We start from the raw sequence: 62,585 nt of genomic DNA, 5'->3' as shown, positions 1-62,585 counted from the left end.
TATGGTTTGGTTCTCTTTCAAGGGTGCCCCTTAGGAAAACAAAGTTTTGGACTATTTCCCACACCTACTAGTTTGTTATGAGGTCTCCTTCTTTACTAGACAGGCCCCAAGCCTATTCTGTCTTGGAAATTGTTGTGTTTTAATAGTCTTAACAAGATACAAATCTGCCATTGGAGCTTGTCTTTATTTTTCCTATGGCCACATGTTCCAAGTTCAAATATGTTTGTATTATTGTTGAGGTAGATCTATAAAGGTTTTTCATTATATGTTATTGTGCCATACTTAACCTTCTCCAACTCTCTACTTTTATATGACATTATGAATTGAATGATGTATTTTGTCATAGCAGGTGTTGGTAAGAAGGATTGTAGCTTCTCAAAAAGATTCCCGAGACCCTTTAACTACAAGAAGTTGCATGCATCAGACAGTTGACATGTTAAATGTTGAGACTTGTGGCCATACAAGCTGTATTGTTCTCTTAGTTATTAGCTCCTTGTTGGCTTGGACATCAAATTGTTTTGCACTTACATCTTGCATAGTTGATGGCTTTGCCTCTAGTTCTCATGACTTTAGGGTCCCCAGGTATAGTGGCATATCTCGTTGGCATGTTGCATTATTTTGCTCATCACTATCAGTCTAAGACCACCAGCCATGCTCGTTTTGGTGTTAACCTCTAGGCTAGTGATCTTGGATCTTGTCCTTCTTCAGGTTGGTGATTTGGGGAGGGTTATTGAGGTCAAGGTTTGGGCCATTTGGCTTGGTGTCACTTTGTTGATGGCATTGTAGGCCTTTTTTCCATTCTTAGTGAGTTGTCTTTAGTCTGGCATTTCGTACATGAATTAGGTCCTAGTTTGATAGTGGTATCAAAACGTGTGGGTGCTCTGTGCATGACTAGTGAGGCGGGAACTGTTCCTCAATACTTAACTTACGAGGGAGTTCATAGGGCAGCTAGGACTCAGTCATCACCTCTGAGCCCTAGTTTGAAATCAGTTGATGCTACCTATATGTGAGAAGACGTACATATGCCAGTGAGTGCTCGTGATACAATTTAATGCTAGCTATGGAAGGCTTGGCACTCCCAAATCTTTATTATTGTTAGGGATGGCTTGTGTGTTGATGTAGTAGCGCTTCAATCGACTCTCGTTGATTGTTGTGTTGAATTGGACTCTATCCAGTGTTTCAAGCAACACAGCTCTAATGGGATTAATATTTTTGACCCTATAAGGTCCTTGACCTAGATATTTGACTTTGCCCTTGTGGACTTTGGCATTGTATAACAGAACTAGGTCACCTTCCTTAATCTCCTTATATTTAAGTTTTATATCCTTCCTTCTTCGTTTTTTCTACTGTCATGGTATAAAAGGCAACTAACGTTGTCTCTGCATACTTTTCCAATTGATAGAGTCTTCTCTTGAGGGACTAATATGCTCTCTTGCACTGCTATCTACTTTAAGACTGTACACTAATTGAAAAGGCATAAATCTTGTGCTGACCTTTAGTGTGGTTCAGTATGTCCATAAGGTTGTGTTAGGCTTCTCAGCTCAGTCATACCTTGTTGGTGGACTCGGCTTGTCACCTTGGGGACAGTATGGTGTGCTTTTTCTATGGATAACCATAAAGCTAGACAAAAGTTATTGGATTACCTCATTAACAAAATGTGTGCCTCTATCAGACACAATTTCAATGGGGCATCCAAATCATGTAATCACATTTTCATACAATAACTTTGCTGTTCTTATGGCATTTGCCTTTCTCACTACTTTAGCTAAAGCCCACTTTGCGAAGTCCGTGGCGACAATGATATAGCTGAAGAGACATGGTAGCTAGCTAGGAACGGAATGGAAATATGGAAAGCATAATGAAAGGCAAAATGGAAAGGAAGGAAAGTACAAGTGCAAGGCAATAACCAAAATACTCACAATGTATTGATAGCTTGATGTTGACTGATATATTAGATAATAGACAAGTACAACAATATATAGTGTGCCACTAGACTCTAGAAAGTCACAATGTCTATGGGATATCTCGCAATATGACACGTGGCATGTCTAGGACTCACTAGATTATAAAACCACTAGTACACTCATTTTCTACTCACTTTGGCTTCATATTCCAACACCCCCCCATGAAGGCAAGGTGAGAGACTACTAGAATGGAACCAAGAAATGGAACCAAGAACTGAACATGACAATGACGGTCTGAGGTGAGGGACTATTGGAATGGAACCAAGAATAGAACATGACAATGACGGTCATCAAACTGTGCACCCTATGTAACTCAGAGGCTAAAGTCTGAGCGTGTTCAAAGGTTTGATCCAAGAACTCTCGTGGCTTGAGACTCAACATGCTCAGAGGCTCACGTTATAGCATGGCTACATGATCAGCTCATAGGTCTAGGAATACACCAATATCCTAGAACTCAACCAAGCCTGATAACGAGACCTATCAAAGCCAATACATGGCTCCCACAGTACATCCCCCTCTAAACCTATCAAAGCCAATACATGGCTCTCACAGTACATCCCCCCTTAGCTTCATAACAGGACATGTTAGGAAGCCACACACCAAAATAGAAAAACCAATATATCTTTTTAGGAGGACTATCCAAGGCAAAGGACCTTTAGACTCAATGACAACCAAACACTCAATACATATCATTTTAGGGGGACTACCGAGGGCAGAGGACCCCAAAATACATCAAGTTAAAGGAATAATAAAAATAGATCTCTTAGGAGTAAGAGGTGTCCTCCAAGTAGCCACTGCACATGTGTGCACATCCCTGCGAGTCGATGACGATGTCGATGAAACACTAGGCATGGATGCCCCAAAATATGTGTTGGTGAAGTCCATGGGGTAGCTACATGGAGCGGTCATGGCATGACTCTCAAGAGAGAAGATGGAGAATCACCTAAAAATTGATGTAGAGGCCATAGGTGCCACAAGGACTAGTTGGGGCAAGCCTAACACCACAGGCAATGAGAGAAGTAATTGAAGAAGCCGGGAAGTAACCGAACCTCACATCAAGATCATTTTTCTTTATCTTCTTACTGCAAATTAGTGTGGAGTCTACACACCATTATAGAAGGTGGATGAGGTGTGCAATGTGGCAGCTTGAATGGCGAGAAGATAGAGCTTCATGGGCAATAGGAGAAGCGTGAGCAGTTGAGTGGGCAACTAGAAGTAGCATGGATAGCTAGATGGCGGGCAGAGAGGATAGCTACATGGGTAGTAGGAGAAGCTACGTAGGCAGCTACAGCTTAGCTTCATGGGCACCAACTAGAGCAGAAAAAGATGGAGGTGGAGATCAAGATAGTGATAGTAGGCTGGAAACTATCATCCCGTGAACTCAAGAAAAAAATCCGCGCACAGGAATAATTTTTGTCACTTTTGAAGGAGCTATATCTTTTCATAGAGAACTCGGATTGCAATGATGTAAAAACAAAAATTGTAGTACTAAATATCCTCTACAACTTTTATGAAGACACAAAGTCATGATTCTACTTCTAGATCTAGATAGAAGCATCACATCGTCTGCAGGTCACAGAGAGCAACAGAAACAACACCACTCTAGGACATAAAGTTTTCTTTTGCAAATGGTTCCACTTTTGTTTTGAAAAATGTGAGACATGTGCCTAAGCTGACCAAGAGTCTCATTTTAATGAGTCAACTAGATGATGCTAGTTTTCATACCACCTTTGGCTTTTAGAGTTGGAAAATTCAGAAGGGCTCTATGGGTTTGGTAAGAGGTGCCAAGTGTGGGACAAATCCCTTACATGTATGTCTGATCATGTTGTTCCAATAACCGAGTAGCCAAGTACTTCTTTGTGGCATTGCCGGTTGGGGCACATGAGCCAAAATGGAATGAAACTCTTATGCCGTTTGGGTTGTGTACCGCATATGAGTTTTTCTGATTTTGAATTTTGTGAGCACTGTCTCTATGGCAAGCAGACTAAATCAGCCCATAAAAGAAGGGGAAAGAAAGAGCTTGAAAAGCTTGATTTGGTGCATTCAAACGTATGTGGTCCCATGCCTACACAGTCATTAGGCGGGGCTGAATACTATGTGACATTCATTGATGATGCAACTAAGAAAGTGTGGGCATATGCAAGAGCTGGGAAGAGCGATGTGTTCCAGGTTTTTCAAAAATGGTTGGCTTTGGTTGAAAATCAGCTAGGTAGAACGCTTAAATGCCTACGGACTGACAATGGTAGAGAGTATCTCTCTCATGACTTTCAACATTTCTATGATACACGTGGGATCAAGAGGAAGCTCACGTCTCCTCGTACTTCAGAGCAAAATCTAATTGTAGAATAGATGAACCGTCTTACAAAATAGATGAACCGTGCCATTCAGGAAAGTTTGCAATGTATGCTTTCTAATGCAAGCCTTCCTGGTGGTTTTTGGGTTGAGGCAATGAAGACTGCAGTACATGTGATCAATAGATCATCTAGTAAGAGTTTGAATGGTGTACTCCTGAAGAAGCTTAGAGTGGCAAGCAGCCCTCTTACTCTCATTTGCATATATTTGGGTGTGAGGTATATCCACATGTGCCAAAATAGCTCGGAAGATGCCAGATCCTAAGTCTAGGAAATGCATTTTTCTGGGTTATGGTGAAAGTGGAGAGATGGGCCATCGTCTTTGGGATCCATAAGCAAAGAAGATCATACGAAGCCATGGTTTGGTCTTCAATGAGAAAAAGATGCATAAGACACCCATGAGGGATGCAAAAATGAGGAGAATCACTTTCCAGGATGTGAATCCACCTTGCATATGTTGATAGACAGCAAGCTGTCCATGCACCGCGAATGAGTAGGAAATGGTGCCACCAAGTACTCTCGTAGGTACACAATCAATGGTGACAGATGATGGAAATGATGAGTCAAATGTGGCTGATATGCAGGCGGGACAGCAAGCTAAAATGCCCTTGAGGAGATCATCTAGAGTGTCTAGACCCACCTGAGAGATTTGTTCCAAGGGCAAACTATGTGATGCTTATTACTGATTGCGGGGAGCCTTCTTGCTATAGGGAGGCTATGATGTGTGAGGATCAACGCAAGTGGGAGTATGCTATGCAATTAGAGATGAATTCACTCATGAGAATTAATACTTGGGACTTGGTTTCTTTGCCATGTGGAAAGAAAGCATTGCCATGTAAATGGGTCTACAATATGAAGGTCATAGGTAATGATGTGCCTAAGTACAAGGCCTATTTGGTTGCTAGAGGTTTCAAGCAAGAGAAGGGTGTGGACTTTGATGAGGTCTTCTCTCCGGTTGTGAAGATGACCACACTTAGATGCATACTTGGACTTGTGGCAACAGAGGATATGGAGCTTATACATATGGATGTCAAGATAGCTTTCTTGCATGGGGATCTGCATGAGGAAATTTACATTGTATAGCTCGGAGGCTTTGAAGAAAAGGGCAAAGAGCATTTGGGTTGCAAGCTAAAAAAGAGTATTTATGGCCTTAAGCAAACACCTAGAGAATGGTATCAGAAGTTTGATGCTTTCATTCGGTCCTAGGGTTTCAGAAGAAGTGAGATTGATCATTGCCTCTACACTAAAAGGGCTAAGAATAATAGTCTGATACTGCTAGCACTTTATGTGCTATTGGCTGCAAGAACACTTATGAGTTGGATGCATTGAAGGCCAAGTTGCATGAGGCCTTTGACATGAAGGATTTGGGACCTGCAGGTCATATTCTTGGTATGCGCATCATGCGTGACCGAAGTAAGAAACTCCATTGGCTTTCACAAAAGCAGTATGCTACAAAAGTGTTGTAGTGTTCCAATATGGAGGAGGGGGGGAAGGCAGTAAGTACTCCATTGCCTCGATTTGTGAAACTGAGTCAGGTAGATCGTCCCAAATAAGGGCCATGATGGCCAAGGTTCCTTATGCATCAGAGGTTGAGAGTCTTACGTATGCTATGATAGCTACTGGACCGGACATTGCATTTGCAGTGGGAGTTGTTAGCCGGTATATGGCTAATCAGGGAAAGAGGCATTGGGAGGCAGTTAAGTGCATCATCAGATACATGAAGGGTACCAAGGAGATGTGCATTTGCTTTGGTAGAGGAGAGATGCGTGTACTTGGGTACATAAATTCAGACGATGCACGGCATGTGGATAGCAGGAGATCCACTTTTGGTTATGTGTTTACCTTTGCAAGTGGTGTAGTGTAGTGGGATGTCTCACGCACATAAGAGTGTTGTCTACCACAGAGACTGAGTATGTTGTAGCCACAGAGGGTTGCAAGGAGGCTATATGGCTTGATCGGCTAATGGGAGATTTGGGGATTCATACAAGTGTAGCGACATTGCATAGTGATTCCATGAGTGCTATTTAGCTAGGACGGAATCCGGTCCTTTATGCAAATACTAAACACATTGAGGTCAGGTACCATTTCATTAGGGAGGTATTTGAGGACAAGTGCATAGAGATTGTCAAGGTTCATATAGATGATAACCCTATAGATATGCTGACGAAGAGTCTACCTAGTCATCGGTTTGGGTATTGTTGTGTATTGATGGGCATTGGATAGTATGCTCATTGGTTGCTCTCCCTTAAAGGCACATTGGCCTTTAAGTGGGAGGTTGTGGGGGTTAAAAGGCCATTGCGCCTTAACCTCGATTATGTACAATACTCAAACACACATATATATGAATGACGTAGAAGATTAGGGTGTTTTGCCTCCTTCTCTCACCCTCTTCCATTTTCGCTTTCGTTGTTGAATCCCCTCAATCCCAATATAGGCATTTGCAATATTGTCAGTTATGTGCCTACGAGGAATAAAACCATACTGTGTCGGATGAAGGCCCTCATGTAAATATTATTTGATATGATCAACCACTAGTTTGGTGATGATCTTATAAATAACATGCATTAGAGTGATAGGCCTCCAATCAGGCAAAGAGTCATAGATTGGCTTCTTGGGAAGAAGTTTTACAAGCCCTTTCTTTCAAGAATCCGACATGTATTGATGTTGCCAAGAAATATTTAAAATTTGTAGCAAAAGAGATTTAAGGAGACCCCAATATGCCAAGAAGAATTCAACTATGAAACCATCCAAGTTGGCGGGAGATTTCCATTAACACATGATTTAACAGCATCACTTAACTTTGTTTCAGTGAAAGGAGCTTCCAAATCCAAAGCCTATGTGGGTGAGACAATGGGAGTGACATGTTGTAATAATTGATGTCTTGCTGAAATAACTAAATGTGAAGGAGAATCTGCTTTACCCAACTGAGCAACAAAGTGATGAACACAAGCTATAGCAAGTTGTGAAGCAGTCCAAACACCATTGGAGAGAAGAGTCATGCAAATACTTTGTGAGTGCCTTTTATAGTGTAAGCCTTTAAGAAAGGCTTTGGATGAACATCCTTTATTCAAAAAAGCCCTTTGTCGCGCCCGTGTCTCCCACCCACCCACACACTTTTTGTTGGTAATAGCTCTCTCTTTCTCTCTCTCTCACGCACACACACACACATAGAGTTTGCAAATCTCCCAAGCGGTTGCATTATAGCATTCAAACTTTCCAATGATTCTATGCACGGGCTTCCATCACAAGTGTTGCAAATTAATCATCCATTCATTTTGACAATCATTTGCGTCTTGTAGAACCTAAGGTAGTGCTCACTGAGTGCTTGTACTTAAATTCTAATGCCTTTTATTGAACTCAGTTGCCCTCCCCTCACATGAAAAGAAGCACCTTCTTACACCTTTGCTTTAGTTTTTTTTTTGGTTACCCACTTACACACCCTTTTTTGCCCTATCGAGGGGCAACTCCCTCGGGCCTACGGTGCAAGTAGGAAGATCAAACGTGGACTGCTGCCCTAGTAGGTAGGTGTCCTACCAATCTAAAGCCGTCGTCGGTAACTTTAGGTTGGGTTCACACCACGCGATGGTTATCTTCCAAAAGTTACGGTTAAGGGATGCCGTTGTAGCTAGCCCAATAGAAGGGACGAGCCTCTAACACAAAAGATTTGTGTCCGACCAGGCAGTCCACTCCACGGCCAACTCTTCCGATCGATACACGATTGGCCCATTCCATCTCCTCCAACTGTTACATCAATCACACGTTAGTGACATAAATTAATAGCTCGATGATTGTCGGACGGCTGGTGTGAACCATTACACACCTGATAGCCATGGACTGGTGTGACACCATTACACCCGACAGCCATGGATGGCTGCAGTGAACCACTACACCCGACGGGCATGAACTAATTACATCTGAGAGCCATGGACGGCTAGTGTGAACCACGACACCCGACGGCCATCCTAGTGCATGGGCGGCTCGTTTGAACCACTACACTCGGCAGCACCATCAAAATACACCAAACTTGTTTACCACCCTGCTTTCCAGTTTCTCTAGACTCACAAGGATACGTAAGACCATGCCCCCAGATCCTCCGCCCGATGTCGCTCTCTATCAACAACCTGATTACTGGTTTTCATCTCTCCATCGGATTTCGTTCCATTGTCCATTCCTTTCGTAGCCTCTCTTTGCTTCTAATTTGCCTGCTCTTTTTGTCAGGAACAAGCGATTCGTTGCTGAGGAGCACTATGAATGGTTCAAAGACTACTCGCATTTCAGAAATCTCATCCTCGCCAATGTCCGCCCCACTGATCGTGTAGGTTTGGCGGCTTCGTATCTTGTTCAAAACTTGTTACCTTCAAGGTTGTTGGGCAAGGCTTCAGAGAGTGACTTTTAGCTAGCGTCCTCTTCCACAACAATGGATGTGCAGGTATTGGAGCTTGGCTGCGGAAATTCGCAAATGAGCATTGATATGTTTCGCGACGGAATCACCCAAATAACTTGCAGCGACCTCTCTCCTGTTGCAATCCAGCAAATGCGAAATCGTTTAGAGGCTGAGAACTGCGCAGGTGTGATCACGTTTCTGTTGCTGAATGCCTGTGTCGTCAATCAATATACGATCCTATCTTTGCCTACTCAGACCACAAAACATCCAGGGAACTTCAGCAAAATCCTGGGGAGAAAAACCTTTCGTGGCTCTTAAGAATAGTATGCTTGCTCTCTCGGGGGCTACACTCACGGAATTGGGTGATCACGCCATTTGTGCGGACAGAGTTCTTGGTGCTTTTCAATGCTTTTCAATGTTAAGTTTCTCCTTAGAGGCCATCTTACAAAAATTCTTTTTATTGCGGAACACCTTTAAAAAATTGGTTGCTCTCTCTTTCACATCCAAAAATGCTTGCTTTTAACACTATACTAGGAGGAAGTGCCTGCGTGCACTTGTGCAAATGAGAGGACAGCGAGACGGACCTACCATGAACCCTCAAGTTGCGTGGCTCCCTCTAGTTAGTTGGCTAATATGATGGACCTACCATGAAACCCCCAAGTTGCGTGGCTCTCTCTATGTATTTGTTTAGTTGGGTATCTCCATGGAGGAGGGCATTTACAACATCCCAACTATTTCTTAGAGCTCTTAGAAAAAACGAACTTGTATTAATGCTTGAAAAACACCACTCATTGAGGAGGCGAGGTTGAGACGCCAGAAAGTGTACGCTTGTTTTGTAGACTTTTGGAAGGCCTTCGACACTGTCCCGCAATCCGGCATGATCAGGAGACTACATCATATGCAGATTTCAGAGGTTCTAATCTGGGAAGTGGTGAGCCTATACGAGTCCGTCAGAGGGAGAGTTTGTCCCTCAGGAGTCCTATCAGACTGGTTTGAGAGCACGATCGGGGTAAAGCAGGGATGCCCTCTCTCACCGACTCTCTTCGGGCTCTACATTGATGAGACCACATCTTTCATAGACCGCCTAGAAGGTGAGGGAGCACCACTAGCTGACTTGATGATACACGCGGATGACATAGTCCTCCTATCATCTTCGGCAGAGGGACTACATAGACATCTAGATGCCCTAGAGGTGTTCTTCAGAGAGACACACCTGATGGTTAACCTTGGGAAGACCAAGGTCATGATCTTCAACACCTCTTACACAGTGCTTCACCGACATACTTTGACATACCAAAGTCAGCCAGTGGAGATTGTGCAGTCCTACACATACTTGGGTGCAGTTCTCACAGGGCCAGTTTTCACGATGACCCACGTAGCTAGAGCACAACTCACACGAGGGTATGGTGCTTTGGTTCGACTAGAGTGACAGTGCTTCCAGGCGCACTTCCAGGATCCACTGGTGAGGCCGATTGCCATGTATGCGGCACCTTTTTGGGGGGGTGATCTTTCAGCAGCAGAATGGAGGAGATTTGAGCGGCTACAGGTGATTATGGGCTCTAGGGTGATTCGGAGTAAGCCCTTGGTCCCCCATCAGATAGTACATGTAGAGTTTGCCATGACTCCTCTTCAGGTTGATGCCATCTTTCAGACAGTGACATTCCTCCACAAAGTTTGGGACCTACCTCGCGAGAGACTTCCGAGATTGGCACTAGAGTCTTCCATACGACTAGCAAAAAGTGGGGTCGGTACAGCATGGTATGCACGCATCACCGCATGGTTTGCTAGTCACGGCATTCAGATGGACCGGCTTCCCCCCGTTTCAGTATAGCATGGATGCACCGCGTGAGTCGATTACACTGGATGAGATTAACCGCATCATACGGTTAGATCTCCTTTAGCTCCACGCATCTCGCACTTGGGAAGGGGACCAGGAGTTCCTCACCAAGACCCAACTCTACTATGACCATTTTCTGAGAGTCGGAGGATGGGCTCATCATCAGACCTCAGTATTTCGAGGATAAAGGAGTCTCACACGTGCTGAGGATTGCCATCGGACAGATGATGGTCTCATCCCATCAGCTGAGGATCGAGGCAGGGAGAGCTGCATGCATACCCAGAGAGTAGCGGACTTGCAAGTTGTGCAAGATGGGGGTGGTCGAGACAGAGGAGCATTTTCTATGTGTCTACCTAGCATACTATGAGATTCGAGGGCGCTACCATTGCCTTTTTCAGGAGAGGCACGGCTTTGGTCCACTCTCACGACTAATCCACTTCCAGGTTTCAGGTTTTGTATTGGGCTCTACCTGATGGAGATGTGACGACACAGAGAGACGCTACTATGACATATTAGAGAGGGATGCGTCAATTTTACGAGCAAAAACCTATGAGCAGGTTTATCCGAGTGTGTTTTTCAAGAGATTTGAAAAATTATATTTCTTTTAAGAAACATGGTTTTGACACTTTTAGTTTCACTAGAACTAGGTCCCTTTATCATAAAAATATACGGAATAGTCACTCATTCAATTTTACATAACAAAAATTTTCTTATTCATAGACATCCTTTGTACCCCTGTTATTACCTTAAACAAGTGTTGAAAAATAATTTCTTTAAGAAACATCCCTCATAATCACTCTCAATGTAATAATATTATACATATATAATTACTTATTAAACACATTTTATCAATATGACAAGAGCTTTCTAGTGTTTTAATAGCATAAATAACAATATATTTATGGATATGTTTCTAAAGAAGTTTAAATTACTATAAATAAGTATTAACTTGTGCTTATATATCACTCTCATAAAATACATGTAATATTTAATAATATATATGCAAGATTTTCCAAAATATAACCCCATAGATGCGCTCAAATGGGGTTTTCCAATCAATTTGAGTGGCTGAATGACTATATTTAGACATTGGATGTGAAAGTTATGTCACTTTTAAAAGTGCTATCCGTGGTAGTTTCGCCAGCGAAACTACCTTGGAAGACCTACTTTAAAGGGGTTTTGCTGGCGAAACTGCCTTGATGGCTTGCTTCATTGAGGTTTCTTTGGATAAACCCTTTTATGAGGCTAGGTTGAGAGAGGGTTTTCAATGTCACCCCGTATTAAGTAAAAGTTGTAAGAAGGATCATATCATAAGGGGAATTTTCATAGAGAAGTCTACTCTACTGTGGGTTTTTTCAAAAGCCATCCCAATTATGTTACTCACCATTCCCAAAGATTGATGTAAAGATTTGTGTATAAGATAGGCATTGCTATAATACTTTGCATATTTCTAAGTGAAACTATGTTTTGTTCCGAACTATTTTTGCCTTATTTTTACATAGTTGGAAGCTTTTTTTTCCTTCGCTCGGACGCTTGGAAGATTTCGCTTGAAAAATGCTCGTCCCCTATCAGAGAGTAGCAGGATGGGACCACTGCACCACAGGGCACTGAGGTAGACTGAGCGCAGCGATAGGTCACAGATTTCTATGCATTTGACTCAGCTCCAAGGCACTCTGGGGTAGAGGAGGAGGAGCTAGCCGACATGAGAGATGTATGGATCGGTGGAGAGAGCCGACACAACACTGCTGGATGAGGGACACAGAGACCATACACGACATGACAAGCGACTAGAGCACACAGGATTGAGGCTCGACCTATTTCAGCTCTCCTCAGGGGAGATCGACCCAGGTGAGGTGTCGCCCTTGACATAGCCCATCGGATCCAGAGATCGAGGAGACCACGCCCTCCACCACCACGGGAGACAGACCGACAGATGCAGATACGTGAGCTCTTTGCATCTCATCAGAAAGCCACCATGAAGCTTGGATATGTGGAGCCGGTTCATGCACTTGGGACTCTAGCTTTGAGCACTTGATATTTTCATGCCACCCTCATGCTATTTTGCTACTTTTTTGCTATTTTGTACTAGTATAGCATTTCAGTACTCAGCAAGGGCCTTAGTGAGCCCTTTGCCTCGGCCCATAATGGTCTGTATGAGTTACTTGATTCCATACTTTGTCCCATAGGCCCGCGAGGCCTCCTGCGGACGTTAATATATCTTTCTTTCTTTCTTTCTCACCATGTTTCCTTCATGGTATCAAAGTTGCCCTAATTTCCCCTACCACTTCATCACCCTCTTCTGCCTTAACCCTAACTCTACTCAAATGCCTCCTGTGCTGTCTTCTCTTAGCTAGTTCATTTCACCTCTAGCCGCCTCCTTCCATCAGCCATTTGCATCAGCTTAGAGCCTCTCCACGGTTTGCCTTGATAGCTGCTTCCATTCGAAATCTTTTTGAGCTCTGGGCTCCCTTGACAGCCTCTTGGATAGCTGGTCGGCGTATTTTCTCCTTGTCAGCTTGCTGATCGGCACGTTTTCTCAGAGGCGCCTGCACGCGTGGTCATTCGAGGACGTTTTGGAGCATTTCATCGCCAAAATCAGCATCCTATGTGCTGCTGCTGCATAGCCGCCTATATCAGAGCCACTTCCGAGTTGTTTGGAGGCTTCGAGCACTTCTATATTAGCCTGTTTCACTGTGATGACCTGCTGCAGCACTTTGGAGTGCCTTGGTGAGCCGCCTTCCACATTTCAGACCTGTCTCTGCATTTTGGAGCCTCTCAGCCCATCGACTAGCTGTTGGAAATGTCCACCAAAGCATTTCTTCAACCGCCTTGCACAGGTGGAGGTTGTTGTTCCATTTCAGAGCCCTAGACCAGCTGCCTTACTTGCTGGCTATTCATTTCAGTTTGCTGCCCGCCTTCTTGAAGCCATTTTCCATCATGACTTCCTTGCCTGCTAGTTTTTTGCTCGTGGAGAAGTCCAAGGGGTAAGGCTTTCCCACATGGCAAATGAAGATGCAGCTGCTCCTTATGCATGAAGGAGTTTGAGATGTTGAGGAAGACCACATTGATACACTTGATCAGCAATAACGACAGTTATGGAAGTAGCAGAATGCAAGAGCCATTGCTCTCATTGGTCTTTGCTTGGCTGACTCTCTCATTCAACGTGTGGGACTTCAAGTTAACTGCCAAGGAGATTTGGGATTGCCTTGAGAGCTTCTTTGGTAACAAAATCACCGACTTTAAAGTTTTTTTGAAGCTCAAGTTCTATGATTTGAAAATAGAAGAAAGTGAAGAGTTGAGTGATCATCAAGCTTGAAAAGTGCGCCTGAGGATGAGGATAAAATGGTTGTTCTTATGAAGAGTATGCAAGGGATACCTCGCTTTGAGCAAACCCTCGAAGTCTACGCCTTGCCACTACCACATTTGATGATATGGTGGCTCTACTCATTGAGAAGGACCGTCCTAATAAAGAAGCCATTCTTGCCTCTACTGGTGATCATGCATTGGCTTCCACAATAAATGGAAGACCAACAAGAATATTATTTGCAGGTTTTGTAAGAGAAAAGGACTAATTGCTTCAAGAAGAAGGAACAAGAACAAGAAGCACCATGTTTATCTTATTGCTGAAGACCAAGCCGAACCTGAAGAGCCCCCTGAGGAGATACATGCAGCCATAGCTAAGGTTTACGATCTCTGCATTATGACTGGGATTCTTGGGCTTTCTAGGCCCTATATGATGTGTGTTTATGTGTTGAGTCAATAAAAGGTTCTCAGCCTTGAGTAGTCCAGCTAAAATGAATTTATGTGGTACTCTGCCTTGGGTTGTCCCCCAAAAATGATTGTATGGTTTTTACTTTGGTATGGTTGTATTGACCACCTATTTCAGAGTAAGGGGGAGTGACGAGTGATGTTCTACCCTTGCCGGTCGCAAGCTGACTGAGAAGTCACTATCACACGGGAGGTGTTGGATAGTTGGACTTGCTCTTTGCAGTATTGTGGTGGAGGGGGGATCGGTCTACTCTTACGTGTTGGGTCTCACACTCTTTGCTCTGAAGGGGGCTGTTGGAGAAATCATAGCCAAAGAGTGTGTGTGATGTGTTGTACTAGGAGATCTAGTAGTGGTTGATGTGTGCGTGCCATGCGTCATCTTGGGAGTTATCCCATATGCACTTGGTACATGTGTGAGTGTGCCTAGTCTATAAAGGCTTGCACTTCAATTGTCTCATTGATACTTGATGAATGAATGAAAGCCTGTCATGATGTCTTCATTTGAGTATCCTTTCTTCTCACCCTTTCATGTTTAAAGGTCTCGCCCGACGGGGGTCACACTAGCCCTGGTTAGACGCAGAGCTATGACCAGGAGACATGCCAGGGCTGCACCTTTGAGTGGCCGACAGCACTCTGTCACTGATTTCATGGCCCCATTACCTCATCCACCCTGATGTCTTGATGGTGATGATGATGATGATGATGAGATAGTTGACTACCGACATGACATGACTATGTTGTACTTAGGATTTAGTACTGACATTCTGCATTTTTTGCAATTGCATTGGTGTGGATGCTCGTTTAGTAGCTCCAGCACCACAGCTCGTTTGTACCAGGTTTTTCATAGTCTCATAGATCCGTTGGTCTTCCGATGACTTTAATAAACTCTCTCTCTCTCTCTCTCAACAAAAAGGCAGCAGCGGTTCGGGCCAAAAGCTGCTCCTAACACTAAATGGACTGGCGAAAAGGAACAAGAAGAGGGTGCCTTCGGAAGCTGAGAACAAAGTGCTGCAAAAGATCCCGTGAGCCCTTCTCCAAAGGGCCTAAGAAGAGCCGTCCAACCTTTGTACAGGGCCCAAGATCTGCTGGCTGCACACCGAGCAGCTAACAAATGCTCTATAGGCATCCGAAAGCAAGCTGGTCCTTCAAAAAAATCTTCACAAGTCCCAAGGAAACTGAGCGAGCTGAGCAGCCAAGCTCAAGGAAAGAGTCCAGCCCTTGGCTCAAGAGGAAAAGAGTGCAACATGCTGGATAAGAGCCTAGGAGCTCCAAGAAAAGAGGGCATGTGGACCTTCTGAAGAAATGCAGCCCCTGGGTAAAGGAGGCCTCCAACAAACTGCTCGTGGCCTCTACGGTGGAGGCGCCAAAATACTTGGAGTAGTCTGGCTCCAAATCATGTTTCCAATTTGCAGGGGGGGGATTCCCAGGTACCGCGCAACCTTCTTAGGCAGTCCCGTTGATAGGGCGGGTAGAGCAATAAGGAAACTACCTTTATAGCATCAAAGATACGTCACTTCATATAGAACTTGAGCATATCCACACCTCAATTTCTCATAAACCACAAGATCTGAGAACTTTGAAACAAGAAGGCAATCTACTCAGCAAATCACACAACCACACCAAAGGAAAACTACAAAACTTGTAGGGAAACCCCCACAAGATCAGATAGGAAGCTTCCTCCTACTCAAATTGAACAGTTGGCGCCGACAAAACCTCTAAATGTGTCTCTAGTACACCTGTCAATCCTGCAAATCAAATTGCCATCGCTTCTCCACAACTCGTTTCCTCAACTCTTCACAAAACTTTCCAAACACGTGCTTCTCTGCGCATGAAATATCTGGCTTGAACACGACAACAAACTTGCAAGCTAGCAGCCTGTAGCAATCTATGGAAATCTCTTGGCAGCACCAAGACGATCCTTCCAACAAATTCCGGAATCTCAACACCATACTCAGCGCAAGTACAAGAAACCTTACACCACAATACAGTTCGAACTCTCTTCCCGCATGTATGTACACCTGGAAACCAGAGCCAAAAACTGGTGCAATATCTCTTAACCACCTGCCAGTCCTTGCAGAAGTTATGACTTGTGGTGCAGAAGTTATGACTTTTGGTACAGAAGTCGGATTGATGCACTATAAAACCCAAAATTGTAGCTCTCAATCTACTCTACAACTTTCCTTCAGAAAGCACGTCGAAACTCTTTGTGTAGCTCGAGATATGGCCTTTGCACCGCAACCTTATCTATGAAGACTGCATCTATAAAGCAGCTCCCATGGTTCTCTTGTGCTAGGATCTCCTCCAAAAACAGCCATGATACCTACCAAATTAGCTCATCCATCTAGAACACGACCTCTCTATCTTTTGGGTGCTACAATTCTCTCTAAAATCCACCCTTCATGCAAAACAGGACCTCAGATCAATTTTTAGCTAACATGCACCGATTCAACCTTTGCTTTTTTAGTTTTTCTTAAGATTTCTCCAAGTAAACCACAGGACCACATGTAGCGAACTGCCATGCTACCACTACCTTTGGCATAAAGACTCTAGTAGAGTGCCCACATCTTCTAGTGCTTCTCTCCGTTTCCTTTGTGCTCATCACATGCACTCAGCTGCCAGTTTCCCGAATCCATAATCAGAAGCATGTAGGCACGCCAGTTATCTGTGAGTGGCCGTGAGCACTTAAGCATCACTTCCTATAATCAGGATCTCTCACAAAATCATATTAGGAAAATCAATGACTATTTACAAAAGCACAACCTAAAACTCGTATAGGGTTCTCTATGCTACTTCCTAGCTCTTGTGCCTAGAGCTAATTTATCCTACCCTAGATTTGTACCTAGTAGTATTAATCCCACCTACCTACGGCTGTTTCTACGTGTGATATGTACATTTATGATATTTACAGTGATTTCTTGGGCGCCCGTCATATTTTTCCCTCCCCCCAATTGTGAGAGCATGCATATGCTCAGCATCACATTTTCTTGTCTTCTTGTTGTCCGCCTGGGTCGAAAGCAAAAAGTGAAATTGACCATAGCTTGAGCTTAAAAGAGAAAGTGGACTCACTAGAGTCAAAGACGTGCTTGCATTCCTTAACATACTTTGTCTTGAGCTCTTGCCTTGATACACCTTGTCATGCGAGCCATCTTTGCCTTGGGTATGATAACGATTGCATCCATATAAATAATTTCAAAAGTAACATCATATCATTTGCCCTAGGTGCAGGTCGTGTGCATGCAACAACAAGCCCAATCAAGGTGGTCGTGTTTCGCCTCTGCTCCAAGTCGTGTCGCCACCATTAGCCCTCCCTCTTTCAGTTCAGTTTGCAGCTTCCTTCTTCAAGTCGCACCTCAGAGTGGAGCAGCCTCCGTGCAGTTCATAGGTCTTTAGGCCAGTTCAGTTCGCTCAAGTTCTACTCACTCTTAGCTCGCAGTACCAGGGTCAGTCTATTAACCCCCACTCTCGGTTGGGCTGAAATACCCCTTGTCAACTTGGGGGTTAATTACAATAGACGGATTTTCCAGCTCATATAGGCCCATATGGAGACTCCCAAGGTGAAAGCATTTCTTCCTGCTACTCCAGCTAGTAGGCTTTCATACTCAACTATTGCTCGAAGTTCGAGAATTCAAGCTTCGGCTTGCAGCTCTTGTAAGAAAAATTCATGATAGGAAGGGCAATGGAAAGCAGGAAGTCATCCGTGAGGTACTACATAAATGTAATGCATTTCCACCAACACCACAACTGGTTTCTAAAAGCAAGAAATGGTCACCACTTAGGTGAAATCAATGAAACAAGAGATGATTGCTGATGTAAATAGCAAATTGAGTAAAGCTGATCGTTACAAGGAAGTGAAAGAGCAGGAAACCAGAGAAATTAACAAGCTGATCTTATGTGTGGGGGGGTTACTAGATGTCTGTCTTGGCATAGGGGAACACACAGAAGATAAAATCAACTGCCTCAAGGAGAAGATACCACAAGTGGAATGGGATCGAGATGTTATTTGGAATATCCAGCAAAAGGAAAAGACAGATACGAATCTCTCTTAGTGACAAGGAAGCAAGGATCAAGATTCTTTGACATACACACAAGCTAAAGGGCATGTAGATATGGATATCTGAGGAGCTCACTTCGACTCAGCTCAAGCAAAGAGCCACCGAACCTAAAGTAAAAGAAGCCAGGAAGCGGGAAAGTGGGCAGTCTACCGAGCTTTGATTATATAACTCAAATCCAAGCCCAAAGACTCTGAGTCTTAAACTGATGTAATGAAGGTCACATTATGATAAGACTAGAATATAGGAATGCTCTACAATAGTTTTGAGTTGCTTTATGCATTTTCTAGGAGATGCCTTGTGCACTCCCCCTCTCCTTGGAGATGTAGTAGTTTTTTTTGATGTGTACATTGTCTCATAGGCCCGTGAGGTCTTCTGCAGAAGTTAATATATCTTTATTTCTTTCTTTATTTATGTAGAAAAGGGGGTGGGGCAGATTTAGAGAAAGGGATAGAACTAGCAGAAGGAAATATTAGATTTGAAGCTCATCTGGATAACTATGATCTTGAATGCATCCATACGAGCCTTGCATAAAGAAATTTTCATGTATCACAAAGAGTTGTTCTCTGATGGCTCTTTGTACCCAAATTTGGAATCCATAGGCTCTATTTGGTGTCCGTGAATGGATCAATGTTTTTCTCCCTTCCTTTCACATTATTAGTTGGTCTGAAAGTCTCTCTGCTTGTGTACACATTATTAGTTGGTCTGAAAGTCTCTCTACTTGTGCACACATTATTCAATCAGTCTAGTTCAAAGATGGTGATTGCTATGCCGAGGCATCGTGAAAAGGAAATTAAACAATTCTACCTAAACCACCTTATGATGTGACATCTTAGTATGAAAGCAGTATAGACCTTGTGTGCTCTTTTCAGGACATCTCTATGCCAGATTGAGGGTGGCTTCATTGCATTCTTAGGTTCGCCCTGGCACCTTGAGTTGAGGATGGAGTGCTGCCTAGATTTAGGTTGGCTCCACTACTTTCTCAGTTTCGCCCTGCCACCTTGACTTGAAGAAGGAACATGGCCTCAAAGCTCACAAGGATGTCTCTATCTCCTATCTGAAAGTTGCTATGCTACCTTGAGTTATCTTTCCACAAGTTCAAAAAAAAAAAAACTAAGATTGAATTGGTTGCAATTTGATGTTGCATATTGGGCATTCCTTTTTTGCATTTCCTGTCATGTTCCCTTATGGCTCTTTTGTAATTAGAGACGGAAGGTTGTGGCCCAGATTTTAATCCTTGCTTTTTATCTTCATAATTGCTTTTTACGTCATGGTATGCTTTGGAGCGAGAGCTGCCATTTATCATATTGAAGTTTTGATAATTTACAGTGTGTCCAATCTCTTCCACTTTTTTTAATCATATACCAATTGCTGCATATAGGACATTTCGGTGCTAATTTGGCTCTCACTTTCTACTGTAGGGGTGAACGCGGTTGTTGCCGACATGTTAAACCTTCCATTTGTAGATAACTCATTCGATGTGGTGATTGAAAAAGGGACAATGGTAAGTTTTATGTTAGTCCTAGATGCTTCATGTAAAGCTCGTAATGTGTTATTTGTTTTGTGGTATTGATCTGGTTTTTGCTCTTTTTTTTAAATGTATTGATGCACGCATTGGGAAATAAAGGTTTTTTCTTAAAGTAAATGGATGTCACACTATTGTTAGAAATAAGAACTTCATGTCAGAAAGGGAGAAGACAACAACAAAGAGGGCCTGGGCTGTTTGTGTTGGAAAGGTCACCTCCCCATCTGTAAGCCCCCGAATGAGGAGAGCATGGGGGAGGGAGACCTAGGGCAGAAGATGCCCAGAGAAGAGAGAGAGAGAGGGGGCTGCCACATGGGCAGCACCTCACAAGAGAAGAAGGCTGCAACAGATGGCGTGAACTACAGTGCAGATGGCGGGGCATCCAAGTGATGGAGCGGGCCTGCAAGTGGGCAGATCAGAGTGGCACAGCAGAGGCGGGATAGACCAGCACATGGGTCGGCCAGGAGAGAGGCTGGTTGGGCTGCTTTGAGGCAGCCAACCAGGCCTTATATAGGGCTGACCTAGGGGCTGGGCCCTTGCCTAGATTGGAGGGCCAAAAGCCCTAAAAGTGTGGGCCATAAAGGCCTAGTTTTGTGAGCCCTTAAAGGGCTGGACCAGCAGCAGACTGGTCGGCCAGTATGAAGCTGGCTGGTCGGTTTTCTACAGCAGGCCTTAGGGCCTATAAAAGGAGATCTTGATGCCTCACAAATCATCCAGCAACCAGCAGTTCCAGGGCAGAAAGGAGCAGCAGGAAGCCTACTCTCTGGGCCTATCAACAGGAGGTGAGAGAGTGCAACAGGTGCTGCAGACTTAGCTCTAGGGAGAGGCTGGACCTTGGCTGTCTTCTAGGGCAGCAAGGTGCTGAGATCATCATACCTTTTGGAGCAGCCATTCACAAGCAGGTTGGAGCGGTGGAACAGGGACCTGTGTGCTGCAGACAAAGCTTGGCAGGGGCTGCCCACCTAGGCTGATTCACAGGCAGTAAGGTGGAGAAGAACACATTGGACGGAAAGTCTACAGACGCTCGAGGTGGAGCACTCGGACTCGAGTCTAGAGATAGCCGGCAGATAGGAGAAGGACCTTGTGGTTAGATTAGAGGACCACACCATTGGTGGGACTCTGGATCTATCTCTTTTGTATTGTGTCCATAGTTTTGGACGGAAATATATAAGTTTTGGTGTCTTCTATATCTAGCTGGTTCATTGTCTATTGATGAGTCTGCACATCTATGTGATGCACATTAAGTAAAGAAGTTTGTGAGTCCACACCCCACACCACACTGTGTGAGCTCTTGGGCATTACTATTAGTCTTCCGCTGTGTGTACCCTTTGTTGGGTTATTTTCTAACATGGTATCAAAGCCCAAGTAGGAGGCTCACAGGTGTGGGAGCCTGAAGGCAGGGACCTTGCTGAAGGACCACCCTGATTCAGAAGCTCTTGGGAATCAACTTTCACGAGTGGAGGATTGTGCCCTTGCGAGAAGGAGGGTGACATAGGTTCAGTCAGGTGCGTTTAAAGTTCGCGGTCCAGGTTATCTGAAGATGTACTTTTCTTACAGACCTTGCCAAACGAAGGACGGGTTGAAACAGATCCTTAGAGCATGGTGCCTGGAAGACTCCAGGTTGTTCACTCATTATGAGGGGGACAACTGGAAGATCGTGGAGGCTGGGTTGCTCGAGTTCAAAGGCAGGAATGTGATGGAAGGAGGTGGTGCTCGGAGGTGCTACCAAAGATGGACCTGTGTATCAGGATGGTTTGCGGAAGCGGAACCAGACTTGGTGGAGCAGGAGCCATTGGATGAAAAGCCAGGAAAAGATTTCGACACCGAAAAGTTCCAGAGGACTACGACCAGGGAGTTACTGGAGCATCTTCATCGACGTGTTGGCATTGGGGATGTGTCGGTGAGAGGGGGTGTTGGAAAGGTCACCTCCCCATCTGTAAGCCCCTAAATGAGGAGAGCATGGGGGAGCACCATAGTCATAAGGCATCCCTGGTATCAACATCCCCATGAAATATGCAGTCTGATCAAATGTCAAGATACACCTGATGATGAGCTAGATAGTGTCTTCAAGAAGTCCGTGATAGATCGTTGTTTGCTATCTGGATGAGAGGTCCGTCATGCCCTCCTGGCAGCTATCCGACGTTTGACAAGTGCCACTGTAACCACCGTCAGCTGCACCCTAGGTCTAAAATTGAAAGAAATGTCGGTGAGTGTGATCTGCGTGCTTGTCCTCTGTCGGGTGTGTCGCATCTTGATCGCGCGGTCCCTACCTCTCTTGCTATCTGCGGTCGGGGGAGTAACATGCTGCGACTGGAAGAACTCAGTGATCATACTCTGGGATGGACCAGGTAAGGCCTCTCGCTCTTGTCTCCATGATCTGATGAGACGCTCCCTATGTCGGACCGCCTCGTGAATGAAAGCGGGCAAGCATCTCTAGTCTGGGTATGAGAGGCGTCTGGAGAGGCCCTCAAACTAGTCTCTGAAAAGGCAGTGGTATCCTCCACGGATCTCATAGTACACTGGGCAACGAAAGACGAAGTGCTCCTTTGATTCCATCTCATGCGTACCATGCCATATCAACACCACTCTCTGCTAGTCGCCTGGAGGACTCAAGTGCTAACCTCTGTAGTCTCCCCTGGGTAAAGGTCCAAACTCTGTGGAGGAATGTCACTGTCTGAAAGATGGCATCAACCTGGAGAGGGGTCATGGTGAACTCTGCCTGTATAATCTGATGGAGGACTGAGGGTTTACTTCGAATCATCTTGGATCCCATTGTCACCTGCAATCTCTCAAATCTCTTCCACTCCATCGCTGAAATATCAGTCCCCCAAAAAGGTGCTGCGTATATGGCAGTCGGTCTCACCAGTGTGTCAAAGAGCCAACCCTTCATCGGGTGGTCGTGGAAGTGTGCCTGGAAGCATCTCCTCTCTAGTTGGGCCAGAGCACCCCGTCCTCGTGCGGGTCGTGCCGTACCCGCATGGATCATCGTGAAACCTGGTCCAGTGAACACTATCCCCAAATATGTGTAGGATTGCACTATCTCCATAGGCTTGCCACGGTATGTGAAACTATGATGACGGGACGCTGCTCGTGAGGTGTTGAAGACCATAACCTTGGTCTTCCCAAGGTTAACTGTCAAATCTCTCTCCCTGCAGAACACCTCCAGAGCCTCTAGATGTTTCCGCAGCCCTCCTGTTGAGGATGATATGAGGACTATGTCATCGGCATACAACAATATCTGCACCATCAGGTCAGCCAGGAGCGAACCCTCTCCGCCTAGTCGACCGACAAAAGAAGTGATCTCGTGAATATAGAGCCCGAAGAGAGTTGGTGATAGGGGACAGCCTTGCTTAACTCCGATGGTGCTTTCAATCTAGTCTGATAAGCCTCGTGGGGCACGTATCCTCCCTCTGACAGACTCATATAGACTCATGACCCCCCAAATCATGATATCTGGTAGCTGTAACTCTTGTAGCCTCCTGATCAGGCGAGAGCGTGGGATAGTGTCAAATGCCTTACGAAAATCTACGAAGCAAGTGTGGACATGCTGACGCCTTGACTTTGCCTCCTCAATAATAGCCCTTGGGGTGAAAATGTGATCCAGGGTGGAGTGCTGTCTCCGAAATCCTACCTGCCCAAGTGCCCGCTGTCCATGACTCTGTGTGGCTGCTGATCTCCCTCTCTAGGACCGATCCATATATCTTAGCCGGTGGTGGTACTCCAGGTAGGTGGGAAGCCATTGCATACGGCATGATTGAACAACTGTGCTAATATAGGGGTCTGGATCTCTTGCCCATGCGCAAAATGCTGAGTGCGTAGAGAGAGAGAGAGAGAGAAAGAGAGAGAGAGAGAGAGAGAGAGAGAGAGAGCTTATTAAAGTCTTTAGAAGACTGATGGGTCTATGAGGCTGTGAAAATGCTGGTACAAATAAGCTGTGAGTGTGGAGCTACTAAATGAGCATCCACACCAATGCAGAATGCAAAAAATGCAAAATGATAGCACTAAGTACAACATAGTCATGTCAGTGGTCGACTACGTATCAATATCATCATCATCATCATCATCATCAGGACATCAGGATGGATGAGGCAATGGAGGCATGAAATCGGCGATAGAGTGCTATCAACTACTCACGGGTGTGGCCCTGTGACGTCTTTGTGACTCTAGATGCACAACTCCATGTTGTCTCTTCCCTCTAATCCACTTTTTTCTCATATCAGCTAGCTCCTCCCCCACTTCACTGTGTCCTTGGGGCCGACTCGAAGGTATAGAAGTCTGTGCCATGCCTTTGTGTCCAGTCTAGCTCTATCTTCTGTGTCACCATCTCCCTCTACTATCTGATCTGTCTCAGCTGGTGCTCCAGTGCACGGGAGCGCAACAATAGCAGCACGTGGGAGGAGCAGCTGCCACCTTCAGCGCATAGGTGCGCAATGGCACCGCACATTAGCAGCTCCATTCGGGTCACGCACAGCAACAACAGCACGGCCCGTCGCGGGTACACAGTAAACAGGTCCGAGCTCAGTTAGAGGCTCAATTCAGCCCACCACAGCCAGTACTCAGCTCAGTTCCACTTGTAGATCAGCCAGTCCAGGTTCGGCTGAACCCCTGTCCCAACTTAGGGGTTAGTTCTCGCATAGGGGCTTCAGTTTCATGCAGGCCAATATGGAGACTCCCAAAAGGAAGCCTTTGTAATGCAGCCCTATGGACACCCAGCCCCTATGCACTGACATGCAAACCACAGATCAGCTCAAACCCATAGGAGCAAATTTACTATTTTCAACTAGAAGTGCTTGCAGCCCTTGGGAGGGAAGGGTGGAATATGGAGACATTTACAAGTGTAGTACATCTTCACCAGCACATGACTTTTGTGTACATGTGAAAATTTTGACTTTGGAGCTGCTATCATGCACAAGGTCTCATATAGAAAGGCATGGTTACGGACTCAGGCATGTTACATGCACTCTTGCACCTATTGGAGGAACACCGAATGAGATGAGCCGTGATCTTTATGTACTCGAGTTGGTGCACATGGATCTGAGCAAGAGCATACATGATCTGCACCAAAGGATGTTCATGCGTACAAGCCTTTTGTGAAGAGACCAGCCAAGAGTCAATGACGGTGATGAGACTGGCAGAGCAACCTGGAAATGCCTTTATAGCTGGGAACACAGTCACGTTTGCAAACACAGTGAGAAGAAACACAATCCCAATATAGGGAGGGCTCCCACGATCAACTGCAACAACAATAGGCTGCTGTGGACATCCACGAACTCCTGCAAAGGAGTTGGTGCACAACAGACCACAGCCTCTTTCAATATTCAATCCGACCCTTTCGATCCCATAGCCAGGGTCGCTGATCCTTCGCCCACGTTGTCTTCTATCCTGAGCAGGTCAATTGCGAGCCTATAATAGCAACTGCAACCGGCTTGAAAGAATCTTGTAGAACTTCATGCCTACGCCGTTGCGCCTCCACGATCAGTTCATCTCTCCCGACCAACAAAAAAACCCGTCACAAAGCTGACCATCTGCATCCTTTGGAGGCCTTGCATGTTTTGGCTGATCACCACCCACTTGATCCATACCTGCTAACCACATCTTTGACGACTGCTGCAATAATAATAGGCTATTGTGAACCTCTACAAGCTCCAGCTTATTTGCTCGGGTGACCAATCGGTGAAACAGAGCGATCACGGCCTCCTTAGACTTCAGCACCTCGACCACTATTTCTTGTTCACAGGCGAATTGTGTCACTCTACGCTTTACGTATGAACCCTTGCTGCCCGCAGTCACGACAACTTCCTGCCATCATCAATAGAATTCCTACACGTAACCCTTCACGCCTTGGCCTCCTCAATTGAGTCGCGTCTCCTGCAACTGGGATATGATAGTCACTGCAACCACATACGATTACAACGAGAGCAACCTACATTTGACGTTCTGCACTTAAGTTTTGCCCATAGCCTATAACAAAATCCTCTGCTACCGCCTACAGCCCAAGCTATAAGCCTGCGGCTATTTCATGCCTGTCCTCAACACCTTCCCACAACCTTGTAGTAGACAAAAATTGCCTAGTTTTTTTGTCAAAACACGCCAGGTATAAAGTCCAGCATGCACATTTTGTGTAATCTCTCTACGCACAGCCTATTCAACGCACAGATTCATAACGACCTTGCCACAAGTGCAAGCATATACACTAGGGATGAGATCACTAGGGACCGAAGACTTCTCACCTTTGCTTTTCTTGTGCTGCTTTTCGATTGCTTTGTGAGGTTTTGTCAATAGCTACTCGTCTGGTTATTATAATGCTCAGCCCAAGGTATTACTTTACTTACCAAGCTATACTGTGTACATTCTTTAAATATGTTCGTGATACCTTGTTTGGTGTGCTATTGCTGCTTGCAGCCTAATTCACTAAAAGATTGTTAGCACTATGATTTTGGAAGTATCTTTGGATGAGGGCTACACAACTATCACTGACTTTATAGAACTGGCATCTAATCTTCTAATGGGATGTGAATGTAGGATGTGCTTTTTGTCAATAGCGGTGATCCATGGGATCCGAAGCCTGAGACAAAGAAGATGGTGTCTTCAATGCTGGAGGGTGTTCATAGGGTTCTATCACCAAGTGGTGTTTTTATTTCTATAAGCTTTGGTCAGGTAAATCTGAAAACTACTACTTTTTTCTTACAAGTCTCTATCCACAAGAGTTTGCAATTTATACAACCATGTGCTTGTCTTATGTAACCATCCTTTCTTATCAGCCACATTTCAGGCAACTACTATTTGAGGACGAAAAATTTTCGTGGTCAATGAAATGGAACACATTTGGAGATGCATTCCATTATTTCTTTTATGTTATGAGGAAGGTAAGTATTGATTCTCTACATGGTGTTCTAATAGGGAAGAAAGCATTTGTAACCATCCTTGGTAAGATACATAAATCCCCTCTCCTCTCCCCCCCCCCTCCCACTGAAGGTAACATCTTGTAGGTTGTGTTGAGAAGGATGATAGGGTGCCATTGTGCTCTTTTCGCCCTTTGGGGATATGAACCATAGGAAAGGCCATACTTCCACTCCTAAGAGGCATGCCTAAGCAAGATAAACATTATATCCCAGAAGTACTTGAAAAAGTCCAAAATGAGTCCGATTTCTCTATGGCACATGGTCTTGGCATTCTCCACTTATGGGGATGCCACTTTTGCCCAAAATAGCTCGTGGTAGAAGGTTGTGGTCATCTCTAGAATCTTTTGTGGTCCATATGTACCTAGCCCAATGGATTCTTTAAGCCCTAAAGATGGATGCCTAAAGAGCTAGAGGCAGCATGTCATCTGGTAGGTGCTCTTGGGTATCTGAAAGCCACACTTAGTGGCCATCTCCTATGTTGATTCAGCTTAGGCATCACGCTCGGTGCGTAGAATGCGATGTGTGCCAATGGACAGGGAGGATTCTATCACAGCATCACATGCCACTCAACTTGGTGCACCATAAGAAGCCTTCATGGGACCATTCAAACATCCGACCAACACACGCAATGTTGCCATGGATTATGTAACCAATTGGGCAGAAGCTAAGACCTTGAGGGACAACTTGGTGCGGAGCACGTCCAAGCTCATCTATGACAACATTATATGTAGCTATGGATGCCCCATTGAGTGAGTGAGCAAGGCACTTACTTCATGAATGAGCTATTCAGCTCGCTGAATGGTGGAGAAGTCCCTTTTCTTATAGCCACTGACGAGGACTGCGCTCCATGTATCCAATCACATGCTAGCATGGTATTGGGGCGATGGGTGTTACTCCTTGAGTCCCTAGTCCATTTTTAGCTCCAAAATGCCACCTCATCACCTTCTTCTCCACTCTCCGCCTTCTTTCCCCTTTTGCATCCTTTCTCTCCAAATCTTGCTAAGCTTTGTTCTCCTCACCTGGTGTGCCATTTGCCGAACCCTCTGAGCTGAAGATACCTCGCCTTGGGGCGAATCTATGACCCGGAGGAATTAGGCAATGCTCGTCTCTGATGCGCGTGCCGACAAGAAAACAGTCCGCCGATCTGTTGCGAAATTCCGATGAAATCCGTGACTAAACGCTAATTCCTTCTAGCCATGGGTGGGCAAGGCCATAAGCTACCTTGTGCTGAAATTTGAGCTCAAATGCTTACTGGAGCAAGGAGAAATCACACAAAGACCAGTTGGAAAGGCGCACTTCTCCCAGACAGAAGAGCGCATAATTTCGTCAAAGTTCTATGCTGGACTTCCTTTGGTATTCAAGCTTTACTTTTGCACAGAAAGCCCCTTCAATCTCTTTTCTAGTTGTGTGAATTCTGCCCTCCAAGTTTTTCTTTTTTTTTGCAAAGAAAGGAACCTTCTATTAATGCTTGAAAGACTTCATACAAAACAGCAGCACCAAAGGTGCTGGTGAGTATGGGAAAACTGGGAAAAGGCTGAAAGAAAAATCGACCTATTCCAGAGAAACCCAGCTCACTGCCTAGGGGATCTCTGGTACTAGGGCTAATAGCTAGGTGGGGGGACTATACAACAAGCGAATCCCTCGCGGAGTGAAAATGTAAAAAACTCCTGCAAGCCAGGCCTTGCAGAATCGAGCACGCCTCGCGGCAGTCACCCTAGAGCCTGGGGTCCCACGCTCCCAGGTGGAGCTTAGGGTGTATATGATATCGTGCTAGATGGCGACCAAGGTAGTCGAGGGTGGAACAGGGATGCTCACCCATCACCAGACTGCAGCGAGCAACCCAAATGTTCCACGCAGCTACTACCTCCCATATGTCGTTCCCCGGAGGAGGAGGAGCCAGGCTATTGCCTCATGGAGCTCTATCCTTTGAATGCTCTAACCTTGTATCCGGTAAGTTGGGGAGATCTCATCAATCTGGAACGCGTGTCCTCACTCAATCAACCAGGCCACCATCCCCCAAGTGTAGTCCCTGTGAAGACTCTGCATATGGGTCATAATCTTGAGGGCTCCCATCCAAATCCTCACTGCGCTACGACAACTTCAGAGGCAATTTGGGATCGTCTCCAGAAAACCAGCAGAGCAACAATGACAATGCCCTCCACCCGCATCTATTCCAACCACGGGCCGATGGGCAAGCCTCCGTGGGTGGCCAGCCAGAAGTAGGATATCTTCCTCGGCCGCAAACTGGACCATAACCGCATCCAAAACCTGGAGCAGACATCCCGGGGCACTTTCTCGACCACCCAATGCCTCTCCCTTGAAGGGGTCCACATCAAAGAGTCCATCTGAAGCCTCCTGCCAATTGTGTGGTGTAGGAAAAGAAGGGCACCTCTTCCACCTACTCGAGGCCGCCCCTGGAGGGCCAGAACCACTCTCTTGGATTCCACTGGACCTCCCTTAAGGGCCTACCCTCCCAAAGCCAGAGGCACCATTTGGGGGCATCTTGCTCTGAGATACTGGGAGGGTCAATGTGCCACTCCTTCCCCAAACGTCCCACTACTTTGATCATCTGCCCCATCTAGACTCCCATCCATCTCTGGGTCTCTCTCAGTGAGTGCTGCATCATCATCCTCAAGGGGACACCAGTTCGAGAAAACTGGCCCAACCATCTGTTGTCCATCCACACGCGAAGTCCCTCCCACCAGGACTCAGGGATGGCTAGGTCAATCTCTCTCATCCGCTGCCTTGCCCCTCGCAGATGCCCTACGGCGCCAAGCCTCGCCTCTACCTCCATGGGTAATCTGCTCCATCTGCCAAAGGATCCGGCCGGTCCACTGTCCCACTGTGCCCTTCCAATGTGAGTCCGCTGTCCAAGCATACGCCCCTCCTGATCTCGGATCTCTGGGTGCCAAATAAGGGGGTGACGCTCAAACTCCTCTCTACATCTTGGGTGAGCATGAATGAGGCCCCCTGCTAATCTTTTCTAGACCCTATGGAGGCTCCTCATCAAGGGGGAACCCTTCCTCGTAAGGGGGGCGTTTGAGAAGATCCATCTGTGTAAAAGCTACCACTGCCCCCCTAGTGCGTGGGGTGTTCCTGAGAAGCCCTCGTTGTAAGAGGAGTTTCCAAGGCTTTGCACTTGGGGTGAGGCCGCGAACAACCAACTTGCCCAAGAGGGCTTTGCTCTGCATCTCCGGATCAATGATACCCAAGCCTCCCAGTGCTTGCGGCATGATCACCGTCTGCCAAGCGACCCGGGCTCTAGTATTCCTCATGTCGTCCGAACCCGCCCAAAGGAAGTTTTGAACCAATTGTCGGAGTTGCCTAGTGCACCCTCTGTGAAAATACCATTAGGAGGCGATATACCAGGCCATGGCAAGAAGGACCTGGTTTGCCACTAAGGCATCACCCGCTAGGGAGAGTTTGGCCGAGCTTCAGTAGAGAAGCTTGCGCCGAACACTCTCAAGGACGTGGGTGATTTGCTCATCTACTGTAATGTCAATACCAACTTGGCATCCGAGGTATCTTGCTATCTGGCCCCACGGTATCCATCTAAAGCCAAAGTCGCTTCCCCACTCACGAATCTCCTGTGTCTCCTCAGGGCGTGTGAAGAAACCTATGGACTTTGTCTAGTTAATTTGTGCACCCGAGGCCTCACAGTAGATAGCCAGGGCTCCCCCGATTCTCTCCAAACTCGCTGTGGTGCCCTCTACATACAAGGCCGTGTCATCTGCAAACTCAGAGTCCAACAGCTCCTCCTCCTGCCTGATTGGGAGCCTCAACCTTGTGAGGCCCGCCACCTGTGATCTTTGCTTTGATGGCAATGATCGAATGCGTGCATCTGCAACTGCTTCTTGCTGCTGCTCTATAAGGAGTCTTCTGTTCCTTGTGCCCTAACCAAGCTTTTCAGCTTTTTTGTCTCTGAGCCTCTGTCTTTTTCTCTTGCACAAACAAGAAGAGGAAGGGAACGAGGGGGCAGCTCTGGCGGACCGAGCGAGAGAGAGAAAAGGCCTCGCCCGTGTGTCCTCCGATAAGCATTTGGCTAGAGCTCCTCGCATAGAACACAGAAACTCCTCTGACCCATTTGTTTGAGAAACCCAAACCCCGCATAGTACCCTCCAAGAAGGACCACTCCACCTTGTCGTAGGCCTGCTCAAAATCCAAGAGGACGGCCAACGGCTACGACTTCTCCCTGGACCAATCCACTGTCTCCCAGAACATGAAGATGTTGTCCAAGATGCTGCGCTCCTGGACGAACCCGGTCTGTTTGTCGTGAATGATGTCACTAAGATGGGGTCGTAACCGCAAACTCAAGACCTTAGTGAGGATCTTGTATGCAGTATCAAGTAAAATGACTGCCGGATGTCTGACCTGTCTTCCCCTTTCAGGATCAAACAAATCCACTCCCTGCTTAGGGACTGAGGGAGGGAGCCCATGTCAAAAATCTCCTTGCAAGCTAGTCGGAAAGGGGTGGAGATGATCTCCCAGAAGTTTCGGAAGAAGGCCGGAGTCAAGGCATCCTCGTCAGGATACTTCTGGGTTGGGAGAGCCTTGACGGCTTCCCAAAGCTCCTCATCCATGAAAGGCTCCTCCAGATTGCTGCACAAATCCTGCGAGACTACTGTCGGAATGTGATCCCAAACTACCTTTCGGGCCACAAGACCAGCTGGAGTCATCCTCTCTATCTGAAAGAGCTGGTTGTAAAAACTTGTGGTCAGGTCTAAAATCTCCTGTGGGTCAGTGTGCATGATGCCTTGCGGATCTCGAAGACGCTGTAGCTATGTGCCTGCCAATCGGGGCATAGTGGTATGAAAAAACTGCTTCGTCATCTTGTCCCCCTGCTGTACCCACCGGGCTCGGGAAGAGTGATAGGAGAACTCAGCTTGCCGAATCTCCGTGTCTTGAAGCTCAAGTAGAGCGCTCTCAAGCCTGTCACTAATCCATTGAGATCCTGGGTCCTGCTCCCTGAGCCGCTCTCTATGGAGGCGAAGTCTCTTCTCAATGCCTACTCGCGCTTCTGAAGAGTCCTCCGCCACCCAAAGGCATGAGCCTCCAACTCCTCACTGCTTCTCTGAATTGCAATGGCCACCTACGAAGCCCAGCCCTGGCACGGTGCTGTCTCTGACTGCTGCCAAATCCCTGCCATGACCTGTTGAATGTCCTCGTCCTATAGGAGGTCCTCTGGAATGTGGACCTCCTTTTAGGGAAGACCTCGACGGGGCTGCTTTAAGTGAAGTACTACTGGAGAGTGGTCTGACATTGTGATACTTGCCAAAATCCCGGTAGAGCCACCTCTGTGCAGTGCCCAGTCCCCAACGTAGAAGCGGTCTAGCCTCTCAAGTAGTCCATCATGTCTCCTTTGTCCGAAAGAGGAGGAGGCTGCCAGGTATCCTGATGAAATCTGGCTCTCGCCACGGGTCTCTGCCACTGATCATGAAAATGAACTGCTCCCAGGTGCTCCACTTTGCTGCTGGCATCTCAGAGAAGGCGGCACTGCCCTATTTGTCCTCCCCAAACTCCAGGTTGTTGAAGTCCCCTCCAACAATCCAAGAGTCTACCTCCGGAAGACACTCTGAAGCTTCCTCCAAAAGGCTAGACGGTGCTGTCTGCACGTTGGGGCATACACGTTCAGGATTCCAATCTTGGACTCTCCCATCCTAACTCCCATCAGCTCGCCTTGATCATAGACCTCTGGAGCCACTGTCTGTGAGACCGAGATGCAGACCCCTCCGCTCCGTCCTACTGTAGGGGACCACTCCTTCGGACCTCTCCTTGGGAGAAGGTGGTGTTGCCATCTGTTCCTAAATCAAAAGGATGCCCACTGTCCGCCCTACCACTGCCCTTTGCAACTCTTGCCGAAGGATCAGGTACTGCGGTTGACTACGAGCATGGTTGTGGAGCCCGTGCACGTTTCAACTCACTATGGTCTAGCTCATGAGGACGGGGATGCAAAAAACAAGGCTCTCCTGTGAGTGGGTTCCTATTCCAAAAAGACTGCCTTATGTGACTTTGTCGAGGGTTTGGAGGGCGAGTAGTCCGTGTCTGTACGTTGATGTACTAAGGTGGACACCGGCTCAATGCCAATCTTCCGTGCCCCCTTCATCATGAAGGAGACTTCCACCCCGAACAACTCCGCACACTTCTGGAGTGGCTAGTAGTATGCCTGATCAACCTTTGCCTCAAGCGGCAATCTAATAACTCCTGCCACCAAACCACACATCGGTTTCTCTCGTGTGAAGCACAGCTGAAAATTCACCTCCGCACCATGGGCGTGCCAAAGTTCGAGTCCTTGTGGACCCATCCACTCATCCATCATGCATGAAATATGATCTCCCATAATAGTATCAAACACCACTGGGGATCACTTCTCCAACCCTGTGGATGTGAACTGGAATCTCCAAACTGGGTGTGTTTGGGAGCCCACTACGTTGATCGAATCCCCTTTCCAGGATTGCAAGACCACAAGCGTTACCTCCAAGGGTAGAGGGTAAGAGTCGTTATCTCGAGGGGTAGAGGGTAAGAGTCCAGAATCTCCAGGGGGGAATAGGGGCCCCTAACGTTCTCAAAAAGAAATTCAATTAATTAGTTTGGGGGACGCCCTCAAGGGGAGGGGGGAAAGGAGGGGTAAATGGGGGAGGCATGTGTTCACCCTTCTCGAATTTTCTGCACCGCCTCTCCTCGCTTATAAATTGACCTCTGCCTCAACCATTGTTATTCCTTGCCTCTTCTAGAATGTTCTCCTCGATCACGCTTCTTGCCTCTTCTCGCCTCTCCCGTTGTTAAGCACTATTTATCTAATTCCTACTGCAGATCACGGGAGCAGCACCATGTATATCCTCCCAGCCAACCTTGCTGAAGCTAACGAGCAGACATAGAAAATCAAATCAAAACATACGTGAAATCCTTCTCTTCTCTCTCTAGCCTCAACAAGCCCCAACTCCCTAGATAGATCTAGATGCCACATGTCATCCATATAGGGCCTTCCTAATGCAACATTTCACCCCTCTCTTGGGATGCATTAAATCCTTTGCCCCTAGGCACAATCTTTGCATTAGGCCCTTGGCCTTAGATCTACCTAGTCTGGTGCTATCAGCCCTCACCTAGGACCTTGACATTAATTCCCTCCCGATCATTTACATGAAGCGCAAACAAATATATTACAAAGATAGATCCTTTAAGGGAAATGTCGACTGATTCTTCCGAGGTCATGCTACCTCGGCTAGAGTGTAACATTCCTTCCCTCTTCAGACATCAGCGTCCTCGATGATAAAATCTGGGAACACTCTCCGCAACTGATATACGGATTCCCAGGTAGCTTCGGATAGAGGCTGACCATGCCATGCAACCAACACCGTGGGTATCTTCCGATTTCGTATTTGCATTGTCCCTCGGTCCAGGATTCTTGTTGGTTTGCGCCGCGCATTATCCTCTATCTCCTGAAACAAAACCACACCTTCGATTAGTGAGTCACCTGTATGTAAAAATTTCTTTAAGCGCGAAACATGAAAAACTGGGTGCACCTTACACCACTGTGGCAATTCTAATTTATAGGCTACCTTGCCTATTCTCTTTAGAATTAACCACGGCCCACAGTATCGAGGTGATAACTTAGCACACTCTCCTGAAGTCAACGACTTCGAGTGCGAAGGAACTCTGAGAAAAACTTTTTCTCCTTCCTTAAATACTCTTATAGACTGGTTTTCATCTGCATACACCTTGGCTCGATCCATAGCCTGGCGGATATTAGCTCTCGCAAGTGCTAGCATCTCCCGCATCTGAACCACAAAGTTCGCGGCACTAGGCACTTTCTGAGGTACTCCAACTATAGTTGGATTTACTGGTCTATAACCATAGTTCAGCTTAAACGGACTGAACCCGGTAGAGGAATGTTTTCTATCATTGTAGGCAAACTCCAACATTGGCAACCACTTGTCCCATGTATGTTGCCTCAATGACACATATGCTCTCAGCATATCCTCTAAAGTCTGGTTGACTCTCTCCGTCTGACCATCCGTCTTAGGATGATCCCCACTACTCATTTCCAACTCAGTCCTTAGTGTCTCAAATACCGCTGTCCAAAAATGACCGGTAAATCTGACATCTCTGTTTGACACTATGGATCTAGGCAATCCATGCAGACGAAATATATGTCTAATGAACAAATCCGCCACTTGCGGGGCACTAACAGACTCTCTAGTCGGAATGTGAGACATCTTGGTTAGACGATCAACCACCACAAGGATAGAACCCAAAAAAAAAAGTACTTTATCTGAGGTCAGATCAGTCAATGGCGATACTATTCCGGAATATTCTTTGATATGCCTTCTATAAAATTGGACAAACCCTAAGAATGATCGCAGCGCGGTCAGAAGCGCGGTCAGACTCTGAGGGATTGGCCAAGTTAGTATCGCAGCCACTTTCTTTGGATCCATTTCTACCCCCTGTGGAGTAATTATGAATCCTAAATATTCAAGTCTAACCATACACATTATAGTTTTCTTTTTATTTACATAAAAACTGGCTTTCCTCAAAGTACTGAACACCACTCTTAAGTGTTCACGATGCTCAGTAATACTTTTACTGAATATCAGGATATCGTCAATAAAATGTACTGCGAACTTTCCGATATACGGACGTAGTAAATCGTTCATAAGCATGACGAATGTCGCTGGAGCATTGGTAAGTCCGAAGGGCATTACCAAAAACTTATAATGACGAAACCTGCTTCTAAAAGCGGTTTTATGCACATCCTCGGCTCTAATCCGGATCTGATGGTAGCCACACTTAAGATCTATCTTGCTGAAAATCACGGCTCCATGTAATGCATCTAGCAAATCATCAATCCGAGCCATCGGATACCTGTGCTTAACAGTGATATTATTCAATGCTTTGTAATCTATACAGAGGCGAAACGTATCATCCTTTTTCTTCTTTAATATCACTGGTGAAGCAAAAGGTGAGAAACTTGGTTGAATCTGCCCCAACTTGAGATATTCTTCCAGTTGTCTATGCACCTCCGCCTCTTCAGTAAAAGTCATTCTATAGGAAGGTCTATTTACAGGTTCTGCCCCTGGGATCAGTTTAATCTTATGCTGAACTTTCCGCTCTGGAGGTAACCCATAAGGTAGTTCATCCCTAAAACATTCAGAGAACTCCTCTGTTATAAGATTAGCCAGCTTGGCCATCTCACCACTTTGTGTAACATCAGTGCTAGCCGAAGAATCATCAACCGGCTCTACCGATGTTGTGCAAAGGAATAAAAACTCTACTTGAGCTTTTCGGATTTCCATCACGGAAACCAACGGTCCCTGAGGTATATCTTTCTCACCTCGCAAGACATAAAGCACATCATTCATCTTGAATTGATATACGTGCTTTTTCCAATCAATGGCTGGATTCTTCCTAGAATGCCACGCCATACCCAGGGCTATATCCGCCTGAGCAAGCTTGGTCATTTCAAAATCAAGCTTCTCAGCATAGTCCTGAATCCGAAGCTCCAACTGGGTAACCCTTTGGTCCCATACTTCAGTGGAACTTCCATCTGCCATCCTGACTGTATACGCATAGTCAGATGGACTTGTCTTTAATTTCAGCCTCTTCACGAGCTTGGAGTTAATCACATTGTGAGTTGACGCCGAGTCAAACAACACAATGACATCATGATTGGCCACTTGCCCTTTCATTTTAATTAACTCCATATCATTAAAGGCTGTATACCCCGTTGCTGCGGGCTTAGATAGGATGTTATCAGGTGCACTCGTCACTAGCTTAGCAACAGACACACATAACAAACAAGGTACTAACCTCTGAGAAGATCCCGCTAGCTGAATCTGCATCTCTTCCGCTCTGGGACTTCCGTCCATCTCCACGTCGCACTCTGAGATCATCTCAGCCATCCGACGATCTTTGTTACGTGGACAATCCTTCCACTGATGAGGCTGAAGGCAACCAAAACATAAGCCTTCTCTCCTCGCTTTTTCCCTTTGTTCTGGGTTCAAGGGAGACTTGGACCAAGCCCGGGCTGCCATTGGGGTTACTTTCCTCTTCACTCCAATGGTGGTACTTGGTTTAGGAGTTTCAGCCGGTTTCGCCTGCTTGGCTTGACCACTCGGCTGAGAACCACTCCCTCTACTAGTCCACTTCTTCTTAAACCCAGATTTCTTCGGATACCCATACTGGGTTCCGACCTGTGCAAACCCACTTGGCTTGCTGCCCTTGGCATCCTCATAGTTCAGGGCTATAGCTATTGCATCATCTAACGTGTTCGCGTACTTAGCCTGAACTTCCATTTTTATTCGATCATTCAATCCAAATATGAAATCTTTCATTTGGATTGATTGAGGCAGGGGTTCGTCAACCTTCATTACACTCTCTCGAAACTTATCAGTGTATTCTGCCACTGATAAATTCCTCTGACGAAGGTTCCTATATTGATCCCAAGCTCGGGATGCTTCATCAGGAGGTAAGAAGTGCTTCCTGAACTCTCTTTTAAACCCCTCCCAGGTAGTGGATGCTATACCATCTTTTTGTTGTTTAATCCACCACCAATCCGCTGCCTCACTAAACATGTGGGTGGCCTCACGGATCTTCTTGATGTCATTTCTGATTTCACAAATGGCGAACGCCTCGTCCCATTTGTGTAACCAGGTCTCAATGACATCGGAGCTACGGTCGTTCATCCGACCAGAATACTTTTCCGGTCTGTAATTGGCAATATTTGGCACTTTAGCCTTCCTAGGCTCGACCGTATGGATACTAGACTCCGGTTCCATTGGAGCCTTTCCCTTCTCCTCTCGAGAAGGTCTGGCAGACATACTATGTATCGCTCTCCTAAGTTCGGACTGCCCTGCATTAGCTTGTAATTGCTGCGCTAACAACTGTTGCAAGGCATCCTCCAGCAATGCAATCTTGCCAGATAAAGTGTGAGCTACTGGGCGCGACACCTGCTGGGTCGGCCGGACTCCTGATTCACCAGGGTCCCTCCTGGAAGCTCCTTCTTCTGCTTCCATTTAGTTCAATGGGTGTTTTGCTTTGTTTTGTTTTGGTTTGATTTGTGGGTTTTTTTAAAAAAAAAATAAATAAAAAAAAACCACCGCTAGAAAGCTGTATTTACAAGCTGACACAATTCAGTGTACTAATAGTCTGACACAATTCCCTATACTAGGGAATTCCTGCAATCCCACATGCACACTGACTAGGCATTTGACACAGGCATATATCCCAAATGGCGCTTTTCCCTATCCTAGGGAAGCTCCTGCAAACAACTCAAACTGTAGCACATAGGCATATGCACAGGCATAATCTGTCCCTGCTACAACATCAAAGCCTCATGCAGGCTGATCACTCTCAAGATCCTATCTATGAAAGTAGAGCATCACCCGACTAAATCAAGAAGAAAAAAAAACACGAAACTGATGGAGGTCAAAGAGAGCTCCCTGGTTATCAACAGTTTCGTCACTTCTTGGTTCCATGCAGATCCAGACACACTCCTGCGACCAATCTGCAGTCACAGCTCCGGTATTGGCTGCTTGGCGTTCGAAATCTTGAGCGTACGTGCGCCAGGGAAGCAGATCACGGGCTAGCCAGACTGTTCTGCGTCACCTCTGCATTCCAAGCGTGCGATGTGTTTGACGAAACGCACGGGTGGTGATGATCCCAAATATTAAACACTGACTTACGGGATCCCCACGCTCCAACAACGACTCAGAAGCGGTAAGGTTGTCAACAAGCCTTTGTCCGTCATAGATCACTTCAATATTCGTCGAATGCCCCGCATGGAATCTCCGTTGATCTGGGGTCAGTCACGAACTATCAACGTCGAAGGGTCATCCTAATTCCCGAGTTCCTGTTACGCCCCCCCCTTCCGTTGTAGTTATGGGAGCGCCAACAGCACCCTTTCCGTCATAGTTACGGGTTTCGTCAATTGTCCTACCGACCGCAATTCTTGCTCGCCAGTGCTAGAGGACCACCGCGCTGTTCGTCAATCCATTCCTTTCCTTCGCTCTGCGACAAGCTTGCGTAGGCCAGTTGTTCTTCGTCACAACGTAGCACCAACACAGTCAGCCCGTCGATTTGGCGCTGAGGTCCTTCGACGATCCAGCTCTATCCATCACGTGAAGGTCACAAGTGGACGACTCGCCACCTACGCTCCACGCCTATCCATCGTCAGCCACCAGGCCTGTCCAGGCCTGCACCTCGAGCTCACGCTGTCCTACTCATCCCGTTCGTCATCGTCGTGCAGTCCCCTCCAATTCGTAGCCTTGGGCTTTGATACCAAATGTTAAGCACTATTTATCTAATTCCTACTGCAGATCACGGGAGCAGCACCATGTATATCCTCCCAGCCAACCTTGCTGAAGCTAACGAGCAGACAGAGAAAATCAAATCAAAACATACGTGAAATCCTTCTCTTCTCTCTCTAGCCTCAACAAGCCCCAACTCCCTAGATAGATCTAGATGCCACATGTCATCCATATAGGGCCTTCCTAATGTAACATTTCACCCCTCTCTTGGGATGCATTAAATCCTTTGCCCCTAGGCACAATCTTTGCATTAGGCCCTTGGCCTTAGATCTACCTAGTCTGGTGCTATCAGCCCTCACCTAGGACCTTGACATTAATTCCCTTCGGATCATTTACATGAAGCGCAAACAAATATATTACAAAGATAGATCCTTTAAGGGAAATGTCGACTGATTCTTCCGAGGTCATGCTACCTTGGCTAGAGCGTAACACCCATGGCTCTTTTATTCTCCTTTCTCTGATTTGCTGGCTTCCTCTCTCTCGCCTCTCAGCCTCCCACCCATCTAAGCATACAATAATTTTCTTTGAAAAATTACGATTGCGATGCAATTGATGCGAGATCAAAATGATGCACAGATTAACGGATACAATTTTTTTGAAGCCATTAGTAACCTATTAGTAAATGCTAGATGACACGGATAGAAATGATATGCGGTGCAATTGATGCGAGATCAAAATGATGCGCAGATTAGCAGATACAAAAATTTTAAATCAGAGAAGCCATTAGTAACCTATTAGTAAACGCTAGATGACATGGGGAGGGGGGAGTAGGGGCAACCACAGCCCCCCCTTGTTGATCAGGCTTGTCGGGGCTCTGGATTTGCTCCTCCTTAGCCGCGCTGTCAAGGTATTGTCCGTAGCTTCTGCCATCGCAGCGTCAGGAGCTTCTGAGGCTCGCTGCCGATGCAAGGGTGAGTGCGGACGCTAAACCTCTATCATGGGAGGATCCTCTGGTTGGGCAGTGGCCCCTTCCGCTGGGGGAGGTGGATCTCCACGTAAGGGCTCATGTTGCTCCTCCTCAGTTGCCTCTCAAAAAACCTTGTCTCTCTCTCAAGAGCAGGCTCGATACACCCAGGAGCAGGCCCGCATTATACAGGAGCAGGGCACCCTTATCCAGGGACTCAGACACGACATCACAGCTTCGAGAGGAGCTCGGGACCCTCAAAGCAGCGCCTGGAGGGACCCCAGTCACAGAGATGGAGGCACAGATAGCCACGATATAGTCGGCTATAGCAGAGACGACTAGATGGGTGGACGTGGCGAAACGGGAGCCCGCAAAGGCAGCCGTTTCAGCTGCCATACAGGAGTAGCAGCAGAGGGCTTCGAAGGCCCTCAACATCCGAGTACGAGGGATCATGCGAGACAGCACCAGCACCACTACGACGCCCATGGAGGAGGCGATCACCTTTGTGACCACCACCATGGGAGTCCCCGACCATGGCATAGAGGGAGCATGGCGTGTTGGGAGAGATCCCAACCGAGAGCAGCCCCTAGTCATTCGCTTCAGAGATTCACATGCTCGATTAGCGACACTCCGACGCTAAGCCTCTCTACGAGAGCATCCCCCCTGTCCATGGACGAGGATTTGATACCACTACAGATTGAGGAGCGACGAGTTCTTCTGCAGCAGCGGGATGTTGCCCGCAAGGAGGGGAAATGGGCCGTGGTCCCAGATAGTAGGTTGTTGACCGGCACCCGTCAGGCTCCCACCCGTACCTCCTAGGGGGACGGGGCCTATGAGACTCAGGTTTTCGAGACCCTAGACTGCACCATTTGGAACTGTAATGGTACCTTATGGTCAGACCCAGGGAACTTCTCGGAGTCTTATACAGGACGAGACAGTCTTTTACACGGAGACACACCAGAGCCAAGAGCGTCCACTACCGATAGTCAGTGGCTACACATGGGAGTCAGCCTTCAAGGATGAGACGAGGGATACAGGAGGAGTCCAAGGATCAGGCGGGGTCGTAGTATTCTACAGGTCTTCCCTCGTTGGAGCCATCTCCATTGAGAGGAAGGATGCACACTCCCGATTCATGTGGATCCGGATCCGACGCACAGACACCCGTGACCTTTTCATAGCAATATGCTACTTCCCGCTAGACACATCCCACTTCGCCAGAGTGGCACAAGAGGAGGGTGAGACATCGTCATATGCACCTTTACATCAGGATATCCCAGATCTTTCATCCCGTGGGGAAGTTCTCCTCGTTGGGGACTTCAACGCCAAGACGAGCACGCGCCAAGCACCACTTCTGGACTTTCGAGACGACTCTATCATGCTACCAGACATGGACCTAGAGGGAGCAGGTATGACCAGGACCTCATCGGACCGACACGGGCCTGTTACACCATATGGACACGCGCTTCTTGATCTGGGCAGGATGCATGATCTCATCATTGTTACGCTCTAGCCGAGGTAGCATGACCTCGGAAGAATCAGTCGACATTTCCCTTAAAGGATCTAACTCTGTAATATATGTGTTTGCGCTTCATGTAAATGATCGGGAGGGATTTAATGTCAAGGTCCTAGGTGAGGGCTGATAGCACCAGACTAGATAGATCTAAGACCTAGGGCCTAGTGCTAAGATTGTGCCTAGGGGCAAGGAATTTAATGCATCCCAAGAGAGGGGTGAAATGTTGCATTAGGAAGGCCCTATATGGATGACATGTGGCATCTAGATCTATCTAGGGAATTGGGGCTTGCTAAGGCTAGAGAGAGAAGAGAAGAAAAGGATTCAAGGGATTTTCAACGAAGATCTCTGTCTGGCTGGTGAGCCTTAGCAAGAATTGGCTGGGAGGAGAATCATGGTGCTGCTCCCGTGATCTGCAGTAGAGGATAGACTAGTATAGAGAGCTTGACAATTGGTATCAGAGCAGGTTACGAAAGGGGAAAGGTGGAGCGTTGGTGGCGAATCCCCGACGGTGACGACGAACAGGCTAGGCAAGTGAAAAGGCCGCACGATTATAGACCAGCGTCGAGGGAGATCCAACGCTGCTGACGATGTGCGTGATGATTGGCGCTCACGTGGAGCTGTGTCTACGACGGAACGAAGGCTCGTATTGCGGGAGACCTTCAAAGTGATACGTGGATTGGGCGACGCACGGGATCTGGGGGGTGTTGGTGAAGATAGACGATGGGTGGACCAACCACCTATCTGGTTCGTCTAAGGCCACGCAGGCAGCTCGTGGGCTCGTGACCTCCACGCGACGTGCTGACCTGACGAACCACAGAGAAAGGACCGATTCATTTGGTAGACTGACGCACGCAAGTGGCTCGTGAACGGGAAGGCCCGCAACGTGACATGTGATTACTGGTATCTCCAAGGTGCAGCCTGGCGTGACGCATGGTGGAGCGCTGCTCGAAAATAGAGAAAGTCTGGTTCACTAGGCAGGAGCGATCAACCAGGGAGCTTCCGCCAACTCTGTGTTTTTTTTTCCTGATTAGTTTCGTTGATGCTCCGCTTACATGAACAAGATCTCGTAAGTGATAAGTCTGCATGAAGGTTTGATGCTGTAGCAGGGACAGATTATGCTTGAGACTATGCGTGTATACTTCAGTCCGAGTTAATTTGCAGGAATTTCCCTAGTATAGGGAAAAGCGCCATCTGTGATATATGCCTGTATTAAATGCTTGATCAGTGTGAATGTGGGATTGCAGGAATTCCCTAGTATAGGGAATTGTGTCAGAGTGTCAGTACACTGAATTGTGTCAGCTTGTGAGTACAGTGTTCTAGAGGTGTTTTAAAAAAAAAAAAAAAACCCCAAACCAAAACACCTATTGAGCTGAATGGAAGCAGAAGAAGGGGCTTCCAGGAGGGACCCTGGTGAATCAGGAGTCCGGCCGACCAAGCAGGGATCGCGCCCAGTAGCTCACACTTTATCTGGCAGGATTGCATTGCTGGAGGATGCCTTGCAACAGTTGTTAGCGCAGCAATTACAAGCCAACGCAGGGCAATCTGAACTTAGGAGAGCGTTACAGAGTATGTCTGCCAGACCTTCTCGAGAAGAGAAGGGTAAGGCTCCAATGGAACTGGAGTCTAGTGTCCATACGGTCGAGCCTAGGAAGGCTAAAGTGCCAAATATTGCCAATTACAGACCGGAAAAGTATTCTGGTCGGATGAACGACCGTAGCTCCGATGTCATTGAGACCTGGTTACACAAATGGGACGAGGCGTTCGCCATTTGTGAGATCAGAAATGACATCAAAAAGATCCGCGAGGCCACCCATATGTTTAGTGAGGCAGCGGATCGGTGCTGGATTAAACAACAAAAAGATGGCATAGCATCCACTACCTGGGAGGGGTTTAAAAGAGAGTTCAGGAAACACTTCTTACCTTCTGACGAAGCATCCCGAGCTTGGGATCAATATAGGAACCTTTGTCAGAGAAATTTATCAGTGGCAGAATACACTGATAAGTTTCGAGAGAGTGTAATGAAGGTTGATGAACCCCTGCCTCAATCAATCCAAGTGAAAGATTTCATATTTGGATTGAATGATCGAATAAAAATGGAAGTTCGGGCTAAGTACGCGAACACGCTAGATGATGCAATAGCTATAGCAAGTGATAATTTGTGTTGAGGATGCTAAAGTGACAAATTTAGTCACTTATCTCTTAGTTGATGCTAGTGTTTTGGTCCAAATACTCTCCTTTAGTGTTTTATTCTATTGTGACTATCTTCCTTGATTTGAAGATGATACATATGCACTATGGTTTTTTGATGAGCATTTGAATTGGAAACATGACTAGCTCTTGTGGCTCTTCTAATGAGAACTATGTGAAGAATTCCAAGTCAACAAGAAGGGCAAAGATCAAGGTTAAGAAAACTCCTTCCAAGAGACTTTGGGAAAAGCCTACTGGATATTTTTATGCCAAGAATTTAGGATTTTCTGAGTACCTAGTCAATAACTTGCATTTGTATGGTGAGGGAGACTTCTTTGTTAAGAAAGATTGACCATCTGTAAGAGAATAGACATTGCCTGATTATAAAGGTAAGACCCTGTCATGACCACCTTTAAGATAGACAAGTTCAATGGCCAAGGTTTCCACACTTGGCAAATGAAAATCAAATTTGTGCTAATGAAGGAGAATTTGTGGGATTTGGTCAAGCTAGGGAATCAATCATCACAAGAAGGTGAATCCACCACAACCAAAGGTAAAGGGAAGGCAAGTGACTGTACTTTAACTACACCAGCAAATGCTAAAAGGCTAGAGAAAGCTTATGCAATTATTGCATTAGGATTGGGAGACTTGCAGACATGAGAAACTAGGTCCACACAAAGGCTTAAGATTAATCCTTGTACATACAAGGGAGATAACCATTTGGGGGGGGTCTATCCCATTTTGTAAACCTTGACCCTTGGGTACCTTTGCTAGCATGAGATCCTAGCCATAGATTTATCCTTGACCACCATGAGATGGCGTGTGAAACTATGTGACTAGATATATCCTTAAAAAGAGGCAAACCCTTGAGGGCGGTTATGTTAGGAATTGTGTGATCAAGGGCTTGCTCTAGCAGTCCTATGATCGTGTATGTGTATGTGTAGCACACTTAGTACTATGATGTGTCTAGACCATGACACAAGTGATGATGCAATGCAAAGGCCCCCACTTGGGGAGGTGCCTTTGATTTAGGAGTCCCTATGATGTAGAGGCCAAACAGGGTGTGTGATAAAGGACAACCCTGTTTGACTCCTATGGTACTCAAGATCTCATCTGTTGAACATGCGCCTGTCCGAACTCGGCCTGAGACTCTCTCATACAGTGCCATGACTGCCCAGATGATCTCCTGATCAAATCCAGTGTCTGTAGGCGTGTGATGAGACGAGCTCGAGGTACTGTGTCAAAGGCTTTGCGGAAATCCACAAAGCAGCAATATACCCTCTCCTTCCGTGATCTGGCCTCCTCAATGACACTCTTGAGTGTGAGTATGTAATCCATAGTCCCACGGTCTCGCATGAAACCGGCCTAACCGTCTGCTCTGAGCCCTCTCATCTCTGCGAACAAGCTGACCGACGCATCCAATACAGTTGCATAGATCTTGGACATCACATGTCCAATCATGATAGTCCTGTAGTTACTCGGGTCCATGGGATCCCTTGCCTTGTGGATAGGGGTGATGGTGTTGAGTATCCAGCTGCGGGGGAAGCCAAGGCAAACAGCGTCATTGAATAGCTTTGCTAGGATCGGGGCTAGCGTGTCGATCCCATATGCGATAAACTCAGTGCATAGCCCCTCGTGATCCTTAGCTCGGCCATTGTGCAGCTTTAATGTCGCATCCTTGACTCCCCCGCCTCCTCCTTCCCCTCCCGCGCCTCATCCTGGCCCCCCGCGCCTCCCTCTCCACCCCCCGCAATCTCTCCTCCTCCCCCGCTTCTCTCCTGGCTGCTCTCTGCCTCCCATCCGCGCCTCCTTCTCCTCCACCCCCGCACCTTTTCTTTCACCCCCGCTCCTTCTCCATCCACTGCCCCCCCACCCTGCTTCCTTCCGGCCTCTACCCCCTCCACCTCTACTCCCTTCTCCCCGTATACTCTCCTCTCCTCCCCCGCCGTCTTGTCTCCCCCCACCCTTCGTTTCTTCCTCCCTTCCTGCGCTATTTCCTGCCTGCCACCCTTGCTTCTTGACCATCTTCTAAGCTTTCTTCCTTTCTTCTTTTTCCACCCGTCCTCTTCCTCTTAAAGAGAAAGTAAGCTTGGTGGTGACACTTGTCTGGCCAAAAGGGTTCAAATGGTAGCACCTTCGAATCCCAAAGCCGTCAAGGTTATCCTTTCTCGAGCAGATAAGCCAAATCCCAACACCCCCCCAGACAGGAGCAGGAGGAGTTTCAGACCCCCTGGGTGACCCCCTCAGAAGGGGACTGGACCCAGGTTAAAAAGAAAAAGAAACCAAGCAAACAGGCCCGCAAACGTCGCAGGCAGAGGGCTAGACACAGAGAGAGAGAGAGAGAGAGAGAGAGAGAGAGAGAGAGAGAAAGAAAGAAATTTTATTAAAGTCTTCGGAAGACCGATGGGTCTATGAGACTGAAAGAAAACCGATGGGTCTATGAGACTGAAAGAAAACTTATACAAATCACAGTAAGGGTGGAGCTACTGAAATGAGCATCATCACCCGTGCTGACACATAATCAAATACATTTGGATGTAACAATGAAAAGAAAAGAAAAGGACTGAAGTGGAGCGGAATCCTCCGTATGTCATGTCGCCCTGGCTGGTGCATAGCCGATGATGGGACGCTGGTGCCCGTCAAGGTGTGCCGTGCATCTCGGTCTCCTAGATGAGACTCGACATAAGACCAAAGCCACCATGACTCCCATGGGACGCATCTCGGGTCTAAACAATGACGGGAGGTCCCCCAGAGTGATCTGTGTCCCCTCTCGATGTCTCGTGTGTCGTGCTGCGATCGTTGGGTCGGGGTCTCTGTCACGTCTGCGGCTAGAGACTGGACGATCAATGTCACTCGATGGGAAGAACTCTGTGATCCTGCTCTGAGAGGTGTCTGATGATGTGGCCAAGCCTCGTCACCTGAGTAAGTACTCTCTGTGTCGGACCCCCTCGTGAATGAAGGCCGCGAGGCATCTCTGATCTGGGTAGGCGAGGAATCTGGAAAGGAGCCCAGAGCTGTCTCTGAAGAGGCACTGGTAGCGACCTCGGATCTCGTAGTACACTAGGCACCTGAAAATAAAATGCTCCTCTGACTCAACCTCCTGACAGTCGCACAATATGCATAAGCGATGCTCCCTAGGAATCCCCTCTGCTCTGCCTCTCTCTATGCGGAGGCAGTGTGATGATACCCGAAACTGTCCGATGGAGATCCGTAGTGAGTGAGGCATATGAAGCTCAGTGTATTTCGGTGGTGTGATGAATCCCTTCTCCGAAATATGAAGATAGTAATCTCTATAGAAACTCAGCTTCACTGGGAGCTCCCTCGGCTCCAAACAGGTCCTAAAGGTGTGTAGCTGCAGGAGATCCTCTCGAATGAACTTGTTGGTGTGTGGCCCAATCGGGATGGTGGGTGGGAGTACCGGAGGGGCATCGAAACTGTACTGAAAAGGAGGTATCCTATCGATGTGGAACCCTAGTCTCACAAACCATTTGTGAGTCCGTGCATACCAGCATTGCTCGTCTCCCTCTGCTACCAAGCTCATGGAGGAATTGAGAGCCAACCATGGCAACCTCTGTCTCCCTGATGTGCAGTCCCCATATGATGTAACCCGGTGTAGATATGTGATGGTCTGAAAGGTTGCATCTAGCTGGAGTGGAGAAGCACCAAACTCGGCCTGAATGATGTGATGTGGTACAGAAGGTTTCCCCTGGATCATCTGTGAGAGCATGAGGATCTGCAGGCGCTCCACCTGTGTCCACTCCATCTCTGACATGTCAGGCCCCCAACAAGGGCTGCCATACATACCGGCTGGTCGGACCAAGGAGTCGAAGAGAAGAGCCTTGGTCCGAGGGTCCTGGAAGTGGGAGTGAAAGCATTGTCTCTCTAGCCGAGCCAGTGAGGCATATCCCCTGTTCAGTCTGGTCTGCATCACTGGTCTCATCGTGAAGATTGGGTCGGAGAAGATGACCGCTAAGTAAGTGTATGAGGATATGATCTCAATCGGTGACCCACCGAAAGTAAAAGTAACCTGCTTCCGTTGCATGTTTGCTCGAGAGGTGTTAAGGATCATGACCTTGGTCTTGCCAAGGTTGACCTCCAAATCATGGGATAAACAAAAAGCCTGCAGTGCATCCAGGTGTCGCTAGAGGCCCTCGGGTGTGGACGACAAGAGTGCCACATCATCTGCATAAAGAAGAATCCTGATGATGATCTCGGCAAGTGAGCAACCGGTCCCTCCGAACGCCCCCATGAAAGTCTCAAGCTCATTGATGTAGAGGCCAAACAGGGTCGGTGATAAGGGACAACCCTGTTTGACCCCTATGGTACTCAGGATCTCATCTGTCCAACCTGCGCCTGTCCGAACTTGTCAAGGAATCTCCGCAAAAAATCCTTAGAGTTGGTGCTGTACAAGATGTGCAGCAGCTCCTCATTTCGAGGAAGAAATGCCTGCTTCTTCTGACGTACGAGACGTCGGTACTTGCGTACCGTGTCTGGTGTGTTCGAGAGGTGACATCTGGTTTCAAATCGGAGCTGCCGGTGATAAGCCTTGCACTCCGCATCGTACTAATTGTTGCAGGGTACGGAACCAAGAGGTGGTGTGGTCTAGTGGACCGTGTGGTGTGGGGAAAGATTTGGAGGGCAGCCTCGTGGAGTGTGTGACTAATTAGGGCAGCACGGTCCTCTATGAGTGGTATGTGATCGATGTAGGTTAGGAGTCTGTTTAGGCGTCCAGAGTAGGCCAGTGAGAGGCTGTGATCAAAGTGTATGTCGTGGTAGGTGTCGTGCTTCCTATGTGGTGTGCTAAGCGTGGGGTGGCGATAGTGAAGAATAGGTATGTGTGATCAGCTCCTGGAGGGAGTGGTGCTACGGTGAAGTTAGGGGATCCCATGATGTAATCTACTACACTAGTGCCCCCCCCCCGTGTGGGAAGCAAGTAAAGCCACTTGAGGAGGGCCATAGGTCAAGCCCGTTGTAGATGATGAGATCATGCATCCTGCCCAGATCAAGGAGTGCGTGTCCATATGGTGTAACAGGCCCGTGTCAGTCCTGGTCATACCTGCTCCGTCTAGGTCCATGTGTGGTAGCATGATAGAGTCGTCTCGGAAGTCCAGGAGTGGTGCTTGGCGCGTGCTCGTCCTGGCGTTGAAGTCCGTAACAAGGAGAACTTCCCCACGGGCTGAAATGTCTGGGATATCCTGATGTAAGGGTGCCTATGGCGATGTCTCACCCTCCTCTCGTGCCACTCTGGTGAAGTGGGATGTGTCTAGCGGGGAGTAGCATATTGCTATGAAAAGGTCACGGGTGTCTGTGCGTCGGATCCAGATCCACATGAATCGGGAGTATTCCAAAGTGGGAATTGTCATTGAAAAGTTTTATGGTAAGAACTTTCAAACTTAGCAAACCAAGTTGAGGCTTCTGCTTATGAAGGAAGGTGTGTGGAAGTTGGTTAGTGGCAAAGACAAGAAGCCTGAATCCAATGAAAAGAAAATTCTAGCATGGGAAACCCTCAATGACAAAGGTCTTTCTATCATTGGTTTGGGTTTGTCTGATAATGTTATTCATCGATTGGATTTTTGATGACATTGCATATGAATCGTGGGACAAGCTAGAGCGCTTATTTGTGGCAACATAATTATCAATTCCAAAGTATTTCTCAGACATGAATTCTTTAAGCTCCATATGAAACATGAAGATTCTCTTAATGCTCATTTGAATCATATGGAATCCCTCATCACCTGACTTGCTACTTTGAAGGCCTCTGTTGGGGAAGATGATCAGGTGGCTGTCCTCCTTTCTAGCATTGAGGATATTCCTCAGTTTTGTGATATCATACCAACGCTTCGTGTAGCACGAGATATGTCCTTTTATGAAATGGTTGCAATGCTTCTCGATCATGGACGAAGCCACAAGGATGTCCATGAGGAGTAGGCATTATATTCCAAGGATAAGAAGCCATTTAAACCTTTCAAATGTGCATATCGTAAGAAGCTTGGCCATACAGAGGACCGTTGTTTTCAAAAGCTTTCCGAACAACAATCGAAGGAGCATGCTAATTTGGTTGTAGCTGCCTAGTGAAGAAGAAGAAGATGACACTCCGACACCAACTTTTGCTCTCACTCTTCATCTCCGAATCTATGCTACCCTCAGGAGGTAGATGAGGATGATGAATATCTCTTTTAAAATATGTCCATGAGCTTGATGTATATGGGTACTCTGCCCTGGGTAGTCCCCAAAAATTGAATGTAATAATCTCTTTGAGTCAATAAAGGTTTTCAGCCTTGGATAGTCCTCCTAAAATGATGTTTTGCTATCTGTGGTGTGTGGCTCCATGCCACCCTATTTTGGAGCCAGGAGGGGGATGTATTGTGGGAGCCATGTATTGGCTTTGATAGGTCTCTTTATCAGGCCTAGCCGAGTTCAAGGACGTTGATGTATTCTAGACCTATGAGCTGGTCATGTAGCCATGCTAAAGACATGAGCGTCTGAGTCATGTTGAGTCTCAAGCCATGAGAGTGCTTGGATCAACCTCTGAACATGCTCAGACTTTAGCCTCTGAGTTACATGGGGTGCACAGATTAGTAGTCCATCATTGTCACGTTCTGTTCTTGATTTCATTCCAGTAGTCCCTCACCTTTCCTTCATGGGGGGTGTTAGAACATGAAGTCAAGTTGAGTGTGTTCTAGTAGGAGTTCTAGTAGAGTCTTGTGTGTGAGTGTCACGTGTCATATTGGGAGATATCCCATATACACTTTGGTATTCTAGTGTGTCACGTGTCATATTGGGAGGATCTGGTTAGCCATCGAGGCCCTTCTTGCAAGAGAGAGTTTGGCCGAGCTCCAGTACAAAAGCTTGTCCGAACACTCTCTAGGACCGGGGAGATCTGCTGCTCTGCTGAAATATCAATGCCAACTTGGCAGCCAAGGTATCTCGCTGTCTACCCTCTCGGAATCCACCGGAAGCCTAGTGCTGAGCCCCAATGGAACTTCTGTACCGTTTCTGTCGCTACGAGAAAGCCAACTGATTTGGTCCAGTTGATCCTGGAGCCTGAGGCTAGATAATACAGTGCCAAGGCCTCCCTAACTGCATCCAAGCTCCGAGCTGAGTCCTCTACAAAAAGGGTTGTGTCATTTGCAAACTCCGAGTCCAAAAGCTCCTCCTCCTGCCGATCGGGAGCCTCATCCCTGTGAGTCCCACCGACTAAGACCTCAAAAAATACCCTAGGTCACAAGTGTTCACGGGTATTTGGAGTGACACGGTTCACACTTTGATAGCCATATGGGCTAGCATGCAGGGCCCTTCACGGGCAGCCTCTTCTAGGAGGACTGTATTTCTTGGAGTTTGGAGGGATTCTCCCTTTTTCTCGGAGGTTTCTACCGGATTGAGATGGCACTATCAGCCCCAATCCTTTCTTTTTGGCTCTTGAGCTTTTCATGCATTGCATGGTGTATCCCGTATGGAGCTTGCTCTAACGGTTTTCTTTAATACTTAATAGAAGTCTCTTTTTGCAAAAAAAAAAAGAAAAAGAAAAAGAAAATACCCTAGGGCCTCGGCCACAAAGAGGAATAAGAAAGGGGCAAGGCAGCATCCTTGCCGAACCGAGCGAGAAAGCGAAAAGGCCTCCTCTATGTAGCCACCAATAAGTATCTGGCTCGAACTACCGGCATAAAGGGGTGAGACACCCTTGATCCAGCGATCCGAAAAGCCAAGCCTCTGTATGGTGCCCTCCAAGAAAGACCACTCCACTCTGTCATAGGCCTTCTCGAAATCCAAAAGCAAAGTTGCAAGAGGCTGAGACTCCTCTTTGGCCCAATATAGTGCCTCCCATAGAGTAAAGATGTTGTCTAGGATGCTACGCTCCTGGACAAAACCTATTTGCGTGTCATGGATGATGTCCACTAGGTAAGGGCGAAGCCGCAAGCTCAAGACCTTGGCCAAGATCTTGTACGCAGTGTCAAGGAGAGTGATCGGTCTCCACTGTCTCAGGTCTGAGCGATCCGCCCCCCTTTGGGATTAGACATATCCAGCCACGACTCAGGGTCAAAGGGAGAGAGCTCGAGTTGAAGATCTCCTGAAAAGCCAAGCAGAGGGGGGTATGAATGCACTCCCAGAAGCACCTAAAGAAAGCCGGGGACAGCCCATCCTCCTCGGGGCACTTCTGGGATGGAGGCCTCCCAAAGCTCTGCATCCGAAAAAGGCGCATCTAACTGACTGCTCACACTCCGGGAGACCCCTCTGGAACGTGCACCCAAATTGAATCTCAGGCTACCAAAACCTGCGGTGACCCCTCCTCGGCCTGGAACAAGTGCCAATAGAAATTTGAGGTCAACTCCAAGATCTCCTGCTCTTGCAGATTTGAGTGCATCTGCCCACTAGAGTCTCTCAATCTCTGCAACTGTGCGCCAGCTGATCTAGGGCCAGTGGCTTGAAAGAACTGCCTGGTCATCCTGTCACCCTGTTTTACCCACCGAGATCTAGAGGAGTGGTAGGAGTACTCAGCCCGTCTCACCTTAGTATCCTGAAGCTCCAAGCGAGCGCAGTCATATTGGTCTGCTAACCACTGCGACTCTGAATCCTGCTCCTGAAGACATTCAGTGGAGGCCAAGTCGTGCCGCAAAGCCCTCTCTCCCTATTGAAGAGTATCACGACGGTGCATAGCATGGGTGCGAAGCTCCTCACTGCTACGCTGAATTGCCTCAGCTGCCCACATGGCCCACCCTCCCTACGGCGGGGGGGGCTCAGGCTGTTGCCAAATAGCTGTAATACTCTGTTGTACCTCCTCCTCTAGGAGCAAAGCATCTGGAATGCGGACCCCTCTCTGCGGTAGGCCACGAAGAGGCTGCTCTAGGTGAAGAACGATAGGGGAGTGGTTCGAGAGGGTAGTCCCTGCTAGAATACCGATGGCTCCACCCCTATGCATGGCCCAATCTCTGACATAGAATCTATCTAGTCTCTCAAGTAGACCATCCTACCGCCGCTGCCCAAAGGAGAAATTGAGACTGCTAGGAGACCTTGAAAACTCCGGTTCCCTCCAAGCCCAACCGTAGATCGAGAAAATGAAATGCTCCCAAGTGCTTCTTCTGAAGTCAGCATCCCGGAATAAGAAGCACCCCGCACTTAGCCTCCTCAAACTCGAGATTATTGAAGTCACCTCCAACAAGAGTCCACATCCGGGAGGGACTCCGTCAATCGCCTCCAAAAGGTGGGTCGCTGTTGTCTACAAGCTGGGGCATACACATTGAGAACCCCAATCCTGGAGTTTCCAACCCTGAAATCCATCCATACTGCTCTGCCTGGGATGAGCTCGCTCTAATCGTACACATCCGCTCCAACGCACCACACCGAAATGCAGACCCCCCCACTCCTGCCAACTGCGGGAGACCATACCTCAGGGCCTCTCCCTGGAAAGAGGTGCCGTCTACGCCGAACATATGCGGCTGAAAACATATGCTCTTGGATCAAGAGGAAGTCCACTGTCCATCCAACCACTGCCCTCTGCAACTCCTGTCGAAGTAACAGATGCTGCGGCTGCTGACGCACGCGGTCGTGGAGCCTGTGCACGCTCCAACTCACCATGGTCCAACTCATGGGGAGGTGGGGGGAGTGGAGAACAGAGCTTGCCTATGAGTGGGAGCCTGTACTGAAACTTGAGACCTCTGGGACTTCGCTGCGGGTTTAGATGGGGAGTAATATGTGTCAGTAGGACGTTGCACCAAGGGCATAACTGGCTCGATGCCTACCTTGGTGGCCCACTGCCTCAGAAATGAGAAATCAACCCCTAATATGTCTGCACAAAGCTGTAGAGTCCAATACGTGGCCTGCTTTAGCTGAACCTCGGGTCCCAGGGGAAGCACACAGATTGCAACACCCAGCTCCTAACGGTCAGCTGAGAAGCCATTGTGAAAAGTGGCAGTGTGACCATGGGTGACCCACATCTCCCTCCCCTGGGGGCCAAGCCACTCCTCCATCATGTCAAACATCTGCTGCTGCATCATAAGGTCGAACAGTGTGGGAGTCCAGTGCTCCTCTTCAGACGCCGCGAAGAGAAACCCCCAAAAAGAGCGCGACTGCGAGTCAAACACTCCTATCGAGCCTCCTCAGGGCTGCAAAATCAGGACAGACACCTCTAGAGCCATCGGGTATTTGTCAGGGATCTCAAGATAGTTCCACGGTCCTAGCCGCCAGAACTCTCTAGGTAGAGGCTGTCCTAGACGAGGCTTGGGACCTGGAAGCTGCGAAAACGGACCGCTTGAGCTCTGCTGCGTGGAGGACGCACCCGGACTAGGCTACGCCTGGAAAGAGGGGCCCGAGGCTTGCTGCAAGGTTGGGGACTCTAGCACCCCCTTGCTTGAAGGTACGGGTCTGGAGAGAGAAGGGGGATGGGTAACAGAGGGGGCGGAGGGGGCTGTAGTTCTGGAGGCAGGGAGGGGAGGCGGGCAAGAAGGGGGGGGGGCCAGGTGGTACGGGTAACTGCAGGTTCAAGGGGAGGGGGGACTAAGGGAGGGGGGGCGGCCCCGATGGAGGGTCCACCGAGACTTGCTCAGCGGTGGCTCAGGCTCTTGCTGCGAAGGGACTTGGGCGCTCTGCTCTGCTGGCACCTGCGGCTCAGTCGGGAGATCAAAGAAGGTCTCCTCCTGCTCCATAGGGGCAACCTCTGCCAGCTTCTCTTGAGGCTGGGGGATCGCCGATCGGGCTCTCTCGCGCTCTCTGACCCTAGCCCGATACTTGCGACGCTTGAGGGTGTTAGAATTATAGATGTAATTCAGCAGTGACCAATGTAATATAATAAGCTAGTTAGGGGCACTTTTCCCTCTTTAAGAGGTTTTTCCCCCTAACCGCAGTTAGTTCACTAACTATGGTTAGTGACTACTAAGGTTTTGTCACTAGGACAAAACCTTATCTTTCTCTCATTGAGTTGTACATTCTCACACTCTTCTATTGCAACTCAGCTTTCAGCTTCCAAGCTTCCAGCTCTCACTCTCTCTTGCTCTCTCTCACTCACCATCTCCTCACATTTGGTATCAGAGCATTAGATCCAGCTCCCTACGACCTCCCCGTTGAGCTCCAGCTGCAACTCACCTTCGCTCCTACACTTCGTTCGTACAGTCCGTACGACTGTACGGAATCTTGCCGTACTATGAGCACCGTACTGCACTGTACCTGCCGTACCTGCTCGCCGTACTGCAGCATCACTAGAAGTACCTGCTCGCCGTACTGCTCACCTACCGTACCTGTGCGCCGTACAGATCTGCATCGTACAGATCTGCGCCAAACAGCACCGTACAGATCTGCGCCACGTTTGCAGGCAAGCGTCGTCGTCCGTACTCCGTACGTCGTCCGTACAGCTCCTGTCGTCTGCACTCCACGTACAGGTACGAAATCTGTACAGGACCGTACACTGACAGTTCCGTACTGTCAGCTCACAGTCCATACACTTCCGTTGCAGGTCTTCAGTGCTGAGTTTTATTTCTGCAGGCATTGTTTGCAGATAGCCATTGTTTGGCTCAGTTTTCTGAGAGTACATTTGGGGCATTTTTGTTTGTTGCAGACATTGCAATCATTGTGTAGTTTCAGAGCTACACTTGGAGCAAAAATTACAGATTTGGTCTGAAATTTGGGGCTTTCTGCTGAAGTTGCAAAATTTGGGGCTTCCAGTACTTATGCCCCTTTCTGGTTGCAATTTCAAGCTCGAAATTTGGGGCTTTCAGTTCTGCAGTACAATTTCTAGAAGAAATTTGGGGATTTTGTGATTACACTGCAATTTTGCAGTAAAATTTGGGGCTTTTGTAGACAGAGTGCAATTCTTGCAACATTTGGGGCTTTTGATCAATTTGCCCCTTTCCGGTTGCAATTTCAGGCCTATTTTGGGGCTTTTGTGTTGGGAGAGCAATTTTTGGAGTATTCAGTTCATACTGCCTTTTTTGGAGTGTTTTGCAGCACTTTTGGCAGATTTTGGAGAGTTTTTTATGCTTGGACAGATTTCTGACAGTGCAAGTAGAGAAATCTAAGTTGCATTTACAGCCCGTGCTTGGCTGTGTTTTTTGGGAGTTGTGCATTTCATTCCCAGTAAGGGAATTCAGTTTTGTATCTGCTTCAATCTCTTTCTCAAATATGGCCCATCAAAATCAGAATGACTTCCAGTTCGGTGGTCTTTCACAGAAAGACAAGTTGGATGGTACCAACTACTCCCTCTGGAGTTTCATGGTACGCAATATTCTGATTTCTCGCAATTTATGGGATTATGTCAATGGGGATGAGATCTGACCAGCAGATATTGCACCTGCTACCCCTCCTTAGCAAGGAGGTGGAAGAGGTCGTACACAGGGTGCAGCTGCAGGACAAGTTGTTGGTGCAGCTACAGTCACTACTCCAGAGCAGAAGAGATGGGATTCACGGGATGCCTTAGCTTTGTCATGCATCTCTCTTTCAGTAAAAAGATTTATCATTCCGCATATCCGGTCGTGTAAGACCTCCAGGGCAGCGTGGGATATTTTGGAAAGCATGTATGCAGCTCGGAATGATGCAAGGGTATCTTTCTTGAAAAGAGAGTTGAGTGATACACATATGGAAGAGGGTGACTCCATGTCAGTCCACCTCACAAAGCTACAGGATCTCAGAGAGCAATTGTTAAACATAGATGAAATTATTCTTGATTCAGAGATGATTACAACCACTGAATTCTCTTCCTGAGTCTTATCTCAGCTTTCATACCTCGCTGAACTTATCATTGAGGGGGGGTGCAAATCCTCTCACTTTTCATGAGTTGATAGGACTTCTGCTTCAGGAAGAGCAGACATGGAAAAATTTGGCTTCACGTGCAGGTGAACAAGCCATGCTCTCAAAATTTAAATAAAAAACAAAGGGACAGGCAAAGACATCAGTAAATCAGCCTTCCAGTGGGTCAGAGATGATTACAACCACTTTGAATTCTCTTCCTGAGTCTTATCTCAGCTTTCATACCTCGCTGAACTTATCATTGAGGGGGGGTGCAAATCCTCTCACTTTTCATGAGTTGATAGGACTTCTGCTTCAGGAAGAGCAGACCAGGAAAAATTTGGCTTCACGTGCAGGTGAACAAGCCATGCTCTCAAAATTTAAATAAAAAACAAAGGGACAGGCAAAGACATCAGTAAATCAGCCTTCCAGTGGGTCAGGACAGCCTTCACAAAAGGCTAAAAATGATGCAAGTAAGCCCAAGAAGAAGGGTTTTTGTCACTACTGCAAAAAGCCAGGTCATCACATAGAAGAATGCAGGAAAAGGCTTGCAAAAGAAAAGAAAAACAGCCAAGATCCATGCCTTTTTGACCAGCAAGGGGCTGCACAATAGTCCTACTGAGAGCACCCTCTACATCAAGATGGATGGGGTGGAAATTTTAGTCATCCTTCTTTATGTCGATGACTTACTGCTCACAGGGTCCAATGAAGACAAAATTGCAGATTTCAAAGCTGATTTGCAGACCAACTTTGACATGTCAGATTTGGGACTGCTTCACTTTTATTTGGGGATCGAGTTCTCTCATGAGAGACGTGGCACTGTTATGTCTCAGTCCAAGTATGTTCAGAAACTCTTGGACAGATTTAACATGCATGAGTGTAAGCCCATAGCCACTCCCATGGAGCCGGGGCTGAAACTCACAATGCATGATGCAGGAGAATCAGTTGATGCCACACTTTACAGTCAGGCTGTTGGATGCCTCATATATCTCTGCAACACTAGACCTGATATTCAGTTTGCAGTATCTCAGGTGAGCAGGTACATGCACAGCCCAAAAACTATGCATTGGCAGGCAGTTAAGCGCATCTTCCGTTATTTGCAGGGCACAAAGTCTTTTGGCTTGCTATTTCCCAGGGGGGATGACTTGCAGATGCATGCCTACAGTGATTCAGATTGGGCTGGTGATTATGACACTAGGCAGTCCACTAGTGGCAATTGTTTCTTTTTGGGTAAATCTTGCATTTCCTGGCTGAGCAAGAAACAATCTACAGTGGCTACCTCATCATGTGAAGCTGAGTACAGGGCAGCTTTCATAGCAACAGTTGAATGTGTCTGGCTGCGACGTCTATTTGCTGATCTTCATCTGTCTTTGGAGGGTCCTTCTCCAATTCTCACTGATAGTCAGAGTGCCATTGCAATGGCAAAGAATCCAGTGTTTCATGCTCGCACGAAGCACATTGAGGTTCACTACCACTACGTCAGAGAGAAGTTGCATGCAGGAGAGATCAGTATGATCTTTGTGTCCACACATGACAACGTTGCAGATATTTTCACCAAAGCAGTACCACGTGAAAAGTTTGAGGCATTGCGCAGTGCCTTGAACTTATATCCGTTTGGTGATTGATCAGCCTTGTACATGACATTGGCACTGCAGGGGGGTGTTAGAATTATAGATATAATTCAGCAGTGACCAATGTAATATAATAAGCTAGTTAGGGGCACTTTTCCCTCTTTAAGAGGTTTTTCTCCCTAACCGCAGTTAGTTCACTAACTATGGTTAGTGACTACTAAGGTTTTGTCACTAGGACAAAACCTTATCTTTCTTTCATCGAGTTGTACATTCTCACACTCTTCTATTGCAACTCAGCTTTCAGCTTCCAAGCTTCCAGCTCTCACTCTCTCTTGCTCTCTCTCACTCACCATCTCCTCACAGAGGGCTGTCTTGCTGGGCTTCTTGTGTTCAACCTTGGTCCAAGTCCCCTGAGAGGGCTCGACCCAAGGTGTTTGCGAGTGCTGCTGACGATCTAACTGCTTGGCTAGATGCTGGGGAGCCCTCTGCCCCTGCCTGGGCTGAGGGGGAGCCCCCTGCTCCTGCCTAGGCTGAGGAGGATCCCTACCGTGGCCTCTCATGCAGTCCCGAGCTAAGTGTCCCATCTATCTGCATTGGAGGCACTAGCCTGGAAGCCCAGAGACCTTAACTCTTTGATGTAGTTTGCCTCCATCCAAGGTCTCCAGAAGGATCTCCTCAGGAAGCGTCTCGCGGGTGTCCACAATCACTCTGAGCCTGGGGACCCCATCATCTACGACCACTGTGGTTGCTGAGGGAGGAGGAGACTCCAACACTGTACCAAAACATCCTCCAATAGACTGGAGAATGGATCTATACTCCTTTGGGAGTCCCGGGAAGCGGAGCGTCACTTGGAAGCGAGGTACGTGGTGAATCGTGTCCATGTCCGCCACTGTGAAGCCATGGTACCAAGGGAAGAGGAAGACCAGATGAGGACCAAGAAAGATAGGGCTCTGCTCCACAAGTGACAAGGTGGTCTCTGGAGAGCTCAGCTGGAGAAGGAAGACCCCTCTCCCATAGATGGTGACCTCCTGGATGTGGTTAATCGCTAGGGCTAAACTCACCTGAAGCCAATCCCGAATCTGTCGTCTTGAGGGGGTGAGCCCAACAATCCGACCTACCAAGGCCCTGTCCTAAAGAGCCTCCACTGCACTTTGAACCTGTTGCTTATCCTTCGGAGAGAGCAAAACTTTAACAGTATTGGGAGTCAAAGGTGCTGCCCCTCTATTCACTGTCAAGGTTGATCTTCAGAAAAAAGCAATTAGCCCGCTGCTGCGTGAAAAGGAAGGCAGAACAAAGGGATACCCTCCACTACAACCGATGGGTCACAGCAATGTGAAACACGAGTTTTCACCGTGTATGCAACTGATGCACTCAGCCTTGTTTTCTCCACCATGTTCCTTCAAATATCCTAACTTAAAGAACTTGAAATTACAAAAAATAAAGATAGGCAATAAATGAACTGCCAAGCAAGTGGTGGATATGCTTTGTGAAGAGAAGTGACTTACATGTAAAATGGTAACCTCCCGAATGGGGCTGTCCTGAAGGGGGATTCAATGGAACCAATCCCATGCGTGGAGGTGAGGCTAACAATGCACTCAGTACTGCTCTGTCTTGATGTTCTTAATCTGAGATCTCAATGTGTTGCTTGTCGTGTGAGAAAAGGGAATCTTGATGGCTCTCATTTGAGGCTCTTTGCAAGAAGCTAGGGTCATAGAGCAAAAGATCCGCAATTCGAACACTCTTGAGGATGGGCTGCAAGAGTATGTGGAGAGAGAAGAGGGAGAAAAGTGAAGTGGAAGGAAGCAGGATGAAGTCAAGGAGGTGAGAGGGAAGGAAAGGGAATCTGGGGGGAAGATGGACGAGGAGGGAGGGGGCCTGGGCTGCAGGTCAGCAGAATGTCTGCATTAACAAGGGAGGCGGAGGGTGCCTAGGAGGTGTGAAGGAGGGGCAGCAGCGGGGGGAGGAAGGTGGTGGACAGGAGCCAAGATGCAAAGGGGAGGCAGCAGCAGGGAAAGCTGGCTGTGGACAGTAGGCCAGGGTGTGAAGGAGCCATTGGGTGACGGTGGAAGGAGCTGAGTTGCAATGCGGGTCTTTGGCAGGCACCTACAGACCAGGCTGAAAGGGGGGGTGGGGGTTGCAGCAGCCAGGATGGGAAGGTGAGACTGTGGAAGGGAGAGAACGGACTGGCCAAGGGGGCTGAGAGGGTGTAGGGGGGAAAAGGGCCTGGGAGACAAGGCTAAGAGGAGCAGGCAGTTGTGAAGGAGGGGGGGATAGAAGAACGTGAATATAAACTGCCGAGGGTTTATTGCTTTCCCAATAATGTAATTTCTTGTGAACTAGGTCTCTTCACCAATGTATTTTTGTGACAGAAGAACACTTGAAATGTATTTCTTTCTCTTGTTGCTGTATTAATTTTTAGTTTTCACTACTTGCACTGAGATTAATTTCTGTTTGCACTGCTTGCTGGAAACGGTTTGGATCTGTAGCATCTGCACGAAGCATACATCTGTTACTCTGATGATCACAAAGCATTCACGACAATTGCTATACAAGGTGCTACTAGAGCTGAATTTTATGAGTTATGTATGTTAAGTTTCTTCGCTTATTTTTTGTTGCAGGGTACAAGGGTACAAACAACAGGAGTTTCTTCATGTCTAAATTCTCGGAAAATAGTGGATGTCGATCTGCTTCAAGAGCATATGAATAAAGAGGATTATCTTTTACAAACATTATTGGAGGAATGATGTCATTATCGCTCCTTGACATGCCAAGCCGAATCCACTGAATTGGTAACACTTGAGATGCTGGTCCACATCCGATTATTCGGCTGGGGCTTTGTTAGCATGTTGCTAGACGCCAATTGCAACCGGACGAATTGCAAGATGCAAAAGTAACACGTCGGTGCTTGATTTTGCCTCTGTTGCCATCGATGTCTATCGTGGTTGCCTGCTCGTCGCCGTCACTTCCGTGCAGCCAAACCTTAGTGCCTTACATTGATTAATTGTTAGGTTAGTGTTATTTGAGTTAGGATTAGATTAGGTGGTAAGGTTAGTTTGCTTGGGTTAAGTTTGGTTAGATAGGCTTGATTAGAATAGTTGGGTTCATTTAAACAAGGCTAGGTTACGTTCTAGTTTGGGTTGAGTTATACTAACCAAGGGAGACTTAATAATCCTAACTGTCTTAGTTGTCTTAGGTTAGGATTCCTTAAGTGTCCTAGGTGGCCTCCTCCCCCCCCCCCCCTTTTGTAAAAAAAGAAAAGTAAGAAAGATAACTCTTCACAACCTTCTTTGAGGGCCTTTCACAGCCCAATTTGGGCTTATTCGGGCTCCATTTTGAGGCCTCTTCATTGACCCTTCTCTTGAGCTTCTACATCGACATTTTCTATGTGTTGCACACGACATCAGGTGCTATTACAACAGCATTCACTCCTGCCTATTTCATTGAGCTGCTTTCTTTCTTTGCACTACGGTCGTCCTTGCTTGTGGGGCAGCCTTGTCTATCAGATCTGGGACTTTTGTGCAATAAGCTAGCTACATTCGGGCTTCCCCTCTCTCGTAACAGTTCACCATGACACCCAAGCGTGCCCCCCATGTTGAGGAGTCACTACATAATTGTGATGAGGCTACTTAGCATGAGCATGTGCCTACCACGGTGGGTGCACCCACTGGTGGTACAGAAGTTCCTACGACTCAGTGCCTCTCTTCTGCATCTTGGGATGCACAGGCACAATTCACAATTCCTTGAGGCATTAATGTCGAAATCTCCATGATACATGTGTACAGTTGGGGCAGCAGATTAGTGAGCAGATCTCTCACCAAATTGGCCAGCAGCTCGGCCAAGTTGCCATACATGGATTATAAGTCAAGGGCAAGCAGCCTATGCCCCAGCATGGGGATCACTCGGACAGCCAGGATGCATTCTCAGCTCCACGCAGAGGCTTCATATCAGATGCTTGCCGTACCACAGGTTTTTAGCCTTCTAGGCCATGTCATTTGAAGTAGTCCGCACCTCAGCATGGGGGTTGCTTTGGCATTGATGATGCATTCTCTATGATACAAAGCACCTTTTTGCCGGATGTGAGGCCATCCTACAGTTTGCAGCTCTCTGCATCTTTGTAGATGAAGCTATCTATCTTGGGCCGATCCATTGATATGTATTTTTTAAGTGCTTCTTTTATTGCATCAGCCAGCATGCTTGAAGTTGATTTGGGTTTACATGGCAGTCCATAGCAGTGGGAACTCCTCTCAACCTTTTGGTATGCAATCCTCGCAGAGAGATGCATTTGGCAAACACACACACCCTGGGGTTCATGCTCCCTTTGCTCCGCCCGTGAGCATATACAGCCACATGTGGCCCGTGGTGGTTCTATCTTTCAGCAAGGTGTTAGTGGTGGGTAGCATGCTGCTATTGATGAGATGCTTTCAGATGTCTTGCTTTCATATTGGGCCCTACCTGAGGACATTTGTGATTAGATGCCTTTTCACCACTATGTGAACCTTAAGTGATGATGCTTGTACTTCTGGAGGCTACCCAAACGGGAATTATGCAGCCAAGGATGTCAAAGATAAGGTAACAGTGCATAAGTTTAAGGTTGATACACGCTCGCTGAATGAGCTG

The 62,585-nt window shown here is 47.3% G+C and overlaps 1 protein-coding gene across 2 annotated transcripts; it reads left to right on the top strand.

Moving 5' to 3' along the window:
• The first annotated feature begins 8,251 nt into the window (after window positions 1-8,251).
• LOC147904423 (S-adenosyl-L-methionine-dependent methyltransferases superfamily protein) lies at window positions 8,252-60,799 on the top strand. 2 transcript variants are annotated; one of them, XM_087396813.1, is made up of 7 exons: window positions 8,252-8,446; window positions 8,534-8,630; window positions 8,745-8,883; window positions 19,775-19,857; window positions 26,401-26,535; window positions 26,640-26,744; window positions 60,587-60,798. In XM_087396813.1, exons 1-7 carry the CDS (start codon window positions 8,394-8,396, stop codon window positions 60,710-60,712), a joined length of 738 nt encoding a protein of 245 aa, XP_087252939.1. In that variant the 5' UTR covers window positions 8,252-8,393; the 3' UTR covers window positions 60,713-60,798. The 2 variants fall into 2 exon arrangements, with proteins under 2 accessions (XP_087252939.1, XP_087252946.1); XM_087396820.1 differs by lacking the exon at window positions 26,640-26,744 and having other exon boundaries at window positions 60,587-60,799.
• The last annotated feature ends 1,786 nt before the right edge of the window (window positions 60,800-62,585 follow it).

The sequence above is a fragment of the Dipteris shenzhenensis genome, chromosome 2, assembly GCF_047967505.1.
Source record: "Dipteris shenzhenensis isolate YYH24624 ecotype China chromosome 2, Dip_SZ_1.0, whole genome shotgun sequence".
In the NCBI taxonomy this organism is placed as follows: Eukaryota; Viridiplantae; Streptophyta; class Polypodiopsida; order Gleicheniales; family Dipteridaceae; genus Dipteris; species Dipteris shenzhenensis.
The sequence above is the reverse complement of the archived record's forward strand: the minus strand, read 5'-3'. Positions and strand labels throughout refer to the sequence as shown.

Bases quoted from the DNA above. Each gene is read 5' to 3' on its own strand.
- LOC147904423 (XM_087396813.1), top strand. From the start codon at position 8,394: ATGCCCCCAGATCCTCCGCCCGATGTCGCTCTCTATCAACAACCTGAT. The intron at 8,447-8,533 runs GTTTTCATCTCT...TCTTTTTGTCAG, and splicing joins TATCAACAACCTGATTACTG to GAACAAGCGATTCGTTGCTG. The intron at 8,884-19,774 runs GTGTGATCACGT...TTTCTACTGTAG, and splicing joins AGAGGCTGAGAACTGCGCAG to GGGTGAACGCGGTTGTTGCC.